Source organism: Salmo salar, chromosome ssa28 (genome assembly GCF_905237065.1).
Source record: "Salmo salar chromosome ssa28, Ssal_v3.1, whole genome shotgun sequence".
Taxonomy (NCBI): Eukaryota; Metazoa; Chordata; class Actinopteri; order Salmoniformes; family Salmonidae; genus Salmo; species Salmo salar.
The window spans coordinates 2,617,639-2,688,159 of record NC_059469.1 but is presented as its reverse complement, the minus strand read 5'-3'; the positions used below and the strand labels follow the sequence as shown (position 1 = coordinate 2,688,159).

The 70,521-nt window shown below is 42.6% G+C and overlaps 5 protein-coding genes across 9 annotated transcripts in view; 4 read left to right on the top strand and 1 right to left on the bottom strand.

Moving 5' to 3' along the window:
- g6pc1a.1 (glucose-6-phosphatase catalytic subunit 1a, tandem duplicate 1) overlaps positions 1 to 9,487 on the top strand; it is a 12,128-nt gene extending 2,641 nt beyond the window's left edge. The window contains exons 2-6 of one of the 2 annotated variants that reach the window (XM_045710168.1): positions 1,091 to 1,175; positions 1,360 to 1,469; positions 6,031 to 6,136; positions 6,491 to 6,606; positions 7,122 to 9,487. In XM_045710168.1, the coding sequence (XP_045566124.1) occupies positions 1,168 to 1,175; positions 1,360 to 1,469; positions 6,031 to 6,136; positions 6,491 to 6,606; positions 7,122 to 7,630 (849 nt within the window). In that variant the 5' untranslated portion in view covers positions 1,091 to 1,167 and the 3' untranslated portion in view covers positions 7,631 to 9,487. Of the gene's footprint in view, positions 1 to 808; positions 1,176 to 1,359; positions 1,470 to 6,030; positions 6,137 to 6,490; positions 6,607 to 7,121 lie in introns of those variants that run through there. The other variant, XM_014179102.2, reaches the window with a different exon arrangement.
- An 11,362-nt stretch (positions 9,488 to 20,849) lies between these two features.
- Positions 20,850 to 27,031, bottom strand: psme3 (proteasome activator subunit 3). Its single transcript, XM_014179106.2, has 11 exons — positions 26,862 to 27,031; positions 26,373 to 26,405; positions 26,199 to 26,261; positions 26,000 to 26,104; positions 25,854 to 25,902; positions 22,129 to 22,247; positions 21,952 to 22,020; positions 21,764 to 21,831; positions 21,617 to 21,671; positions 21,339 to 21,425; positions 20,850 to 21,233 (listed from the first exon to the last, which is right to left on the bottom strand). The coding sequence occupies exons 1-11, from the start codon at positions 26,901 to 26,903 to the stop codon at positions 21,153 to 21,155; spliced, it is 771 nt and encodes a 256-aa protein (XP_014034581.1). The 5' UTR covers positions 26,904 to 27,031; the 3' UTR covers positions 20,850 to 21,152.
- A 17-nt stretch (positions 27,032 to 27,048) lies between these two features.
- Positions 27,049 to 36,626, top strand: LOC106589302 (next to BRCA1 gene 1 protein). 3 transcript variants are annotated; one of them, XM_014179094.2, is made up of 21 exons: positions 27,049 to 27,297; positions 27,498 to 27,560; positions 28,257 to 28,275; positions 28,404 to 28,426; positions 28,558 to 28,746; positions 28,978 to 29,055; positions 29,180 to 29,427; positions 29,603 to 29,722; positions 29,855 to 30,100; positions 30,404 to 30,563; positions 30,830 to 31,078; positions 31,336 to 31,467; positions 31,602 to 31,677; positions 31,823 to 31,933; positions 32,175 to 32,324; positions 32,675 to 32,779; positions 32,961 to 33,504; positions 33,745 to 33,830; positions 34,137 to 34,218; positions 35,088 to 35,187; positions 35,479 to 36,626. In XM_014179094.2, the coding sequence occupies exons 1-21, from the start codon at positions 27,196 to 27,198 to the stop codon at positions 35,683 to 35,685; spliced, it is 3,090 nt and encodes a 1,029-aa protein (XP_014034569.2). In that variant the 5' UTR covers positions 27,049 to 27,195; the 3' UTR covers positions 35,686 to 36,626. The 3 variants fall into 3 exon arrangements, with proteins under 3 accessions (XP_014034569.2, XP_014034568.2, XP_014034567.2); XM_014179093.2 differs by having other exon boundaries at positions 32,639 to 32,779; XM_014179092.2 differs by having other exon boundaries at positions 32,630 to 32,779.
- Positions 36,627 to 39,084: 2,458 nt separating this feature from the next.
- LOC106589311 (transmembrane protein 106B) lies at positions 39,085 to 58,117 on the top strand. Of its 2 annotated transcripts, none has more exons than XM_014179109.2 (8): positions 39,085 to 39,280; positions 44,011 to 44,216; positions 45,225 to 45,285; positions 51,682 to 51,835; positions 54,276 to 54,416; positions 54,558 to 54,601; positions 54,837 to 54,890; positions 55,279 to 58,117. In XM_014179109.2, the coding sequence occupies exons 2-8, from the start codon at positions 44,030 to 44,032 to the stop codon at positions 55,403 to 55,405; spliced, it is 768 nt and encodes a 255-aa protein (XP_014034584.1). In that variant the 5' UTR covers positions 39,085 to 39,280; positions 44,011 to 44,029; the 3' UTR covers positions 55,406 to 58,117. The 2 variants fall into 2 exon arrangements, with proteins under 2 accessions (XP_014034584.1, XP_014034583.1); XM_014179108.2 differs by having other exon boundaries at positions 39,097 to 39,280; positions 44,008 to 44,216.
- A 3,721-nt stretch (positions 58,118 to 61,838) lies between these two features.
- Positions 61,839 to 64,249, top strand: arl4d (ADP-ribosylation factor-like 4D). Its single transcript, NM_001140600.1, has 2 exons — positions 61,839 to 61,874; positions 62,957 to 64,249. Exon 2 carries the CDS (start codon positions 63,075 to 63,077, stop codon positions 63,678 to 63,680), a length of 606 nt encoding a protein of 201 aa, NP_001134072.1. The 5' UTR covers positions 61,839 to 61,874; positions 62,957 to 63,074; the 3' UTR covers positions 63,681 to 64,249.
- The last annotated feature ends 6,272 nt before the right edge of the window (positions 64,250 to 70,521 follow it).

The window sequence follows — 70,521 nt, the reverse complement described above, 5'->3', positions numbered from 1 at the left end:
CGGTTACATAAAGGAATCAATCATTAAATTGTTTGGGACTTACTCAGGAGATGCTGAGAAGATAACTTACCAATAACACTAGGTCCTAGATATGGTACTCACTGTACTGTAAATAAGTCCAATAAGGCAACCCCCAAGCCAGGGTTTTATCTCGGAAGGAAATAGCCAATGAACTGTTATCATTATAGCAGGTCACAAAGTCAATAGTGAATTTTCAATGGATTTAGTTCCATTCGTTTCACATGTTGATGATGGATGTGGTTGAAGTAGTAAGACATAAATAGGCCAATCAATTTTCATTGGACTGCTTAAAGTGTCCTTGCTACAATCCTCACCAAGAGACGTATAGTCCTGAAGTGGAAAAACGTTCACTCACCATTGCACAGTCATCCTGTTTCAGGGGCTAGCGTATCACTCCAGAGCAGACCACCTCTGTTTACCGCTTTTTGGAGCAGGAGCTCCATGGAGGGGTGTAGGCTCAGTGGCGGACTTACCATTAGGCAACCAGATATAGTATGAACATGGCATTAGTCAAGGCAAAATGTGTCGAATTTCCGGAAATTAGCTTTAAAACTGCAACATTTTCTTTACTCATAGCAAAATGTGTAGAATTGCTGGAAATGTACTTTAAAATTATATATATTTTTTATCTCCACCGCCATTCAAATGTTTTGCCCACAAGGTGGGGTGGGGTTAACCAAATATCGCTTAGGCCGGGGGCCTCAGACTGGCCTCCAAATCACCAAGTCTGCCCATGTGTAGGCTAAAGGTTAGGGAGTGTGTCTGCAACAACCTCCTGGAAGCAAACAAATGCCCTAACCTTGAATAAAGTCCAGTGGGAACAACAGACTGCATGACAGTCCTGGAGCTCAAGAGGACTGCTCCTGACCATTCTCCAATCCTCGCCCAGCTTTGGTGTACCTTCCCTGGGGACTGATCTGGATCCACACCACAGTCATGGATCTTTTCCACAGCTGGGGGGTGGAGGTGGCTGTCCATCTGCAGACCCAGTATGGGCATTATGAGGGCTGGTTTAGCCTAGCCTCTACAGTGGCTGACCTGCATACCACCTTCTTTTGTTTCTTCCCAGTCTGGTTCTATCTGCGTAGGGACGTGGGTGTAAAGCTCATCTGGGTGGCTGTCATCGGGGACTGGCTCAACCTGGTCATGAAGTGGTAAGGAACGGATTAAATTGGTTTTCTGTCATTTGTTTTCCATGGATTTTGGTACACATTGCGATTTAGTACACATAAACAAAAACTTACGCTGACTTAAACATAATTTACATTTGAAATTGTCATTATATATTACAAAGTCAGGACTTTCAAAGAGTTGAATGATGTTCTCTCTCCATGTCAGGGTTCTATTTGGAGAGAGACCCTATTGGTGGGTCCATGATACCCGCTTCTATGGGACAGATCCAGCCCCTGCCTTAAAACAATTCCCCATCACCTGTGAAACTGGACCAGGTAGGCAATGCCATAGATAGATGTGTGCCAGAGTCTAGCACTGATTATCACTCAATACACCTCAAGATATTAGCAGTCTTGGCAAGTGGAAGCGTTATTCAAATCAAATGTTATTTGTAACATGTGCCAAATACAACAGGTGTAGACCTTGCCGTGAAATGCTTACCTACAAACCCTTAATCAACAATGCGGGGGGGCGTACGCACTATCCTTATGGTCAGACGCCGAGCAATTGCCATACCAGGCGGTGATGACCGGTCAGGATGCTCTCGATGGTGCAGCTGTAGTACTTTTTGAGGATCTGGGGACCAATGTCGAATCTTTTCAGTCTCCTGAAGGGGAAAAGGTGTTTCGCTGCTCTCTTCACAACTCAAATCAAATCAAATCAAAGTTTATTTGTCACGTGCGCTGAATACAACAGGTGTAGACCTTACAGTGAAATGCTTACTTACAGGCTCTAACCAATAGTGCAAAAAAGGTGTTAGGTGAACAATAGGTAAGTAAAGAAATAAAACAACAGTAAAAAGACAGGCTATATACAGTAGCGAGGCTACATACAGACACCGGTTAGTCAGGCTGATTGAGGTAGTATGTACATGTAGATATGTTTAAAGTGACTATGCAGATATGATGAACAGAGAGTAGCAGTAGTGTAAAAGAGGGGTTGGGGGGTGGGACACAATGCAGATAGCCCGGTTAGCCAATGTGCGGGAGCACTGGTTGGTCGGCCCAATTGAGGTAGTATGTACATGAATGTATAGTTAAAGTGACTATGCATATATGATAAACAGAGAGTAGAAGCAGCGTAAAAGGAGGGGTTGGGGTGGGGGGCCACACAATGCAAATAGTCCGGGTAGCCATTTGATTACCTGCTCAGGAGTCTTATGGCTTGGGGGTAAAAACTGTTGAGAAGCCTTTTTGTCCTAGACTTGGCACTCCGGTACCGCTTGCCATGCGGTAATAGAGAGAACAGTCCATGACTGGGGTGGCTGGGGTCTTTGACAATTTTCTGGGCCTTCCTCGGACACCGCCTGGTGTAGAGGTCCTGGATGGCAGGCAGCTTACCCCCAGTGATGTACTGGGCCGTACGCACCCCTCTCTGTAGTGCCTTGCGGTCAGAGGCCAAGCAGTTGCCGTACCAGGCAGTGATGCAACCAGTCAGGATGCTCTCGATGTTGCAGCTGTAGAACCTTTTGAGGATCTCAGGACCCATGCCAAATCTTTTTAGTTTCCTGAGGGGGAATAGGCTTTGTCGCAGAGGGAGGTGTTAAGTTGCAGAGGGAGGTGTTTAATCCAAGGAACCTCAGCTAAGTGATGATTTTCGAGGGTGCTATGGTGTTGAACGCTGAGCTGTAGTCAATGAATAGCATTCTCACATAGGTGTTCCTTTTGTCCAGGTGGGAAAGGGCAGTGTGGAGTGCAATAGAGATTGCATCATCTGTGGATCTGTTTGGGCGGTATGCAAATTGGAGTGGGTCTAGGGTTTCTGTGATAATGGTGTTGATGTGAGCCATTACCAACCTTTCAAAGCACTTCATGGCTACAGACGTGAGTGCTACGGGTCTGAAGTCATTTAGGCAGGTTGCCTTTGCATTCTTGGACACAGGGACTATGGTGGTCTGCTTGAAACGTGTTGGTATTACAGACTTAATCAGGGACATGTTGAAAATGTCAGTGAAGACACCTGCCAGTTGGTCAGCACATGCCCGGAGTACACGTCCTGGTAATCCGTCTGGCCCCGCAGCCTTGTGTATGTTGACCTGCTTAAAGGTCTTACTCACGTCGGCTACAGAGAGCGTGATCACACAGTCGTCTGGAACAGCTGATGCTCTCATGCATGCCTCAGTGTTGCTTGCCTCGAAGCGAGCATAGAACTGATTTAGCTCATCTGGTACCCTCATGTCACTGGGCAGCTCGTGGCTGTGCTTCCCTTTGTAGTCTGTAATAGTTTGCAAGCCCTGCCATATAAGACGAGCGTCGGAGCCGGTGTAGTATGATTCAATCTTAGCCCTGTATTGACGCAATGCCTGTTTGATGGTTCGTCGCAGGGCATAGCAAGATTTCTTGTAAGCTACCGGGTTAGAGTCCTGCACCGTGAAAGCGGCAGCTCTACCCTTTAGCTCAGTGTGAATGTTGCCTGTAATCCATGGCTTCTGGTTGGGGTATGTACGTACAGTCTCTGTGGGGACGACGTCCTCGATGCACTTATTGATAAAGCCAGTGACTGATGTGGTGTACTCCTCAATGCCATCGGAAGAATCCCGGAACATGTTCTAGTCTGTGATAGCAAAACAGTCCTGTAGTTTTGTCTTGGTGTGTTTGGACCATGATAGTTCGTTGGTGATGTGGACACCAAGGAACTTGAAACTCTTGACCCGCTCCACTTCAGCCTCATCGATGTTAATGAAGGCCTGTTCGGCCCGCCTTTTCCTATAGTCCACGATCAGTTCATTTCTTGCTCACATTGAGGGAGAGGTTGTTGTCCTGGCACCACACTTCCAGGTCTCTGACCTCCTCCCTTTAGGCTGTCTCATCATTGTTGGTGATCAAGCCCAACACTGTTGTGTAGTCAGCAAACTTAATGATGGTGTTGGAGTTGTGTTTGGCCATGGAGTTGTGGGTGAACAGGGAGTACAGGAGGGGACTAAGCACGCATCCCTGAGGGGCCCCAGTGTTGAGAATCAGCGTGTCAGATGTGTTGTTGCCTACTCTTACCACCTGGGGGAGGCCCGTCAGGAAGTCCAGGATCCAGTTGCAGATGGAGGTGCTTAGTCCCCCGGTCCTTCGCTTAGTGATGAGCTTTGTGGGCACTATGGTGTTGAACGCTGAGCTGTAGTCAATGAACAGCATTCTCACATAGGTGTTCCTTTTGTCCAGGTGGGAAAGGGCAGTGTGGAGTGTGATTGAGATTGCATAATTTGTCGATCTGTCGGGGCGGTATGCGAATTGGAGTGGGTCTAGGGTTTCCGGCATGATGGTGTTAATGTGAGCCCCTCGGGGCTGGGTTTCCCTTTGCAGTCCGTAATATTTTTCAAGCCCTGCCACATCCGACGAGCATCAGAGCCGGTGTAGTAGGATTCAATCTTAGTCCTGTATTGGAGCTTTGTCAGTTTGATGGTTCGTCTGAGGGCATAGCGGGATGTCTTATAAGCGTCTGGATTAGTCTCCCGCTCTTTGAAAGCAGCAGCTCGGTGCGGATGTTGCCTGTAATCCATGGCTTCTGGTTGGGATATGTACGTACGGTCACTGTGGGATGACGTCGTCGGTGCACTTATTGATGAAGCCGGTGACTAAGGTGGTATACTCCTCAATGCCATTGGATAAATCCCAGAACATATTCCAGTCTGTGCTAGCAAAACAGTGCTGTAGCGTAGTATCTGCGTCATCTGACCACTGACGTATTGAGCGAGTCTCTGGTACTTCCTGCTTTAGTTTTTGCTTGTAAGCAGGAATCAGGAGGATAGAATTATGGTCAGATTTGCCAAATGGAGGGCGAGGGCAAGCTTTGTATGGGTCTCTGTGTGTGGAGTAAAGGTGGTCTAGAGGTATTTATCCTCTGGTTGCACATGCTGGTAGATATTAGGTCAAACGGATTTACGTTTCCCTGCATTAAAGTCCCCGGCCACTAGGAGCGCCGCTTCTGGATGAGCATTTTCTTGGTTGCTTATGGCATTATACAGCTCGTTGAGTGCGGTCTTAGTGCCAGCAACGGTTTGTGGTGGTAAATAGACGGCTATGAATAATATAGATGAAAACTCTCTTGGTAGATAGTGTGGTCTACAGCTTATCATGAGGTTTCTACCTCCGGCGATCAATACCTCGAGACTTCTTCAGTATTAGACATCGCGCACCAGCAGTTATTGACATATAGACTCACACCCCTGCACCTCGTCTTATCAGATGTAGCTGCTCTGTCCTACCGATGCACGGAGAAGCCAGCCAGCTCTATATTATCCGTGTCGTCGTTCAGCCACGTCTCTGTGAAACATAAGATATTACAGTTTTTAATGTCCCGTTGATAGGATGGTCTCAATCGTAGATCGTCCAGTTTGTTTTCCAATGATTGCACGTTGGCCAATAATTCGGAGGGAAGTGGTGGTTTACCTACTCGTCTGCAAAATCTTACAAGGCATTATTTGCTTGGCCTGTATGTCATAAATGACTACTGTAGGGCCATAACAACCTTTGCACTTATAGATTCCCATTCCGCAGGGTAAATACATAGAGAATAATCTTACCTGGAAAGGAATTCAGTTGGTAGTGTAGTGTATAATTTTTGTTTATCTAATTACATCTTCAGGGTGTGTGTCCACTGTCTAAATAAGACAACATTTACATTTAAGTCATTTAGCAGACGCTCTTATCCAGAGCGACTTACAACAAAACAGGGATGGGAAAGAGGTGGAATGTGATTATGGGAAAATAATGCAGACGATAGCTTCTGAACAAAGGGACTTTGCCAGGATATTCATTATATCCCTGGTAGACAGATATGTGTGTGCTTTAGCCTACTCTTATATCCGAAATGGCCCATGAAGCCAAAGTGTGCTGTTTGTCATAGGAAGCCCTTCGGGTCATGCCATGGGCTCGTCTGGGGTGTGGTACGTGATGATAACAGCTGTCTTCTCAGTGGCGGCAGAAAGACGGTTCCCCCCTCTCCTGTACAGGTGGGTCAAAGAGAAGTTAAGTCAATGGTGTTGTTACTGCTTATACCCAATTCAATGCTTTCAGATCCACACAAAGTGCCAAGGGGTTAGGGCATGGGTGGGAAAACTACGGCCAGCCAGCCGATGTTATGCGTCCCGCGAGGGAAATTATTATTTTGGTTTTAAAAACCACTAAGGCTCTTCTTGAACATCTGAAACTCCTGTAGATAGAAAGTATGTATATTTTCAATTAACTGCCCTTTTTCTGGACCTCAAAAATATTTTTTGAAGGACAAATCTGTAAACAAAAACTTGGTTGGGGGTAGGATCTATTGTTGTTTTGAAGCAAGGCCTTAGTGTCTTGTTCTTCCCCAGGTTCTTGCAGGTGGGGCTCTGGATGCTGCTGTGTACAGTAGAGCTGCTGGTGTGCATGTCCAGAGTCTACATGGCTGCCCACTTCCCGCACCAGGTCATCAGTGGGGTCATCACAGGTCAGAGAACCAGGGCTTGACCGAGATTTCAAGATGCAGCTTGTACCCCTAGCAGGTTGTGCTGACCTGAACCGTACTGTGCTGGCTTGGTTATTTTCCTTTCACGTTGTCGTCCTTTCCAAGAACTGTGGTGAATGCGCAACCAGGCCAGCACAGTACAGCTCGGATTGGCTCAGTTTGGATCAGCAAGTATAATGTAAAATAATCCTGTTGTTTTTACAGTAACTTACTGACAGACAGTAAACTTCACAGTAATGTACTGTTAAACCCAAGTTTCTTTTGAATTTACAGTAACATACTGTACCTTTTACAGTAAATATTTTGCTAAAACTTTACAGCAATGTGCTATTAAACCAAAGTTTCTTTCGAATTTATGGTAAAATACAAAAACTTGTATTTTACAGTAACTGGCTGCCAGTAAGTTACCGTAAAACAACTAGATTGTTCTTTACAGTGTAAGAGGGGTATCGGGTTTTGATTCTGTTCTAAAATGTTCTTGTTTATATCCATGGCAGGTATCATGGTGGCTGAGTCCTTCTCCAGAGTGCAGTGGATCTATGGAGCCAGTCTGAAGAAGTACTTCTACACCACCCTCTTTCTGCTCTCCTTTGCTGTGGGCTTCTACGAGCTGCTGAAAGCTCTAGGCGTGGACCTGCTGTGGACCCTGGAGAAAGCCCAGAAGTGGTGTGTGAGAGCTGAGTGGGTCCACATGGACTCCACTCCCTTCGCCAGCCTCCTGCGCAATATGGGCACCCTGTTTGGCCTGGGTCTGGGCCTGCACTCACCACTCTACACTGAGAACAAGAACAGCAGCATCCCATTCAGGGTGGGATGTATCACTGTTTCTTTATTGTTGCTACAGATTCTGGATGGCATGACGTTCTCTTCTAGAGACCAGGCAATGTTTTATGTGTTGTCATTTAGTAAGAGTGCTGCTGCTCTCTTCATTCCCACAGCTCTGGTTCCTGGAGGACTCTCCTGGATCTTCCCAGGTAGTGGGGCGGCTAAGCTGAAATTTTCATAACAACCGTTCACTTTATGATAAAAGCACCACATTTTGCAGAGGTAGATTTATGTATCCGGAAATTATTTACATATCAGGCCATTGCAGCCATCTTACAAAATGGCCACTGAAAGTAACACAACATTTTACAATTCAGAAGTAGTGTTTTGATATAACTGCACCAAATGTGTTACAGAGGTAGATGTATATACCCTGAAGATATTTACAGTATATATGGAGCCCCCACAGATTTGGCCCTTGGGGCCACAGCAGACATTTTACAAAATGCCAACATAATGTAACACTGTTTAACAATTTGGAATGACTGTTTTGAGATAACAGCACCAAATATGCTACATAGGAACATTGATGTACCCCTAAAGGATTATTAAGAAATGGAAACCCCACAGATTTGGCCCCTGGGGGGCTCCATGGGGCCATGTCAGTCATTTTACAAAATGGCAACATATTGTAAAATTGTTTTACAACGCAGAAGGACTGTTTTGAGATAACAGCACCACATTTAGTACAGAGGTAGATGTACAATGCCTACAGGCAGTATTCATACCCCTTGATCTTTTCCACATATTGTTGTGTTATAGCCTAAATTGAAAATGGATTACATGTAATTATTTTTATCTCACACAATACCCCATAATGACAAAGTGAAAACATATTTTTTGAAATGTTTGCCAATGTATAGTTAGGCTTGCCATAACAAAGGGGTTGACTCAAGACCATGTGGTATTGTGTGTAGGCCAGTGACCAAAAATCTCAGTTTAATCCATTTTAAATTCAGTCTTTGACAAAATGTTTTGGGAAAAAGTCAAGGGGTGTGAATACTTTCTGAAGGCACTGCATGTCAGGGATGTGCAACTTTGATGGGGGTCTGGAGTCATTATGAGGGGCTGCAGTGGCTCATAGGTCTGCGTACCCACACATCCACACTGTGGCGGAGAGAAGATTTTGCAGTTGTCGAGCTCATTTCAAGAAATTCTAAACATTTTGGCATAGGGTGGAGGCAAAGGTTTGCAGTTTTTAATATGATGACTTATGATCAATGGGCCTCTCCCCGGTCGGTAATTGCTTACTACAAGTTCAGATAGTTAGACTAATTTACCAATGACATGAGCTAATTAAGTGACTGCTGATGCACAACTAAATTCCAAAATTGTACCTTGTGTATTGTATTATTCTAACTCTCAGTTGAGACCCTGACTGAGTCCCCCCCATAATTTTAAATTGGTCCACGGGCCTACAAAAGGGGTCCACGGGCCGTATGCATCCCGCGGGCCACCAGTTGCCTATCTCTGTAGATGCTGCAGTGTAGCTTTTGATGGAATCCTATGCATTCAAGACTTATAGATGGATATGGTTATACACAGGTGGTGAATATGATCATGCATCTGAAAAGTTTGTAATATTCCAGGTAACCTGGTTGATTTTAAGAAGTTAAAGTGTTTGGACAATTTTTGTATTTGTATTTACTAGATATTGTGAACAAGTTTGCCGAGATTATCTAATGAGTAACATCAGACAGAGGTTTTTATCATTTTGAGTTTGATTGTTCTTCCGAGAAAGATTCGGTCCAGCTTTTCTTCTCTGTGTCCTGTTTTTCCAAAATGCCAATGCTGATAAATTTTCACCAGAGCCAGGCATTAACCATTAACTACTAGGCCATCATTCCTCAGCTCAATACATAGCAACACCTGTTCTCTGTACCTCATGGCCACTGATGTTGGGGGTTTGGGCATGGCGGTTCAAAGAGCAATACTTTTTGTGTGCACCACGTGTTTCTGTGTATTAGTGATACATACCCAGTATACTGTTTCAAACAAACATACCAGCAATAATCAATAAAGACGGGACTTTACTGGACATTGTCACATGTCAACACTACTGTACAAAATCACTTTAACTTGACCCCAATATCAAGTCGGTGACAATCCAGCCTATCAGAGACAAGTATTGTGACGGACATGCATATTTCCTATGGTGACATAATACTATACATCCATCCATCCTAGGGTTGCAAAGATACCAAAGTTACTGGAATGTTTGGTAATGAATAGGTCATCTATGGTAACTGGTAATTTATACATTAATAACTTTTTTTTTTAATTATTCATACCTACTCATTGTTTATATCTGTGTCCATAGTATCCATGAGTTTCTAGTGGATAGACCATATGGTTCAAAAGAAAATTGCCTAATAACCCTTTAGACCCGAAAATAATTCTAGAATGCTGCTGTAGATTAATGAGAATTTTCAAGTTAAAGCTAATTTTCTTACACATTTCAAACAGACAGATATAGCTCAAAAACAAAGAACAAATGACAATTACAAGTGAAGTTAGTTTTAAATTGCACAACCTCTTCTTTAACATGACAACAGATTCATGTCAATAGGAATAACACAAATGTTGTCTTCAATTGTGTAAAGACATTCACTTTCAAAAAACTATTAACACACAACACAAAACTCTAAAGTATTTCAATCAAATCAAAGTTTATTTGTCATGTGCACTGAATACAACAGGTGTAGACCTTAGAGTGAAATGCTTACAGGCTCTAACCAATAGTGCAAAAAAGGTATTAGATGAACAATAGGTAGGTAAAGAAATAAAACAACAGTAAAAAGACAGGCTATATACAGTAGCGTGGCTATAAAAGTAGCGAGGCTACATACTGACACCGGTTAGTCAGGCTGATTGAGGTAGTATGTACATGTAGATATGGTTAAAGTGACTATGCAGATATGATGAACAGAGAGTAGCAGTAGCGTAAAAGAGGGGGGTTGGTGGGTGGGACACAATGCAGATAGCCCGGTTAGCCACTGTGCGGGAGCACTGGTTGGTCGGCCCTATTGAGGTAGTATGTACATGAATGTATAGTTAAAGTGACTATGCATATATGATAAACAGAGAGTAGAAGCAGTGTAAAAGGAGGGGTTGGGATGGGGTGGCACACAATGCAAATAGTCCGGGTAGCCATTTGATTACCTGTTCAGGAGTCTTATGGCTTGGGGGTAAAAACTGTTGAGAAGCCTTTTTGTCCTAGACTGGGCACTCCGGTACCGCTTGCCATGCAGTAGTAGTCCCCCACCACAGTCTATGACTGGGCTGGGTGGCGTCTTTGACAATTTTTTGGGCCATCCTCTGACACCGCCTGGTGTAGAGGTCCTGGATGGCAGGCAGCGCAGCCCCAGTGCAGCCCCAGTGCATGGCGGTCAGAGGCCGAGCAGTTGCCGTACCAGGCAGTGATGCAACCAATCATGATGCTCTCGATGTTGCAGCTGTAGAACCTTTTGAGGATCTCAGGAACCATGCCAAATATTTTTCGTTTCCTGAGGGGAATAGGCTTTGTCGTGCCCTCTTCATGACTGTCTTGGTGTGTTTGTACCATTCTAGTTTGTTGTTGATGTGGACACCAAGGAACTTGAAGCTCTAAACCTGCTCCACTACAACCCTGTCGATGAGAATGGGGGCGTGCTCGGTCCTCCTTTTCCTGTAGTCCACAATGATCTCCTTAGTCTTGGTTATGTTGAGGGATAGGTTGTTATTCTGGCACCACCCGGCCAGGTCTCTGACTTCCTCCCTATAGGCTGTCTCGTCGTTATCGGTGATCAGGCCTATCACTGTTGTGTCGTCTGCAAACGTAATTATGGTGTTGGAGTTGTGCCTGGCCATGCAGTCGTGGGTGAACAGGGAGTACAAGAGGGGACTGCGCACGCACCCCTGGGGAGTTCCAGTGTTGAGGATCAGCGTGGCAGATGTGTTGCTGCCTACCCTCACCACCTGGGGGCGGCCCGTCAGGAAGTCCAGGATCCAGTTGCAAGGGAGGTGTTTAGTCCCAGGATCCTTAGCTTAGTGATGAGCTTTGAGGGTACTATGGTGTTGAACGCTGAGCTGTAGTCAATGAATAGCATTCTCACGTAGGTGTTCCTTTTGTCCAGGTGGGAAAGTAAATTGATTGGTGGCGATTTTTATGAATTCTTCAGCAGTCTAATGGCTTGGAGGGAGAAGCTGTTGAGGAGCCTTTTGGTCCTAGACTTGGTGCTCCGGTACCGCGTGCCGTGCAGTAGCAGAGAAAACAGTCCATAACTTGGGTGACTGGAGTCTTCTGACAATTTTATGGGCTTTCCTCTGACACCGCCTATTATATAGGTCCTGGATGGCAGGAAGCTTGGCCCCGGTGATGTACTGGGTCGTTTGCACTACCCTCTGTAGTGCCTTACGGTCAGACGCCGAGCAGTTGCCATACCAGGCGGTGATGCAACCGGTCAGGATGCTTTCAATGGTGCAGCTGTAGAACCTTTTAAGGAACTGGGGGACTCATGCCAAATCTTTTCAGTCTCCTGAGGGGGAAAAGGTTTTGTCGTGCTCTCTTCAAGACTGTTTTGGTATGTTTGGACCATGATAGTTCGTTGGTGATGTGGACACCAAGAAACTTAACTCTCGACCCACTCCACTACAGCCCCGTCAATGTTAATGGGGGCCTATTCGGCCTTCCTTTTCCTGTAGTCCATGATCAGCTCCTTTGTCTTGCTCACATTGAAGGAGAGGTTGTTGTCCTGGCACCACGCTGCCAGTTCTCTGACCTCCTCCCTATAGGCCGTCTCATCGTTGTTGGTGATCAGGCCCAACACTGTTGTGTCGTCAGCAAACTTAATGATGGTGTTGGAGTTGTGTTTGGCCACGCAGTCGTGGGTGAACAGGGAATACAGGAGGGGACTAAGTACACACCCATGAGGGGCCCCAGTGTTGAGGATCAGCATGGCAGACGTGTTGTGGCCTACTCTTACCACCTGAGGGTGGCCCGTCAGGAAGTCTAAGATCCAGTTGCAGAGTGAGGTGTTTAGCCCCGGCTTTGTGAATGTTGACCTGTTTAAAGGTTTTGTTCACATCGGCTACCATGAGCGTTATCACACAGCTGGTGCTCTTGTGCATGCTTCAGTGTTGCTTCCCTCGAAGCGAGCATAAAAGGCATTTAGCTCATCTAGTAGGCTCACGTCACTGGGCAGCTCGCTTCTGGGTTTCCCTTTGTAGTCCGTAATAGTTTGCAAGCCCTGTCACATCCGATGAGCATCAGAGCCGGTGTAGTAGGATTCAATCTTAATCCTGTATTGACGCTTTGCTTGTTTGATGATTCCTCTGAGGACATAGTGGAGTGTCTTATAAGCGTCCGGATTAGTCTCCCGCTCCTTGAAAGCGGCAGCTCTAGCCTTTAGCGCGATGCGGATGTTGCCATGGCTTCTGGTTGGGATATGTACGTACAGTCACTGTGGGGATGATGTCATCGACGCACTTATTGATGAAGCCGATGACTGAGGTGGTGCATTTCTCAATGCCATTGGATGAATCCCGGAACATATTCCAGTCTTTGCTAGCAAAACAGTCCTGTAGTGTAGCATCCGTGTCATCTGACCACTTCCGTTTTGAGCGAGTCACTGGTACTTCCTGCTTTAGTTTTTGCTTGTAAGCAGGAATCAGGAGGATAGAATTATGGTCAGATTTGCCAAATGGAGTGCGGGGGAGAGCTTTGTATGCATCTCTCTCTGTGGAGTAATGGTGGTCTATGATTTTTTTCCCCCCTGGTTACACATGTGACATGCTGGTAAAAATTTGTTCAAACTGATTTAAGTTTGCCTGCATTAAAGAGCCGCTTCTGGGTGAGCATTTTCTTCTTTGCTTATGGCCTTATAGAGTTGGATGAGAGCGGTATTCGTGCCAGCTTCATTTTGTGGTGGTAAATAGACAGCTACGAATAATACAGATGAGAACTTTCTTGGTAGATAATTTGGTCTGTATCTTATCATAAGGTACTCTACCTCAGGCGAGCAAAACCTTGAGACTTCTTTAATATTAGACATTGCGCACCAGCTGTTATTGACAAAAAGACACACACCCCCACCCCTCGTCTTTCCAGAGGTAGCGTCTCTGTTCTGCTGGTGCATGGAAAATCCCTTTAGCTCTATGTTGTCCATATCTTCGTTCAGCCACGTCTCGGTGAAACATAAGATGTTACAGTTTTTAATGTCCTCTTGGTAGGATAATCTTAATAGTAAGTCATCAATTTAATTTTCCAATGATTGCACGTTAGCAAGAAGAATGGAAGGCATTGGGAGTTTCACTCGCTCGCCTCCGGAGCAAGAAGAATGGAAGGCATTGGGAGTTTCACTCGCTCGCCTCCGGATTCTCAGAAGAATCCCCGATCTGCGTCCCCTTTTCCTGCGTCTTTTCTTCACGCGAAAGGTGTGGATATGGGCCTGTTCCAGTGAAAGCAGGATATCCTTCACGTCGGACTCGTTAAAGGAAAAAGTTTCTTCCAGTCCGCGGTGAGTAATCACTTTTCTGATGTCCAGAAGGTCTTTTCAGTTATAAGAGACGGTAGCAGCAACATTATGTACACAATAAGTAAAAAAATAAGTTACACAAAATGCAATTTTTTTTAACTAAATAGCACAATTGGTTGGGAGAATGTCAAACGTCAGCCATGTTCTTCGGCGCCATTTTCTAAATTTTAGTACATTTGAATGTATAAATTACTCACTCAAAATGTATCAAGTATAATATATTATACTTATAAATATTATTTACATATAAATATTTTTAACCTCTTATAGAAGAATCCAAAATGTGACCAGAGGACAATACCCTAACCACAAAGTAGGCTATTTGATTGACAATAATTATTACTTCTGTAACAATGTAAAAATGCAAACAACTATTCAGAGACTCTTTCAAAATGTTGATAGCCTCTCTCAATAAGATTCATTACAGACTAAGCCTGACACATAATGTAGAAATAGTGGCCTACTTTGACAACAACTCAGTGAATTGGATGTGGTGGCAGACAGGTTGGTATTAAACACCAGATCTGAAGAAAAATAACTCCTACCACTTTTAAAAACAACTCCAAAACCCCTGCTACTGTCACTTTAGGCCCAGTCTGTGTAGTACAAGGGTGAACGATGGGACTTCGGGCAGATGCCCTCCATGGAAACGTAGGGTCCTCTCTCGGGTGTGCTCCTCCTCCCCCTCCCCTTCTGCTTCCTCCTCTCCATGTTCCTCTCCCCCCACTTTTCCACTCTCCCTCCACTCTCCTCTCGCTCCACTCCTCCCTCCTCTTCCTCCTCGCTCCACATCTCTATCCTTCCTGTCATCTCTAACTCCTCTTCCTCCTTGCCTTCTGCTGCTAACCCCTGACTCTCCACATCACTTCCCTCGCTATCACTGACAGAGATAGAAGGAGAGAGAGGGAGGGGGCAGAGCAACAAATAGGATACAATTGTGGTTAGGAACATAATCTCTCTCTCTCTCTCTTCCTTCCTCTCTTTTTCTCAACCATACACATACTCTCTTCCTAATAATCACATATTAGGGGTTTGCATAATAAATTGTGTTATACAGTAACATGTCTCCTAATCCACACACACACACACACACACACAAACACACACAGAGTAAACCTTAAACAGTATCATCATGATGCTACACAGCACTTTCAATCAATCAAAATAATTTTATGAAGCCCTTAGTTGACAGATTATTTATCAGATCATGGTGTGCAAATGTATGTCAGACTGATGGATAATCCAACATGAGTAGACAAAAATACGCTATACAGGGTTGACACTTCAAACCCCATGGTCAGATTACTTTTCATAGATGGTAAGAAGTCAAAGTATGTGGCACAACAACGGTTTACAGTTTCAACACATTAACTATTGTTTATTTATTTAGGATGTTGAAAGTAAAAGATGACACTGTGCAATTTAGCCAAACAGGTTTAGAATAATTCTTCATCTACTTCGATTGGCATAGTTAGCTGGTTGTCTTTGTAGGGAGGGAGTGAGACGATCAAGCGACAGCATCGCGAACGAAGCACTGTCGTGTCCTGACTATCCTGAATGCGATGACGGCTATTCATGAATTTTGCGACATTCAGAATGAGATTTATAAGGTAACAATTAGCAAATGATTGATGGAATACGGCAATGATATTTAGATATTTTTATCGATATTTGAGTTAATTTGGTACAAACGTCACGACAGTAAAACGTTGCATCCAACTCTCGTTTTGTTGCCTGACAGACTACTACGGTTTGCCAGTGTTAGCTAATTAGTCACGAAGCTGGGACAGTTTCTATCGGTAGAAACAGGACAAAACAAGCAGCTTGTAACTGGCTACGTAAACAAATATCGCTGCAACTCAATATCATATGAGCTCCACTGCGCATGCATCTACCCTAACACTACAGCTAAACTGTAAAATAATAGAAAACAAAGCAATGTATAGCCTATGAATATCTTTCCCTAGCGAACATGAGAAAGTATGACCTAAACACAACAGATAAATTACTCTAATCTCCATTCCGGTGGCTAGTTAGCTGATTTTCTGTGAGCCTTGCTTGTGAAAGTGACAGTTGAGGTTGACGCTACGCAAACGCAGCCCAAATGTACCGCCACACACTTTTCCTGTTTGGCACAGCTAGCTAACTAGCTATAGCAAGCAGCCATTACCATATGAATTACGTAGAAACAAGACAAAATAGCCAACTAGTTAGCTGACGATCTAAAGCTAAACACTGCAACTATGTCCAAGAGACAGAGAGCAATCCTGCTCCACTGCTGATGAGCTCGCCTGTAGGCAACCAAGTGATCATGACAGGATGTTCTAATCTGGGAGCTATTCCCAAAACTTCACATCATCAAACTTTAACAACAGTGTTTAAAAAGTGCAAGGAGGACGTGTCCGAATCCGTATCATAAACCAAAATACACTACATTACCAAAAGTAATGTAGTGTAAAATCATGGACATTAATACAGAGTTGGCCCCCCCTCTATAACAGCCTCCACTCTTCTGGGAAGGCTTTCAACTAGATGTTGGAACATTGCTGCGGGAACTTGCTTCCATTCAGCCACAAAAGCATTAGTGAGGTCGAGCACTGATGTTGGGTGATTAGGTGTGGCTTGCAGTCGGCATTCCAATTCATCCCAATGGTATTCGATGGGGTTTAGGTCAGGGCTCTGTGCGGGCCAGACAAGTTCTTCCACACCTATCTCGACAAACCATTTCTCACTTTGTGCAAGTGGCATTGGCATGCTGAAACAGGAAAGGGCCTTACCCAAACTGTTGCCACATCATCTAGAATGTCATTGTATGCTGTAGAATTAAGATGTCCCATCACTGGAACTAAGGGGCCTAGCCCTAACCATGAAAAACAGTCCCAGACCATTATTCCTCCTCCACCAAACTTTACAGTTGGCACAACGCATTGGGCCAGGTAGCGTTCTGCTGGCATCCACCAAACCCTGATTCATCTGTCAGACATCCAGATGGTGAAGTGTGATTCATCACTCCAGAGAACGTGTTTTTACTGCTCGAGTCCAATGGCTGCGAGCTTTACACCACTCCAGATGATTATAGGCTTTGCGCATGGTGATCTTTGTCTTGTGTGCGGCTGCTCAGCCATGGAAACCCATTTTATGAAGCTTTCGACGAACAGTTCTTGTACGTTGCTTCCAAAAGCAGTTTGGACCTTGGTAGTAAGTGTTACAGATGATTTTTACTCGCTACGCTCTTCAGCATTCGGAGGTCCCGTTCTGGAAGCTTGTGTGGCCTACCACTTCGCGACTGAGCCGTTGTTGCTCCTAGACATTTCCACTTAACAATACCAGTACTTACAGTTGACCGGGGCAGCTCTAGCAGGGCAGAAATTTGATGAACTGACTTGTTGCAAATTTGGCACGTTGTAAGTCACTGAGCTCTTCAGTAAGGCCATTCTACCGCAAATGTTTGTCTGTGTTCGATGTGTGCTCGATTTTGTGTGCTCGATTTTATACACCTGTCCCCAACGGGTGTGGCTGAAATAGCCAAATCCACTAATTTGAAGGGTGTCCACATACTTTCGTGGACTTGTCCGTAGGGCTCCGAGACAGGATTGTGTCGAGGCACAGATCTGGGGAAGGGTACCAAAATATTTCTGGAGCATTGAAGTTCCAAGAACACAGTGGCCTCCATCATTATTAAATGGATGAAGTTTGGAACCAATAAGACTTTTCCTAGAGCTGGCCGCCCGGCCAAACTGAGAAATCGGGGGAGAAGGGCCTTGATCAGAGAGGTGACAAAGAACCTGATGGTTACTCTGACAGAGCTCCAGAGTTCCTCTGTGGAGATGGGAGAACCTTCCAGAAGGACAACCATCTCTGCAGCACTCCAACAATCAGGCCTTTATGGTAGTGGCCAGATGGAAGCCACTCCTCAGTAAAAGGCACATGACAGCCCACTTGGAGTTTGCCAAAGGGCACCTAAAGGACTCTCAGACCATGAGAAACAAGATTCTTTGGTCTGATGAAACCAGGCCTGAATGCCAAGAGTCATGTCTGGAGGAAACCTGGCACCATCCCTACGGTGAATCATGGTGGTGGCAGCATCATGCTGTGGGGGTGTTTTTCAGCAGCAGGGACTGGGAGATTAGTCAGGGTGGAGGGAAAGATGAACGGAGCAAAGTACAGAGAGGTCCTTGATGAAAACCTGCTCCAGAGCGCTCAGGACCTCAGACTGGGGCGAAGGTTCACCTTCCAACAGGACAACGACCCTAAGCACACAGTCAAGACAACGTAGGAGTGTCTTCGGGACAAGTCTCTGAATGTCCTTGAGTGGCCCAGCCATAGCCTGGACTTGAACCCGATCGAACATCTCTGGAGAGACCTAAAAATTGCTGCGCAGCGACGCTCCCCATCCAACCTGATAGAGCTTGAGAGGATCTGTAGAGAATGGGAGAAACTCCCCAAATGCAGGTGTGCCAAGCTTATACTGTCTTACCCAACTCGAGGCTGTAATCACTGCCAAAGGTGCTTCATTAAAGGGTCTGAATACTTATAACATTTACATATCCGTTTATTTTTTTATTTTTATACATTTGCCAAAATGTCTAAAAACCTGTCTTTGCTTTGTCACTATGGGGTATTGTGTGTACATTGAATAGTAAAAAACCTATTTAATCCATTTGTCCAATTACTTTTTAGCCCCTAAAATTGGGGAGCTATGTATAAAAATGGTTGTAATTCCTATACGGTTCATACAATAATTTTCACAAAACCCTTAAATTAAAGATGAAAGTCTACAAGTAAACCACATCTGGATTGTTTCCTTTCAAATCCATTGTGGTGGTGTACAGAGCCAAAATGATGCAAACTGTGTCCCTGTCCAAATACTTATGGCGCTGACTAAATTATTTTTTTTTTCTTTTAAAAGTAAAATGACAGCATACCTTTCCGGTTTCTGGTTGATGACAACAGCCACGAGAATACGACAACAGTTTGTTAGAAAGTACATTTTGCCACACAGATATTGTTAGAAAAACAAGGCCGTTCGCGGCCGCTATAGTAATTTAAAGAAAACCCGTTAATGGCCGCTATGGGTTCCAAAGAGTTATTAATGAAAAAATGATATAAATCAACAGTGGCATTAACTTCAATTAGCTCTGCAACACTTCCAACTATTGACTTTTTTCACAACTGCCACCAGTGTGGTGCGAAAACATTTACTCCAATGGCATTTTGACATGCAAAATAAATAAAAAGCATGTAAAACATATACACAGAGTATACAAAACATTAAGGACACCTGATCACGTGACATTATCTTTGAAATAGAAGCCCGGTGTGTATGCCAATTTACAATGATGGACTAAGGCTGATTTTTTTGTTTGTTTTCAACTTAGATTTTTGCACTTTGTTGCATTATGATTTTTTTGGTGCACCAGTTTTTTTTATAAACATTTTTATATTGTATTTAAGCCTCAGTTTTGAATGTATTCCTTTTTTCGACAGTATGCAGACTCGATCTTTTCCAGTATTCTTATTTTGACTCCTACATACCTGGAACAGACACTATTCAGTAGTAAGGACCTAAAAAGAGCAGATGGCCTCATCATTAATATACATTGTTTGAAAGGTGGATATAATTTCCTCAGAATACCTGAACAAAACATTGTCTGTAAAACCCATGTATTGCATGTTTGTTCTCTGATCTTATGTTCACAAAAAGGGACCTAAGGTCCGTTACGTAAGTGATCAAGATGCAGTTCGGTCGAATAAGATGTGTGTTATTATAAATATAAATCATGATTATTGACTTCTGCACTGCTGGGGATCTTCATTTAACACCAGCCTTACATGTACTATTTAGCGCCATCTACTGGGTGACAAGTGCATTGCTAAAACATGGGTTACGGGACGGTATGGTTATGCCAATGGTATATGTGAGCAGAAATGAGTGTAACGATGTCTAATATTGCATGATCCATTTCACCCCTGAAGAACATCAAGCATGATGAAACATGCTGTTTAAAAATGAAACTATTCCAAATGCCTTCTTACGATATGATTCAATTCAGTAAAATTAGTTGAAGAAACACCTTTCTAGAGTTAACAGCATTGTTGTAGTTCATCTAACAAGAGCCCTTACAATGTCTCTGACTTTTACTGAGGAATGGGTCTGGTTTTTTCATGATCGTGTTTTGTAAGTTACTTATCTTCAATTGCTTGTAAATAGTATTTTTATTGCGTTGGAATTGTAAATGATTGTGTGCGGGATGCCCTTGTAAAAGAAAAATAAAGAGGCCTTGGTCTCAATGGGATTTCCCTGTTAAAGAGATACTTCTGTATACTTAACCAGTAGTTCTGAACGTAGCACCCATGAACCGAAATTGGTCCCCGAAAATTGCATTCTACGTCACATATATCCGCCACGTCATTGCTCTCTTACTCTGCTGTGTTTGCGCCTCTTGCTAGCCGTCACTCAAATGGCGAGGAGCTGAAGCTCATTGGCTTGAACTCGTATTGCTAGGTGGCTGGCCCATGTGGGGAAAATGGCACAGCACAGCTTAGTAGTCGCCAAAAGGTCTGGAACATGTCTTTAAATACTTTACGAAATATTTTTTTTTTTTATTCAATCATAACAATCTTACATTCTGAAATAATTGTTCTGCTTTGAGTTCATAATATCCAGCATAAAGTCAGTCAGCCATTACCACTATCACCAGGGTAATTGAACACACAGCTGCTAAAAGCACTTCTTCAGTGAGCCACAAGGGACTTGTCTCCTATCGCAGCAATAGAACACATTCGATAAAGCAGTAGACAGATAACAAAATGGTCAACGCTATCTTGGACCAATCCAAAACAAAGCTGGGTCTAAATAAGTTCAACAAAAGACAGTGGGAGATGCATGGGCAAAATGTTTTTTTAATTACATTTTTAAAAATACATAGCACTTTTTTTCTAGACCTCTCTCTGTTCGTCGAGCAATCTCATAACGTATTCTTGAAAGGGTTTTAAAACAATGACGATATTTTACAAATCAAAAACGAAAAAAATACACGTGTGGTTGTCTCTACTGGGGCTATGGTATCTGGATTGTACTGATCTGGATGTGATGGTCTAGCTCTAGTCTGTCAGACGACCCAAACCCAGGCTTTGGGGTACCGTAAAACTTGACAACATGGCAGGGGAAGGGTGGTTGGGTCAGTCTTAGTACAACGCCTCAGCATTACTGCTCCTAGGCTTCTTTATCTTGTCAATGTTCTTCAAGATCATGTCGTGTAACGTTACCTGTAGCAGAGCAGAGTTCAGGATTAGAACGCAATGTGTTAACTTGCAGGTAGAAATGGATGGCGAGGAAAACTATTCCTGTGTATAACAGGACATTTGACTCACGTATTGATTTCTCAGCTCTGAAACTATGATCTTGAGGCTGATGTATTCTTTCTCATCAATCTCCGTCACTGTGCGCCGGTAGTCCTCCTGTTTAGTGACAGAGTGACATAAGGTAAATAGTAATGTAGGTGCAGGTAAAATAATGCATACTAGGGTTGGGACGATATCCAAATGGCCATACCATCGTTTTGCCCTCAGTGAATGCACACACTGTGTAGATACGTTTTTGCCTGGAAGAAGATTGCCAACCAGACCTGCAGTTAGCAAATCACACTTACCACATGTGGGTATTTTGCTATTTTGGACACCAGCTTTGCTCTTGTGATGTAGTATCTATGGGCAGATAGGAAATAAGATGTTCACATAGTCTACTACAGTAAGAGTGCTCAGTGTAAACAAAGTAAAGACTGGGTTGAGGTTAGTACCTGGATATCTGGTCGAGGTAAGATGCTGCCTCTCCCTCCACTGTTCGGAGTTCAGCAACTGTCTCCTCCTGCAGAGGCCAAATCAGTAATTGAGTAATGGTTCAATGTAGCTATACACTTAAATAACACCTTAGGTACAGACAGCAATAACATTTGACCTTTTAATACATTTGAAGTAAACATGGCACCTGAATTGAAACTCCAAAGTTGTTGCCATCTTCTATTCTTGGGATTAGCAACTGAACCCACATTTTGACCTGAAGAACAAGAAAGATGGAATATTAGATCGTGGGTGATAAGTAATGAGTGACATGAGCACCCGCCCTAATAGATTAAGGAAGAAACTGTGGGATAAAGCTACGTACCGTGTTACATTTCTCTATCAGTGTCCTGATCTCTGGCTTGACCTTCTCGATCAGGTCCACCAGCTTGGCATTGCTCTTCATCATCCCACCGGGCATGACAAAAACCTTGGTGCCAGCCACTGTAGAAGGGGAAGAGAAGATGAACGAGAGAACAGAGGTCTTACCACTGGACTTGACCATAGGTGCCTGAGCAATGGAGCAAATGGAGCAGCTGCAACCCCACTTTCAGAATAGGGGTGAAAACATGTTTTTGCATCCCCACTTTACTAGAAAAATATCGTGATACATTGGGTAATTTGTCATTTTCAATAATTAGTCATGTTTTGGGCTAGGTATTAAAATAGATATGGCGATTGTATAAATATATATGATATAATAATAAACAGATTGCATTTTGTACCCACCCCCCATCACCTCAAGATGAATGGTTTTGACCACAAGTTTTGCTTCGATCCCGCACACACTGTGTTGGGTCAGTGCAGTTAGAAAGCACTAGTTGTACCACTGATGCTTAAAATGAAAAGGCACCTGCAATAATACAATTCTTCATCCATTTTGTTGTGCTCTTACATTTGTATCGTTGTTTCATATCTGATGGCGTTGGTCCAATGGTATTGTTACGCATCATTTGAGCTGCATTCACCACAAGCAAATTGATTGTAGCGTTTCACTTTGCCTGTTAGAACCATGACGAGCACAGGCATGTCCGATTTCGCCGGAGCACAGTAGGACTGAGTAGCCTTCCACCAGCCTACAAAAGGTTGCATCTTAGTAGAGAACTGCACGATTTAAGGACAGGGTCAAGTTTACAGTTTAAGCTGCTTCACGCCCCACCACTAGAGTTCAGTTAGCTTCTTTGCTAGCTGTAAAAAGGCGTTAGTGTTATTAGCTTATTTAGCTCTAACCAGCCACAATGGATATCAGAAGTCAAACCACCGAAGCCGCCGGCAAGCCCTGCAGAAGATGCTGCTGCCGAGCTTCGACTAGTTCCGTGTGAAGAGCCGACGTACCCTTCAACAACCGCCACCGGGGTAATGGCTCCACAGCCCCTCCCACTTCTGACTGTTACTGACAAATCTTGGAACAGAGGAGGCGGACCAGGTTAGAATCTTAACCTAGCCGCAGGTTTTCTGTTGAAAAACGTCCATGTAATAGCAACCGGTTCATAGGAACAGAGTGGCTGGAATACTGGGTTTCTGCAGATGCGACATTTTGGTTCCCATGTCAAAAGTTCAGTATTGGGTCCACGGCTTTTGTCCAAGGCTGGAAATTCTAACTGGATGCATGCTATTGATAGAACCAAAGGATTCACTATGCACGCATCAAACAAGGAGCATTTGAAATGCACTGCACTGTGGAAAGAAAAACAAGTTGAGTGCAATGGGAACGGAGGTGTCAACACTTGTTAAATGATAGGCAGCTGGCAATAACTTATTTTCCACTGACAAACGTCTTAAGTCAGCACAGATGAAGCATGCTACACCCAAGGAGAGCTCAACTAATCCAACTGGCATTTGAGGAGGATCTTACAAGACGATTTCGGGGAGAATGAAATGATCAATTACTCAGGAAGTTCCACAGAGCATCAAGAAGACTGCAACTCTTCTGAAAAGTAAGACACAAACATACGCTGAACTAACATACGCTGCCGGCATTGTGTTCGTTCATATTCGCAGCTGTGTCGGTAATCTAAGACAAGCTGCTATTTAGTATCTTAGTTTGCATGAATAACTAGGGTACTACTTTCAGCATTTAGTTCGCATTATTTTGTTAAGACACCCATGTGTACGACTGCATTCAGTCATTTTGTTCAGTTACAAACAGCCTATCGCCCCGTAGCACTCACTTCTGTCATTATGAAGTGCTTTTAGACTAGTCAAGGATCATATCACCTCTACGTTAGCTGACACCCTAGACCCACTTCAAATGTGCTTATTGCCCCAATAGATCCACAGACGATGCAGTCGCCGTCACACTGCCCTATCCCACCTGGACAAGAGGAATACCTATGTAAGAATGCTGTTCATTGACTACAGCTCAGCGTTCAACCACATAGTACCCTCCATTCTCATCATTAAGTTTGGGACCCTGGGTCTGAACCCCGCCCTGTGCAACTGGGTCCTGGACTTCCTGACCCTCCGCCCCCAGATGGTGAGGGTAGGTAACACCTCCACTTCGCTGATCCTCAACACAGGGGCCCCACAATGGTGCGTGCTCAGCCACCTCCTGTGCCCACGACTCAATCATCAAGTTTGCAGATGACACAACAGTATGCCTGATTACCAACAATGACGAGCCTACAGGGAGGAGGTGAAGGCCCTGGGAGTGTGGTGCCTGGAAAACAACCTCTCACTCAACATCAACAAAACAAAGAAGCTGATCGTGGACTTCAGGAAACAGCAGAGAGAGCACCCACCCATCCACATCGACAGGACCGAAGTGGAGAATGTGGAAAGCTTCAAGTTCCTCGGCGTACACATCACTGACAAACTGAAATGAAACTGAAATGGTCCACCCACAGACAGTTTGGCAAAGAAGGCGCAACAGCACCTTGGCACCTAAAACCTAAACAAACTTTTACAGGTGCAATATTGAGAGCATCCTGTTGGGCTGTATCATCGCCTGGTACAGTAACTGCACCGCATACAACCGCAGGGCTCTTCAGGGGGTGGTGCGGTCTACCCAATGCATCACCGGGGGCAAACTACCTGCCCTCCAGGACGCCTACAGCACCCGATGTCACAGGAAGGCCAAAAAGATCATCAAGGACAGCAACCACCCTAGCCACTGCCTGTTCACCCCGCTATCATCCAGAAGGTGAGGTCAGTACAGGTGCATCAAAGCTGGGACAGAGAGAAGCTGTTTTTCAATCTCAAGGCCATCATACTGTTAAATAGCCATCACTAGCACATTAGAGGCTGCTGCCCTATATACATAGACTTGAAATCACTGGCCACTTTAATAAATGGAACACTAGTCATGGTAATAATGTTTACATAATTTGCATTACTCATCTCATATGTATATACTGTATTTTAGTCTATGCCGCTCCGACATTGCTTGTCCAAATATTTATATATTCTTAATTTCATTCCTTTACTTTAGATTTGTGTGTATTGTTGTGAAATTGTTAGATACTCCTTGTTAGATATTACTGCACTGTTGGAGCTAGAAACGCAAGCATTGGCTACACCTGCAATAACATCTGCTAAACATGTATGTGACCAATAAAATATGAGGGCTACATATTTCCCACCAACCAAAAGCACTCAATAGTCTGAGTCTCTGCATTTGAACTTTGTTTGTGGTATAGCGTGATAAGCAGAATTCAATATAAATTCCAAAACCCCCCCCAAAAAACTGTGCCCCCTCACCAATTTCAATTGTCCACTTAGTCACTTTATCCTTGCGTAGGGTCTGTTTGCATTACTTGATAAGTATTTTATTTAACTAGACAAGTCAGTTAAGAACAAATTCTTATTTTACAATGACGGCCTAACCCGGACAACGCTGGGTCAATTGTGCGCCGCCCTATAGGACCCCCGATCACAGCCGGTTGTGATACAGCCTGGGATCGAACCAGGTCTGTAGTGCCACCTCTAGATGCAGTGTTTTAGACCGCCGGGCCACTCGGGAGCAGCCATTACACCTAAGCTTTTCCACCCCCACTTTCAGACAAAGCCAGGCACCCATACACTAGGCTTGTGGTAAAAAAAACTACTCACCCTTGTCCTCCCCAGAGCCATCTTCCATCTTCCTCTTTTTGGCATTTTGCTTTGAAGAGGATATCAAGTTGTTTACAATGAACACATGCAATCACAGATAGCATTTGGTAATTTACAGGGTGTTACTATTCCATTCCAAGTCTCACCGCTTCAAGTCCATCGTGGAGGTTCGAGAGTATAATGGGGTCTGGCACAGTCAAGTTGATTTCTGAGTGTATTTCCTTCAGTTCACAGATGTTTAAGCCAGGATCCTGCAACAGATGACCAACAACCCATACACACACTATAAAGGGAAGTCAGAGGACATTTGACTAATCATTTCATTCTGATGACATAAATGTTTACCTTGAGGAAATGGTCAAGTTCCAATAACTTATTTGGGAAAAAACTTGCAACTAACTCCTCCGCCTGTGAAACAAAGAGTTGAGTTGGAAAATGACATTCAGATCTAGATACAGGTAGCTAGCTACAATATTTGCTTTTGTCCCTCAATGAATAAACCACCGAAAGGAAACTCACCTCCCCAGTAATTCGTTCTCTGAAAGCATCGACCTGAACAAATAACAACCAAACAACTGTTATATCACAGGCAAACAATTCAATAAATCAGTAAGTCTGTTTAAATACAACAAGTGAGTAGACTAGACTACTGTCTGCAATATGATACCAGTCATCAGTTGATCAACGTCATTTCAACATGCTTACTCTACTGACTAGGCCTAAAAAAAAAATTGAGCCGAATTGAGTTACCGGTACCTCGACACCGTTAGCTCGCACCGAAATATGCGGCACAGCAACCCTTTTGTTCAGGGAGGGGCACCCTGTTGTTAGACAGTTTGCCTTGTCCGTTATGACGGGCGCAGGAAGATAAAGCAAATTACCTTAAACACTTGGCCTCATTCTGATTCATATAATTGCAAGCTAGGTCACGTTAGCATTACATTAGCTAGCTAGCAACTTTCCCCCATTATGTCTCGTGACATGTGGCGTTGATAAATCATGTTTTACCTTAGTTTTGAGTTCATTGTCCACCTTGAGGAGAGAATTCATCTTCTTTAACCACAAACGGGAGGAAATTGATTGTCCTCAATTCATTCAATTCGGGGCTAAACGTGTGGTTTTCCCACTCCCGTCAGCCACACTTGTGAGCTTAAAAATGACGTATTCAACATGCGACAACACTACAAACGAATACGCATGCGCATTAGGTATGCACTGAACGCGTCATCGTATTTTCCTGAACGCAGCTGAAGATGTAAACAAGAGGATTGGCGAGTGCGAAAGCTCGTTTTGTCCACTATTACCTTCCATGATTGTCCTGATTTAATCGCAAAAAGCAGCCATGGGGCTCCCTGTTACTATTAAAGTGAATTTCAGGGGAAATGTAAAGAGATTTGTGGCTCCAGATTTGGACAAGTCGGAATGGGAGTCGGTGGAAGCCTGGGTAATTAGCGCTGGCGCAGTTTAGCTAACCTGGGTTCTTCGAGGCCCCTTGCCTAGCAGGCCTAGCTAGCATAACATTACACCACACGAATGACATCTGTCTGCAAATGATCTTTCTAACAACACAAATGATGATTATATGTGATGTTATCTTGTTATGCTGATCCTCAATCATCATGCTTTTTTAAATTGAATCTGCAGATAAAAGCATCATTTGGAATAAGCCATTTTCAAGTGAAATATTTTGATGAGGACAACGAGGAGGTGAGTTCAAATGTATTTTGTGCTACTGTGTATTATTTCAACGAATGCAGTGCCAACATTTCTGCTAAATGACTTAAATGTAATGTAAATGTAAATGTAACATTTCTGATGTACATACAACAACAGTAGTAATAATAACACACAAGAGATACATTTGGGGGGGTTCTTATATGTATCCTCTTACACACAAGTGTAACTCCCCTAGAGAGTAGGATCACGACCAGGGTCGCCATGCGTTGTACAGCGCCGATGGCGCAATTAAGGTTAAGCGCCTTGCACAAGGGCACAGCAACAGATTTTTTTTCACCTTGTCAAATCAAATCGCATTTTATTAGTCACATGCGCTGAATACAACAGGTAGACCTTACAGTGAAATGTTTACTTACAAGCCCCTAACCAACAATGCAGTTAAAAAAAAAGTAACAAATAATTAAAGAGCAGCAGTAAGTTAACAATAGCGAGACTATGTAAAGGGGGGTACCGGTACAGAGTCAATGTGCTGGGGCACCGGTTAGTCAAGGTAATTGAGGTTTTGTCCACTATTACCTCGGCTCCTGTATTCGAACCAGACTACCTGCCGCCCCAATATTAACAATTGTTTATTATTCAGTATACTGAATACAGTAAACAATACGGTAAACTGAAGATATTGTGTAACACTATCTTGTTTCTGTATCTCATTTTTCTTTGATCCAGGTTTCCATCAATAGCCAAGGTATTTAAATAAAGTGTTAACTTAATAGGCTTTTAATTTTTTTGGGGGCTGTTATTAAAGCCTTACAGTTCATAATCTTCACCAACACAGATGTATTCTCTGATCTCTTTTGCGTGTCTGTGTTTCAGAGGAATATGAGGAAGGTGTGAAGGTATTCAAACTTATATGTTCTTTCATGGGTTTCAATAGCAATTTTTTTTATTATTTTAACTTTTTCTTCCAGCGTGTAGAATGTTGTACGTTATTACTGAACGTGGTATGTGGTGTATGTATTTCCTCCAGAGTGCAGAGAAGCAGGGGAACCAGTTGCACATGAACGTTTACAAGGCGAAGCAGGGTCAGGCTGGCACTGGGCCGGTCAAGACCCAAGAAGTGAAGGAGCTGAAGGGGGAACTCCGGCCGGCCCCGCCGTACCCCTCCAGGGTCAAAACTGTGGACAAAGGCACACAGGTCACCCCCGAGAGAGATGCTGTAAGAGCACCACTCACGGCTTTCAATGTTGATGTAATGTTGTCTGAATGTAAGAAAAGTGTTGTCAGGATGGTATATTTTTGCACGAGCGATATAATCATTGTCTTCATGAAATGTTGTGCCAATGTAATAATAAAACTAGAGCTAAGATTTGATGAACACCCACTTTGGTTTCATAGTATGAATTTGACTAATCATCATTAGTTAAATGTCGATCATTTGATTTTATAGGTGGTTGTGAAGGACAACAAAGTGACTAAGCCAGAGGATAAGCTTCCCCCAGCTTGGTTTAGATCTTACATGGAAAAAGTAAGTCCATATTGAAATTATATTCTTTACTATTTCAGAAATATAAAGGTAAACGTCCCTAAAAATCAACTTTAAAATAAATAAATGTAAGAACCTTTTTTAATCGGGATCCCTCTCCTGTCAGTTCAAGGATGAGGTGGTGAAGGAGGTAGTGGAGAGGATGTGCAGCGACTTCTCTGGCCAGTGCTGCACCCACAAGGCCCCCAATCCTGATGGGCCTCTCGAGGTCCTTGGAGCAGTGGGCGGAGTCAATATCAAAGGCCCAAAGGTGAACTCCTCCTCCACCGGCCCCCCCGCCTACTCCTCATTGGGCTACACTCCAGAATGCAGCAAATGCAAGAGACCAGCCACCGATGGAGCTTATCAGTGCAGGTAAACGCATCACAACAGTAACAGATCAATGCTATTATGTTGTTAATGACTAACTCAGAAGTTGAAATAGTATAAAATGTTTATTTTACTTATTCCTCATTAAATATGTCACCTTCAAGTAGTAATATAAGTAACCTTGTGCATGCATTCTTTTTGGTGTCCTGTTTTTCTACAGAGTGTGTCCGTCCTGTATCTTATGTGAGCTGTGTCGACACAGCCACGACCCCAGCCACAACCTGGTGAGAACCAAGACTCCCCTCTCCATCCCTGAGCATGGCATGTCAGGAGAATTAAGGTTAGTCCGCTGGATGTAGAAGCCTGCCTTTACTGTGATGTTGTCTATGCATTATTTTACCTATCTTACTTTCTTGTATTGGTAGGAGATGCTCAGCCTTCACACCTCTGTCTATATTTTCTTTGTGCCCAGGTTTCCAAGGCGAGGAGACCGGACCGTGCGCAAGGCTGAGCGCCAGCGCCTCAAAACCGAGAGGAGGCAGCTCAAGGCCGAGGTGAAGGAGATTAAGAAGAAGCTGAGGCTGGAGAAGAGGGGCCTGCAATGGAGCGGCCCTGCCTCTACCTCCGCCAGATCCAACGTGGCCACCACCCAGGCCCCTGCTGCTACCCAGGCCCCAGAACCAGGCCCTGCCCCAGACCCCCAGGCCTGCAGTCCAGAGTAAGCGCCACCCCAGGAGGGCGTCAGAGTGCTGGGTGTCTCTAGGCCCAGCATGGAGCAAAAATCAAATATTTTCTCAAGAAATAGGCCATCTTTGTAATAGTTGTAATAGAGTTTATCGCTGGTGGATGATGGAACTACCTCACGTGTGAATCTGCTGCTGCTGCTTCATATATTTCTAAACAAAAAAATTGCTTTGAGCTGCAAAAAAGGATCCTGCTTTTTTGATGATTCATAAAAAAACAGGGATGGGTCTGAAGCCGGGGCTGTTTTCAACAATGCTCTGTACACTTGAAATACTAGGGGTCCCGAGGTCTCCTACACCACCTTGGTGCCCACTATGGCTGCCTTGTTTCTGGATGAAAATCTGCCCGACGGGACCCGCCGAGAGCCCGGCACCAAGTTCATCAAGTATTGGAAGATGAAGAACTCAGGCATCATCAACTGGACCTCAGAGACCAAGGTACCACCCAAGAGGAACAATCTCAGTCCCTAACCTGCATACTAAAACGATCTCATTCCCTAACCCGACTACTAGCACTAACCCCACCTAATTGTAACTATTGATTACTTGTAATTAGTACTTACCCTGTCTGATTAACCAGACCAGTGCTACAGCCTTTTGTGGATTCAGTGTAAGTTCTCTGTTTAAGTGTTTGGGTCTGGTTCCTTGGGTTTGTGTAAATGTCTGTGTCTTCTTTGCATGCCTGTGTCTTTGTGTGTCTTTAGCTGAAGTGCATGTGGGGTAACCTGGCACTGGCATTGGAGGAGAAGCGTGAGGTGGCCGTGCCCCTCCTGCAGCCGGGCCAGGTGGGCGTGGTCAGTGTGGCCTTCATCGCCCCAGTGATGGAGGGCACCTACACCTCCCACTGGCGCCTTGCACACTGCGGAGAGCAGTTTGGCCCTCGCGTGTGGTGCAGCATTGTGGTGGCCCCCAGCACCAGCCCACACGCCAACTGTCCTCAGAACAAATGCCTGGCAAGTCAACCACCTCTGTGTCCCATTCACATTTCTTTACCCTGTTCATACACTAGTGCAGGGACGGATTTACTAAGCAAATTTGACACCAGGTACAAAGCAATAATATTTATTTAGCTAATGCAGACACTTCTATAGGGCTGGATTTTGGTTCAGTAATAAAACCTCAAAATCCAGCCTATTTCCACCACTATTAGTATCATTATATAATTCCAAGCCTTGCTCATGTTCGGATATTCTTCCACACTGTTCTTCAGGAGGTGGAGCCCAGGCCTGTGGTTGTGGAGGGGATGTCGAGTAACAGCTCCAGGGACAGTGGTCTGGCCATGTCTGTAGACTACTGCCACAGAGACTACCACTTCCCCTCTGTAGACCTGCTCACTGCACAGGTGAGGAAAGGCTTAGGTTAAGGAAGAGTGCGTTGGCTTTGCCATAAAGGTAGACATCATCATACACCACGGGGCAACTTCATGCTTTATTCAATGACTCAACAATATTAGTATTTTTGTACTTTTTTTTTTAGGATCTGTTGTCCTTTGAATTGCTGGATATTAACATTGTGCAAGAGTTGGAGAAAGTTCCGAACAACACTCCAGTCGGTAAGAAATAATATGATGCCACAACAATGCACGTCAAGGTTTTTTTGGCGGGGCGTTTTTTCCCCTGATATTCAGAGCGTTTAAAGACCTAATGCTTGGCAGACTTGTGATGACCAAGATGAGTTTATTTTTGTTCCGTTGGTAGATCTGACCCCCTGTGTGTCCCCTCTGCCCCACAATGGCCCTCTACTGGAGCACCCAGGCACCGACCAGATCGAAAACAACACTGAGATGAACCGGGTCAACAACCTGCTAGGTAAGGCAGAGGTGAATGTCGTGGACTTTCACCATACTGAGTTGTACAGTAAATAAGTGAAAACAATATCAAATTGTGAGATGTTGTGTTGCTTATGAATGTAGGCTAGACTTGAGGCATTATGTTAACTAGGGGGACGTGTCAGCTTGAGTAAAAGAAGTTGAGAGAAAAGAAGCTTTGATCCCAGTGATGACCCTGAATCAGGCACGGTCCTAATCTTTGTATTGGGTGTTGTGGTCAGGAGTGAACGAGGACCCACCTGGCCACGAGGAGGAAGACATCAGCGGGACTCAGTTTGTGTGTGAGACGGTGATCCGCTCCCTCGCCCTCGAGGAGGCTCCCGACCACAAGCCCCCTCGCAGACATCAGCCCAGCTACTGCAAGCCCAAAGGTGAGGCGGCCATCTTGTTTGGTTGAATTTCCCAACAAAATGTGAAAACATGTAAACATCACTAAGTGAAAATGATATGAGACTCAGTTGAACGATAAAGTATGGTTGTTCGGTCCACTCACTATCTGTGGTATTTGTTATGACTGTCATGTAATGCTAGGGTTGTGGGTTTGATTCCCACGGTGGACCAGTATGAAAACATATATGAAAATGTATGCACTCACTACTGTAAGTCGCTCTGTATAAGAGTGTCTGCTAAATAACTAAATAGTCTAAATTGAAGTTAAAAACTAAAGTTGTTTTAGTTTTTGAAGCTGTAGCCTCGGGCCCTGTCTTTGGCTATGACACAGCATTAAGAGTGACAGGACCAGATTTGCTGATGATGGGGGTTATGAGAGATCAAGGTTCACCTCCAGGCCTTCCCCAGATCACACTTCCAGAGGAGACTGTCACAGGTAAGGAACAGCTCTCACTGCAGCCTGTCTGCTTCTGTTTACAGACTCTAGTAACTCAAGTCAAAATGCACCAAGTAATGTTCTCACCTTTTACACATTGGCAATTGTAAATTAGCAGAAGCCATGATTACGAGACATAATCAGAAAAAGGTTTTTTTTTTTCTCAATGCGTTGTCCTCAGAGGTTGAAAATGTGTACATGGAGCTGTATGCAATGAATGAGGAGGACATGGAAGACAACAAAGCCAGAAAGGATGTGAAGGACCAGAAAGCTGAGGATAAAGAAGATGAGAGCTACGTTGAGATTGAAGAGGAGAAAGAACATGAAGAAGAAGACGAGCGAGCGGACTGGGACGAGGTGAGCAGCCAAATCTCCACCTTGTCCTCGTCCTCCTGCGAGGACTACGTCATAGTCCTGCCGGACTGCTTCGACACCAGTCGGCCGCTGGTCGAGCCCACGTACAGCTCCGCCCTCTCGGAGCCTGTCACTACCGCAGCCGTGGAGCAGGAGCTGGCGCCAGACTCTGAGCCTGAGGAGCTGGACAGAGCCACCCCAGAGGGGGAGAGGCAAGAGCGGGGTGAGGCTGCAGTCACGGAGACCACCATGCACAGCAATGTCAACCAGATGCTGTGTGCCTCCCAGACGCTGGATGCTGTCCCCCTAACCCCTGAGGTGGTGCCACCGCCGGTCTCTCTCCTGCCTCCACAGGCCCTGTACACACACAGGTGAGAGGGCTCTCTGAGGCAATAGTAGGCTATCAGCTTAGCTATTACAGGGGACAATGATATCACGACCAATGTTATGTTACTGTTCAATCACACATGTTTGCAGTGTGTTTTATTGAAGTAAAGTGTGCAAATTGTTCAGTATCTTCTGCAGGAGGACTATCAGACTCATATTATACTCTTGTCCACTGTCCCTTCTCTCTCCGATCAGTATACCATTATTTTTGGTGTGTTTTCCAGGTCTGAAGCAGTCCATGTTGCAGAGCCAACACGTCAACAAGCGTCTGGACCAGTAGAACCATGCCAACCAGCGGTCCATTTAAATGGTGAGACACACACACAGCAGGTTGGGAAAATGTCTACAAAATACAGCCTTTTCACTGCATGAAGCAGACGCCACGTGTTTTTTGGAAGCTCTGATCACACAGTCAGAAAATGTGCAATTTAACTAATGTGACTAGCTAGTCTTGTTTGTTCAGTCGTGTCTTTTGAGGATGTGTTCACTTCGCTGTCTGCGGCCACTGACCAGAAAGGAAACATGTGTCTTTTGAAGAGACGGGAACAGGAAAACGTCTCAACTGTTCTATATTAGCTCTCTCATCCAGTATGTCCCCCCCCCATCTTTATTTCAGTATCTAGTTCAACGAGACCATCAGACTTAGCCAGTGCCTTTGAGACGTACAACTCCAGACCCTGCATCTCCCTGCGCCCAAGGTGAAACACCTACACAATATTAAAAGACCCACTCCAGCTTCCCTAGTACCTCATTTATCACCTGATTTTACTTAACAAAAGTCGCATCTCAATAGGTGGTCCAGGTCTCCTCATGATATGGCAGGTGGGCCTTTCCTCTTTGGTCCTCTATTGCTTCTCCATTGTTCCCGTAAGCAAGGGGGAGGCTGATGCCGTGAGAGTGCACCCATCAGACCAACTCCTTGAATTTAGCAATTGTCATTTAAAAAAAAAAAACGCTATTTTGCTTCAAACATTTTAGTGTTTGTACTTTACTGTATTTATACTTGTAATATCGCTTTTCAATGGTAAAGGTTCCCCAAAAATGTTTGTCCTCATTTGTCTTAGTTGAAACACTTTAGTTTCTGCCAACAAATGATTATTTGAATGTGAAACGTTTCAATATCTACTAATCATTCATTGTTAATAGGCACAGTATTTTTGAGACATGACAAAACATTACATTTACATTTTAGTCATTTAGCAGACGATCTTATCCAGATGAGGGTTAAGTTCCTTGCTCAAGGGCACGTCAACCCATTTCACCTCATCGGCTCGGGATTCAAACCAGCAACCTTTCGGTTACCGGCCCAATGCCCTTAACCACTACGCTACCTGCCTACAGGTAGATATCAGAAGATAAAACTGTAGATGATAAAACCGCAATAAAGAGAAGATATTTAAAGACATTCATGGCGTGATGTCATTGGTGATATAACAATGTGACACAACTTTTTGTTGACACGCTTTGTGGCATTTTGGGTCTTGTGAAAGCATTGCTAGCTCCAAACCACTGGCCCTGGAACAAATTGTTCCCCATAGTGGCTGACAACATCCTTCCTGTTCTATAGGGGCCAAGGCGGTATCACGGAGGGACTAGTCAAGGGGGTTCTGTCAGTGGCAGCGTCCGCCTACAAGGCTCTCTTCACTGGACAGAGCTGCTCCACACAGGTAGGTCCCACATACAGCACAATACGTCACCTGGTCACACACTGCCATGAGATAAAACTTGACGTAACTTTTTAATATGCTCTATGATGAATGGTTATAACATCATAAAGATGAGTGATTCTTTCATATAACTGTGATAAAAGTTGCTGATCTATTTTAAAGCGTTTTTGGCTCAAAAGACCAAGGTGATGCATGTCTTGTACAGTATTATTGTATAACCCCTGTGCACTTTAACATGACAAACCAGAACTAATCTTTTGACCTGGCTCCCCCCCACCCTCTTCACTGCAGCGTGGTGTGGACCCGGCCAGCCAGGACGCCTCCATGATGGCCGTGCTGCTGGAGATGGGCTTCAGGGACCAGCGGCTCAACCAGTGGCTGCTGAGGAAGCACAAGCACAACCTGCTGCACACTGTCAACGAGCTGGTCGCCATGGCCGACAACTCACTACTGACGGGCCGGGTCGGCCAATCAGCCAGGCCGCTACACGACCCATGACACCCAATGAGAAAGCGGGGGGGGTTCATTTTGGCACTGATGTTAGGTCATGGGCCTTACCTATTGACAGGGCCAGGGTTGGTTCACTGTTCCCAAAGAGAATGGAGGTTGTGGGTATTGAATGTAATCAGAATTCCAATCTTCTCCATTGTGTTGGGTATTGGGACTACTCTTGTTGATTTGAAGGACTTACATGGTTGAGACGGGGATTCAACTACATAGGAATGCTAAAGAACTGAATGTCTGATTTCTTTTAGATATAGTGGTGAATTGGCCTAAACAATGCAATATTCTATGTATATATCAAAAGTACTGTTATTTTAGATGTCTGGCAACACGCAACATTTGACCTGTGGATTGTATAAGGAACAGACACTGCAGACTAAGGAAATAAGCTGTTTCTTTCTAGGAGACACTTGCATGTCAGATTTAAGCATACGAGTCATACTTGCGGTACTGTAGGACTCGCATCTATAAATGTTGTCTCTGCATCACACTTGTACTCATTTTCCTCTTTCACATTGTAAGAATCATCCCCTTTCATATATTTCTATCACACAACACTACGTATATCCAACCATAACATTCCTAAGTTTGTTCATGGAACCAAGTTTCTCATAGGTAGTTTTTATGAATGGTAATCGGTGACACGAGTCATGGTGATTTGAGTGCATAGGTTTCAAACGTTCTAGGCCTATACTATGTTTGACAGTTCAGCCTATCTCTCTGTGTGTACTTTTCCTTTCAGGAAAAAAAAGGTTTGTAACTGGACACATGTTTGTGGTTGTGATATGTTCAAATACTAACAGTTTAAAGATCATGCTTTCGAATGAAATGCTGAAAATATGAACTGTGCTTGCTAAAGGGGTCTCCTTTCAATCAGCACGTAAGTAAGTACACTGCAATTGTCAATCAGCCAATAAATAAATTGCACAAATCTATTTTAGTGGCTGAAATGTATTTTCAACATGGTCGTTTGAATGGCAGTGATGGAAAAAGTACCCAATTGTCATACTGAGTAAAAGTAAAGATACCATAATAAAATAAAATGTCTCAAGTGAAAGTCACCCAGTAAAATACTACTTGAGTAAAAGTCTAAAAGTACTTGTTTTTAAATATACTTAAGTATTAAAAGTAAATGTCATTGTTAAAATGTACTTAAGTATCAAAAGTAAAAGTATAAATCATTTCAAATTCCTTATATTAAGCAAACCAGCCAGCATGATTTTCTTGTTTTAAAAAAATATTTATTTACAGATAGCCAGGGGCACACTCCAACACTCAGACACTTTTCAAACAAAGCATTTGTGTTTAGTGAATCTGCCAGATTCACTAGGGATGTTCTCTTGATAAGTGTGTGTATTTCACAATTTTCCTGTCCTGCTAAGCATTCAAAATGTGATGAGTACTTTAGGGTGACAGGGAAACTGTATGGAGTAAAAAGTACATTATTTTCTTTAGAAATGTAGAAGTCAAAGTTGTCAAAAATATAATTCGTAAAGTACAGATACCAAAAAAAATGACTTAAGTAGTACTTTAAAGTATTTTTACTTAAGAACTTTACACCACTGTTGAAATGTATTTTTAATTGTTTTTTATTTCACCTTCATTTAACCAGGTAGGCAAGTTGAGAACAAGTTCTCATTTACAACTGCGACCTGGCAAAGATAAAGCAAAGCAGTTCGACACATATAACAACACAGAGTTACACACGTAGTAAAACAAACACAGTCAATAATACAGTAGAAAAATAAGTCTATATACAATGTGAGCAAATGAGGTGAGATAAGGGAGGTAAAGGCAATAAATAGGCCATGGTGACGAAGTAAATACAATATAGCAATTAAAATACTGGAATGGTAGATTTGACAGTAGATGAGTGTGCAAAGTAGAAATACTGGGGTGCAAAGACGCAAAATAAATAAATACAGTAGGGGAAGAGATAGTTGTTTGGGCTATTTATAGATGGGCTATGTACAGGTGCAGTGATCTGTGAGCTGCTCTGACAGCTGGTGCTTAAAGCTAGTGAGGGAGATGTGTTTCCAGTTTCAGAGATATTTGTAGTTCGTTCCAGTCATTGGCAGCAGAGAACTGGAAGGAGAGGCGGCCAAAGGAGGAATTGGCTTTGGGGGTGACAAGTGAGATATACCTGCTGGAACGCATGCTACGGGTGGGTGCAGCTAATGGTGACCAGCGAGCAGAGATAAGGCGGGACTTTACCTAGCAGGGTCTTGTAGATGACCTGGAGCCAGTCGGTTTGGCAACGAGTATGAAGCGAGGGCCAGCCAACGAGAGAATGAATGAATGGCACTGCTTTTAATGGATTTATTCTATGGGTTTCTGTACATTCTGTGTCTGATGACTTGTTGAACTTATAGGTTTACTATAAGTAATGTGTGCAGCACAAAATAGTTGAAATGTAAAGAACAGAGGGTAATTGTCATGCTTGATGGTATTTTATTATGTAAGCAAAATTGTTCAGCTAAACCATCAATAGGCATTAAGCTGTCGGTGTTAACTTTTAGTTCTGCTTTCTCAAAGTCTTTCAAGACATGTTTGTCCTGTTCACTACGGGCGATTATATTTGTTATAAATTAAACCTACTCATTGAAATATGACAATTCCCTACAACTGAAATGAAGTATTCCCTTGTTTACCATAGCAAATCTACTGTGGCAATTTACCCATGTTGGTATTGGCTACTTACAATTCCATGTAATCCATGAATAACTTGTCAACATGATTACAAATACTCCAATGCAAATCCAATGCAAGTCAATGGTACCTATATTAGCATTTGTGCGCTTCATGTCCACATCATCTATATGACTTAATTGAGCTAAACAATCAATTTTAGATACAAGAAGATTTGGCCATGAAGTATGAAAATGCAAATCTAGGTACCATTGACTGCATTGGATTTCTGCCTCAAATTCAAGTAAAGTTAGCATTTGAAAGTGGCCAGGTTAACAAAACCAAAGCATGGATTGCTGCCATACCTTGTCCATAGACTGCTTGCAGGGTAAGGAAAGCAATATGAAAACATTTTTATGGGTTAACTATCCCTTGGTTGCAATTGGCCAAGGCCTTCTGTAGCTGTGGTTAGTGGAATACATAAAGATGATATTGAAATGGCTTTTACAACATATGTTCTACCTTCTAAAAACGGGATGTGCATTGAATTGCTGGGCATTACATTGCCATTAAGGTATTACAAACTTGTTTGCAACGTAAAATAAGTTATACTCAGTGTTTTTAGAAATTGGACATTGGCCTACCGACTTCCATACATTGCTTTCCACATATTGCTTCGGCCAAATCTTAATCCAATTGTAGGGGCGTATGATAAACATTGTTGTGGTTAATGCTTGTAATTTACCACCAAGTGGCAGCATACAACATTCAGAAACGACATCCTCCTGCCAAATGCTTCAAGTAGGAAGTGATTACTTCACTTCGCAAATTTATATAAGCGATGTAGGAGAAGTGTCCAACATTCGTTAATCCTTGACTGGTATAAAACATGCTAGGCTGAGAGTATTTACCTAGTCAACAATTAGCAGCACTGGAAACCTGCAGGACATAATTTTACAAGGTAAGTGCTTAGAGGCAAAAGCATATCAACTTTCTACACTGTCAGCTGAACTAATGCATTGTCATTTTCCGTAGATTCAAAAAGAAAACTATACAATCAATGTTTTTAAAGCATAAATAATGTATAGGGCAGACATACCACCAGCAATGTTCTCTGAGCACATTTCAGGTCTGCTGCGCAAACTCGAACGTTGTAAAAATTCTGGTCAACTTCCAGCGCATAAAAAAATATATTCTACCTTTATTTAACTAGGCAAGTCAGTTAAAACCCTGGATTTGAACCAGGGCCTCTTGCACTGAGATGCAGTGCCTTACACCTCTGCGCCACTCAGGAGCCCTGAGTTTATTGTGAACTGTGAACACTCCAGCTGTACCAGATTTAAGTTACAGTTTCTAGAGTGGTCAAGTTGGCTACTGTGGCTATTTGATAATAATTTAGATCTACCAGAGTGGCCTACCATAAAAAACAATGGCGAAAATGCATCCCATAACATCTATTTATTGCCTTAATTTACCTAATATGCACTCACTGTATATAGACTTTTTGTTTTCTTTTGTTCTACTGTATTATTGACTGTATGTTTTGTTTATTCCATGTGTAACTGTGTTGTTGTATGTGTCGAATTGCTATGCTTTATCTTGGCCAGTGTAACTGATGTGCAATGGCTAGTAGTTAGCGGTGGTGCGCGCTAAAAGCGTTTCGTGGGGTGTCAGTTGTTGATGTGTGCAAGGGTCCCAGGTTCGAGCCCAGGTTGGGGCGAAGAGAGGGACGGAACCTACACTGTTACACCAGGTCGCAGTTGCAAATGAGAACTTGTTCTCAACTAGCCTACCTGGTTAAATAAAGGTGAAATAAAAAAATAAAAACATGGCAATAGCTGTTCTATCATTCAGCCTAAAGTAGAAGTGAGATCAGGTGGAACCATTCTAGCCAATGAGGGCAGGTACGCTTGTGAACAACATGCATAGCTCTGATATAAAATCAATTTTTATGACATTAATATGGTGACAATGATGTAGGCTGTGTGTAGCGGTTATGATATGAAGGTTTGGCTTAGAAAGATATATTCTGCCAAATCCCAGACAGCTGATGTTTTGTGGACTGAAGTGAAAAGGTGAGAGAAGGAGAGCACGTAGATGCTAAAAGTAATTATACAACGATCAAAGTGATCATGCTGTTTGTTTGTGGCAGCCATGAAAGTGAACTGTGTTTGCGTGTGATCAGGGGTGTATTAATTCTGACAAAACTGTACTTTTTTTTTTCAATAAATGGAAGCAAACTGAACAGGGATAAACATTTAACTAGGCAAGTCCGTTAAGAACAAATTCTTAATACAATGACAGACAACGCTGGGCCAATTGTGTGCCACCCTATGGGACTCCCAATCACAGCCAGTTGTGATACAGTCTGGATTCGAACCAGGTTGTCTGTAGTGACGCCTCTAGCACAGAGATGCAGTGTCTTAGAACACTGCGCCACTTGAATTTGTTGAACTGAAGCTCTCGTTTGTAACTGTTGGACTAATAATTACACACTAGATCAGCTAGATGCAGTCAAGAGTATGCAAGGTGGTATTGAACGTGTCAATGTCTGTCACCTTGATAACTCAAATGTCTCTGTCTGTGCACCTATGTTGTAAACTTTTATACATAGGCTGGGTTGTAGCAACCTCATGCTGGGTATAGGGAAACTTTAGAGTATCATGTAGTAGCCTAAACCTATCGATGTTACATTGAGCTGGGTGAATGGAATATGAATGACAGTCATCCAATATCCTGTAATAGAAATAAGGCTGTAATAAAAATAAACATCGTCCTCCATCAATCATAAACGGCACCGACTGCCACTGTGTGAATGGCATGTCTCAGTTGACTAGCTTTCACAGAGAAGTTTTTCTCCCCCCACATCAGTAGAGAACGGGTCATTATAAACAAACTGTGCCCAGAATTACATTCTGCGTTTGCCTTGCAGCATTGCTTTGCAGAGGCAGTTGCAGTGCGTTCGGTATATCTAGATTTTATCGAACGTATGCCTCAACCTGTATGCGTAGACAGCTTGACAGAAATGGTAGCAGAAGGTGAATGTTGAACTTTTGTTGCACACATATCCAGATGATCCCGAACATTCACCTTCTGCTACCATTTCTGTCAAGCCGTCTATATGTTTGACGCATACGTTAAATAAATCCAATGTATGCACTGCAACTGCCTCCGCAACGCAATACTGTAAGGCAAACGCAGCGTTTCATTGGAAATGAATGTAATTCTGGTGTACCAAAATGCAATGGCCCTGTCGGTGTGATCCAGGCGCAAAACTCTTCAAATCTCATTCGTTGCGCAGTGTAGCGTTTTGTTTGGGCTCATATCAGGGGAGAAAAATAACACATTTTGAAAAGCAGTGTGTTTTTCAAATCATGTCAATAAAGTCAATTCAATTGATTGAAGATGTCACAACAACAAAAAAACTAACTGCATCTAATACGAACTTCTCAAAAAGCATTTTCGCTAGATATCTGTTGGCTTTCTTGAGAAAAGCAACTAAGCTCACATAGGTTGCACTCTTGAGAGAATTATTACCCTTGCTTAGCAAACGAACAACAGTATATAAAAGTAGATGGTGATGCTCAGCAGACTACAAAACAAGGGATGTTGCAGGCTAGACGTTGACCGGATAAAGTTTATGATAGCCATAACTGAGTCCATGGAGTTTTTTTCAACTCACTGCTGAGTCAAACCAAAACACGATCTGGTGTATCAGGGAGTGTAGTGATCTCATCTGTGGTGAAAGCGCTGATAGGCGGGCAGACAGACCCTGTACCCTGTTAGCAGCTCTGATTGCTGTAACTGGTATGTTTAGTGATATTGAGTGACAGCAGCTAATGGGCGGGACTACAGGAAAACAGGTTCTCCCATTGGAACATTTTGAAGAGGGCACCTTTTTCTTAAATAAAAAGTTATTTTCAGAATTGATCAAAGGGCAGTAGTGGAGCTTGGGTGAAATCCCCGGGGAAGGCAAGGATAGCAACCTCTATCCAGTGAAGTCCACAAAGCATATTCCATTTACAGTAACAGAAAGTTACATGACCTACAGCATGGTCAAGCAAGTTCCTGTTTCACACATTTTCGGACCACTAAACAACTATGGATTTAGAACCACAGAGGGTAACCGCAAGTCGCAAAGAAAACAGGAGCTGCCTCCACTATTCCAGCACTATTTCAACTTCAACATTTCAACATCATCGAATCACCTCTGCTTAGTCTAATACAGTGACAACTAAAAGATACCAAAAACAATTTAGTCCAATCAACTTAAGCTACATTTGATGGCTGTCCAAAGTTCTGATTTATGTGTGCGTGTGTGTGTTCGTGCAAGTAGAAAAACATGTTGACTGACTACTTGAAGAGAAGCGCCAATGCCATCCTCCTCTCTTTCATGTTTGCAAAACGGTCTATCACCCTGTCATACATTACACACTTGTATTTTTTGTTGTCCTAGGCTACCTGGCTAAAATGCTTGCTCTCTAGCCTAACCCATTCATAGGCAACATTAGCTAGATAACATTAGCCTTCTACATGTAGCTACATATTGAACTTCCATCCTCTCAGGCCAGGGGCACAACAATGTATGAATTAATGGTTGGATCAGAATCACCTTTATAATCATTGGCCAGTATGGAGAATTAAGAAACACCACAAGTCCAAATTCCTATCTCCAACCATGGCTGATTTAGGAAAGGGCCAATTTTAGCTAGCTGGCTAGCTAGCCACCGAAGGGAAACAATGCCACGAGATGCAACAATTCAAGTTTTTCTGTCAAGCTGGCTTCCTGTGGCACTTTTTTTTGTGCACCAGGACCATTCACAGTGGAGGTCGCTCAGTTTAGCTCAAAGCTGATTGGCTAATTTTGTATACTTTTTTTGTCAAGGGAGGCCAGATGCTCGCTGGCTTCCCTTGCCTTCAATGCTACGGGCTGCAACAATGTCATACTTGTTTGGACCAGACAGCATCAGATAGATAGATGGTCTACACGTAGAGAAACAGAGGGGCGCTGTTTTACTCGCTCAGATGCTTTCTCCTGTGAGATACATTCAGCCTCTTGCAAAATAAAGGAACATTATGAAACACCGAAAGATACATTTCTTGGGGGGAAGCCTGGCATCCCTTGGCACCCATGAATACACGCCACGATCAAAGGGCCGTTCTAAATTCATAAACGGGCCAAATCTGACCCAAGGGCCGCCAGTAATAGCCGGGGCCTACATCGCAGCAATATTGTGGCCCCCAAAAAATATTCCTCTCAACATCTCACCTTGACAAAACTTCTCTAACCCAGTAGCAGTCAATCATAGATCTGCAATCAGTCAGAGATAATATACAGTGATGCTAACCGTCTTGTCTTTATGGCAATGTTGAGGACTTCGGCATCCTATGTCTTTGTCTCCTCCTATGTCTCTAGATTTAATTCAGGACAATTATTTTATAGAGGCAGGTTGAAGGTTTATGGTGCCCTCACACCGTAAAGTGCAACTCAACATTATTTCAGGTTTCACAAAGAGGACCAACGGAGTCACCAAGGTGCTTATAGATAGAGTAATACCGAACTAGACAATATCAATCGTACTTGTTCGTGTGAGGAAAAGTGAGGGAATGCATGGCTGATCTTCAAGAGGGAAATTCCACCTTGTAAGAGCAGAGTGGGGTTGGGGGTTGTGTTTGCATTTCTCCCAGCAGATCAGATGGTGTTTCGACTATGGTCACTTTAGAACACTCCAGTGGCTCCAAGGATGATACAGAGGCCATCATGCCTCAGGAACAACAACCGGAGAAGAGAAGACTTCAGTCAAACTCCCAAATATATGGAGCCATCACCGGGGGCAGTACAGGCAACCTAGGAGATACCTGCCCGACTTGTTGGGGAGTAGGGCGTATTCCAAGAGGTAGGTGGTCCACTTCAGCCAGACTAACTACTTAGTTGTGCCTGTGATTTACTTACATGTTGATGTTGGGATTATTTCCATGTTTTTATTCAAGACTTGTTAAGATTTGTATTTAATAACCTACATTTGTTTTAAGAGAAGTGAGAGTCACTTTCAGTTCTCAAATTGCTGTTGTGTCCTGTGTAGCAAGGCTGACATGCCACTCCCAACTACTGCTGTAAACACCTTTTCTATTCACATACTGTCCAACTGTCTTTACACTTAATTCACATTCATATACTATATGTTTATATTGCGGACTGGTCTGTAAGCTAATTTCCTGCAGTTCTTTCAATTTTGCCATGGGGTTTTGTACTGTGTATTTAAATACTGTATTTTCGACATACAGTAGCGCATTCTAATATTTCTATTACTGTACATTGCATTTTAGTTACACTGTTTATACACACCACATATTTATTTATATACTGGATTCTTGACATAGGTCACTCTAATATACAGTATCTACTGCTGTACATATAATTCTTAATATATCTTGTGTCAATTAATCTGGTGTACTGTATATACGTATAGATTGCATTTGGATTACTGTTACAGTGCTATTTGGGATGTTAATTGGTTTGGTTCTGACATTTCTTTATTTATATTTTGTGTTATTTGTGTACTTGTTTGATATTTTACTGCATTGTTAGGAGCTAGTAACTTAAGCATTTCGCTGCACCCACTATAACATCTGCTAAACTGTGTAGGCGACCAATAAACTTGGATTGGATTTGAATACAGCAGTATGTCTAACTGTGAAGTAATAACTCACCTTACTGTTCTCTGTATAGGACGTGATCAGCTTGTGGCAGTCATAACCCACATTTGTTTCAAAAGAAGGGAGTGTCACTTTCATTTCTCTGTGAAATGAAATCAAAATGCTGTTGTGTTCTGTGCAGCAAGGCTGACATGCCAATACAGCAGTATCTCTAACTGTGAAATAATAACTTGTTCTTCTCTGTATAGGACATGATCAGCTAGTGGCAGTCATCCCATGTTCAGACATAAGACTGAGGCCCAGCCGGACGTAAGGTGTGTGTCTGTTTTTGAGTGTCTAATTGTGTGCGTGTTTGTGTGTGCGTGCATAACTGTGTGTTGAACACCTCCCTCTGCAACTGGATCCTGGAGTTCCTGACAGGCCTCCCCTACGTGGTGAGGGTAGGCAACAACACCTCCACCACGCTGACCCTCAACATGGGGGCCCCTCATGGGTGTGTGCTTAGTCCCCTCCTGTACTCCCTGTTAAACCACGACTGCGTGGCCATGCACAACACCAACACCATCATCAAGTTTGCTGAAGACGCAACGTTGGTAGGCCTGATCACCGACGGCGATGAGACAGCCTACAGGGAGAAGGTCAGATACCTGGCAGTGTGGTGCCAGGACAACAACTTCTCCCTCAACGTCAGTAAGACCAAAGAGCTGATCGTGGACTACAGTAAACAGGGGGGTGAGCACTCCCACATCCACATTGACAGGGCTGTAGTGGAGCGGGTCGAGAGCGTCAAGTTCCTCGGTGTACACATGATTAACTTCTCTTGGGTATGTGGGACGTGACCGTCCCACCCACGGTACACACTATCAACAGCCAGTGAAATAGCAGGGCGGCAAATTCAAAACAACAAAAATCTCATAATTAAAATTTCTCAAACACACAAGTATTATACACCATTTTAAAGATAAGATCCCCCTTAATCCAACCACAGTGTCCGATTTCAAAAAATCTTTACGGCGAAAGCATAACATTAGATTATGTTAGGACAGCGCCTAAACAAGAAACCACACAGCCATTTTCCAAGCAAGAAGAGGCGTCACAAAAACCAGAAATACAGCAAAAATTAATCACTAACCTTTGATGATCTTCATCAGATGTCACTCCCAGGACTCAATGTTACAAAATACATGTATGTTTTGTTCGATAAAGTTCATATTTATATCCATAAACCCCATTTTACATTGGCGCGTGATGTTCAGAAAATGTATTCCCACCAAAACCTCCGGTGAAGGAGCACATCAATTTACAAAAATACTCATCATAAACGTTGATAAAATTTACAACAGTTATTGAAAGAATTATAGATACACTTCTCCTTAATGCAACCGCTGTGTCAGATTTTAAAATAGCTTTACGGCGAAAGCACATTTTTCAATATTCTGAGTACAGAGCTCAGCCATCAAAGCAAGCTATACAGTTACGCCAAGTTCTGGAGTCAACAAAACTCAGAATTAGTATTATAAATCTTCCCTTACCTTTGCTGATCTTCGTCGAAATGCACTCCCAGGACTCCCACAAGAAATGTTAGTTTTGTTCGAAAAACTCCATATTTATGTCCAAATACCTCCGTTTTGTTCTCGTGTTCAGATCACTAATCCAAAGGCATAACGCGAGAGCGCAAAACCAGAGATGAAAAGTCAAATAGTTCCATTACCATTTGTAGAAACATGTCAAACGATGTTTACAATCAATCCTTAGGGTCTTTTTAACATAAAACTTCGATAATATTCCAATAGCGTATTCATTACAGAGGAAAAAGAAGGAGCGGCATGCCAGCGCGCCTGCGCAGTATACAACTCACTGGTCCCAGGCAGTCCACTGATTGACTGAGCTTCTATTCTCTGCCCAGTAACAGTAGACGCATGAAACAAGTTTCTAAAAACTGTTGACAGCCAATGGAAGCCTTAGGAAGTGCAAAATGACCCCACAGACACTGTAGTTTCGAGAGGGATTAGATAGAAAAACTACAAGTCACTTCCTGGTTGGATTTCTTCTCAGGTTTTTGCCTGCCATATGAGTTATGTTATACTCACAGACATCATTCAAACAGTTTTAGAAACGTCAGAGTGTTTTCTATCCAAATATACTAATAATATGCATATCCTACCTTCTGGGCCCGAGAAGCAGGCAGTTTAATTTGGGCACGTTATTCATCTGAATTTCTGAATACTGCCCCCTACCCTAGAGAAGTTAAGGACTTAACATTGTCCACACACACAGTCGTGAAGAATGCATGACAGGCCTTCCTCTGACACTGCCTGATGTATAGGTCCTGGATGGCAGGGAGCTCAGAGGAAGGCCCGAAAAAGTGTCAGAGGAAGAACAGTCTATGACTTGGGTGGCTGAAGTTTTTGGCAATTTTTCGGGCCTTCCTCTGACACGGCCTGATATAGAGGTCCTGGATGGCAGGGAGCTCGGCCCCAGTGATTTAGCGTCCGGCAAATGGTACTGGAGCGTCAGGCTCCGAGACAGCTTCTATCCCCAAGCCATAAGACTGCTAAATAGTTAATCAAATGGTTACCCAGACTATCTGTATTGAGTTTGACCTTATTTTCCACTGACCCTATACACACTCACAAGACTCTACCCTCACACTACACTGACACTCTCACAACAACAACAAAAAACACACACACACATACACAGACACACACATAACGCGTACTGACGCCACACACACATACACACCAATGGAATGGAGTCAAACATGTTGTTTCCATATCTTTGATGTGTTTGATACCATTCCATATATTCCATTCCAGCCATTACAATGAGCTCGACCATCTGTAGCTCTTCCCACTAGCCTCCTCTGAGACACACATACTTTCATAATCATCATAAGCCGCTGCTACTCTGTTCCTTTTTTAATCTTATTGTTAGATATTCTGCCTTTATGTACATATCTATCTCAGTTACCTCGCACCCCTGCAAATTGATATGGTAGTGTTACTCCCTGTATATACTCCCTGTATATAAACCATTTTTCCTCGTGCTATTCTTTTTATAATCGTTTAACTCTGCATTGTTACTAACGAGCTCGTAAGTAAGCATTTTATTCAGCTCATGTGACGAATAAAATTAGATTTGATTTGATTTTTGAGCTTTACCCATACGAAACAGTATACAGTAAGATTCTTGGTGTGTTTAATCAACATATTGTGTTACGCTTCATGGTTATTAGAGGTCACAAATAGGGTTGCAAAGGGTCGGAAACTTTCCGGTAAATTTCAGGAATTTTTCTGGAAATATTCCATGGGAAGTTAAGCCTTGGAATTTGGGGAATTTTGCTTAAATTCATAAAAAAGTTAGCTTATAACAGTGAACCTTTTTTGTGGGATACACAAAAGGCAATTCTAGGTCTTGTGGCATATTTTGGTTAAACTATCCCCAATTCAATGGAATTGCAACCCTCTGCATGCACAGTGCATTCTTCCATCACATGTACAGCTGATTCTCAAGATCTTGCACACTAATGAGATGCTATTGAGCCCACACTACTACACTGTCTGAGCCAAGGACTACATGCTTTCTGGTAAGTTTTGATTACAATACTGGGTGGGGTGAATATATTTTATATGACATACACGATTTTTTGTTAACTAGTAATATTAGCCTACAGCAAAGTGTTTAAATCATTTCTAACTTGTTAACAATTTCTGCTAGTTCGTTTTTGCTACCATGTGGGTTTTAGCTTGCTTGAGCCTGTTAACAGGAGAATTAACACTCCTCAGTTTCCATACGTTTCATTTTAAAACATTTATCTTACAAAGGATTTGTTTAATCTAACTGCTTAACTATTTATCTGTAGTCGGAATTGTATTTAAAAAAAAATTACAATTTGTTTTCTAATCTTTCCAGGAAAATGCCACGGGCACTATCTGATGTGTGGAGACATTTCACTGTAGCTAATGTAGAAGGAAAAGCTGTGTACATTTGCAAATACTGTGCCAAATCATATGTGAAGAATGCAATAAAGATGCAGAATCATCTGGCCAAGTGCATAAAGTTCCCTCAGCGCTCACAACAAGCAACCTTTGACAAAAGTCCCTCTACTTCAGTTCAAGGTGAAAATTATGAATCAGACACCTTATCGATAACAACGGCTCATGGTCCTCCTGGAATCAGAAGTTTTTTTGACTCAATGGAGGAACATTGTCAGAGAAATGCTGATTAATGTTTTGCTCGAGCTGTGTATGCAACTGGTTCAACTCTGATGCTCACAGGCAATGTGTATTGGAAGAGATTTCTGAATGTTCTTAGCCCAGCATACACCCCTCCAACCAGACATGCTTTATCTACTCATTTGCTGGATGCAGAGTTCAACAAAATTCAAGTGAAGGTCAAGCAAATCATAGAGAAAGCAGACTGTATTGCTATCATCTCTGATGGGTGATTGAATGTTTGTGGGCAAGGAATAATTAACTAGATCATCTCCACCCCTCAACCAGTATTCTACAAGAGCACAGACACAAGGGACAACAGACACACCACTCTCTACATTGCAGATGAGCTGAAGGCAGTCATCAATGACCTTGGACCACAGAAGGTATTTGCATTGGTGACAGACAATGCTGCGAACATGAAGGCTGCTTGGTCTAAAGTGGAGGAGTCCTACCCTCACATCACACCCATTGGCTGTGCTGCTCATGCATTTAATCTGATACTCAAGGACATCATGGCACTGAAAACAATGGATACACTCTACAAGAGAGCCAAGGAAATGGTTAGGTATGTGAAGGGTCATCAAGTTATAGCAGCAATCTACCTCATCAAGCAAAATGAGAAGAATAAGAGCACCACATTGAAGCTGCCCAGCAACACCCATTGGGGTGGTGTTGTCATCATGTTTGACAGTCTCCTGGAGGGGAAGGAGTCTCTCCAAGAAATGGCCATATCACAATCTTCCGATATGGACAGCCCCATTAAGAGGATCCTCATGTTTGACGTATTTTGGGAGAGAGTGGTAAGCATCCTTAAACTCCTGAAACCTATAGCAGTAGCCATTGCACGGATTGAGGGAGGCAATGCCATCCTGTCTGATGTTCAGACTCTGCTTGCAGATGTAAGATAAGAAATCCGTACTGCCCTACCCACTTCACAGTTGCTCCAAGCAGAGGAAACTGCAGTTTTGAAATACATCAAAAAGTGTAAAGACTTCTGCCTGAAGCCCATACACGCTGCAGCATACATGTTGGACCCCAAGTATGCTGGCAAGAGCATCCTGTCTGGTGCAGAGATCAACAAGGCCTATGGTGTCATCACTACCGTGTCTCGCCACCTTGGCCTGGATGAGGGCAAGATTCTTGGCAGTCTGGCGAAGTTCACTTCAAAGCAAGGGCTTTGGGATGGAGATGCAACATGGCACTCATGCCAACATATCTCATCAGCCACCTTGTGGAAGGGACTTTGTGGATCTGAGGCTCTTTCCCCTGTTGCCTCCATCATCCTCCAAATCCCACCAACATCAGCCGCCTCAGAGCGCAACTGGTCCTTGTTTGGGAACACACACACACCAAAGCACGCAACAGGCTGACCAATACAAGGGTTGAAAAATTGGTGGCTTTTTGAGCCTGACAAAGAGCTATCCTCAACAAGGTTGGAAAGTGACAGTGAAGATGAGGCCTCAGAGTCTGATGTTCAAGAGGTGGAGAAGACATGGAAGCCTGAGACGAAGACAACCAAAGCTTTAGTTTCTAGACTATCATTTTACAGATGTATGTTGAAAACATTTTTGCGAGATGCGATGGATCATTCAATATTCCCTTTCTTTTGTTGTTCAGTGAAATCATCCCATGTGAAGAGTCAATTCATTTAATTAAAGTTCAATTCGTAACTAAATTGTTTTTTTTATTTCTATTGGAAAGATTTAATAATTTGCAATTATGTCTACTTATGATAAGGTAAAAGGTTTATGTTTCTGTCTCCATATGATATGGTAGATATATCCAATGCAAAAAAACATCTATATTTAAATGGTATTAATATTAATTTGCATATATTTCTGTTAATTCCCATATATTCCTGTAAATTCACACGGAAAGTTTCCACTTCTGATTATTCCCCAAAATGTGCAACCCTAGTCACGAACAATCAAAATTATGTTTTTCATGAAATTGGATGATATTTGGATGAAACCAGATCAAAGTACAGTATGATGACAAACGTATGCAAAATGACTGTTGCTTTACATTGATAAAGTTTGATCATAAAGTTGCTGGTCCTCTCCCCCTGTGTCAAACACTTCGATTCAGGAGGCATCATAAGAGACACGCCAAACGGGAGATGTATCAAACATTTTTTTACATCATTGATGCACTTTCAATGTTGCTCGAGTTGCTTTATGTATGACCATATTTGCTTGAGATGATTTTACTGCAACACTGCTCACTGCATCCAAGTTGCTCAACATAGGTGTTTCAAAGGGCTGTCAGTCAAGGCAAGCTCATGAATATAAGCTTCCCGCCCACTCAGCCTGCCTTTTCAAACTTCCTGGTAGTTAGCCATTACAGAACAATTACTTTTTGTAAAATGTTTAGCATTTCCATCCAAAACAAATATTAACGTTATATTTTAGTCATTCAAAAGGCTATTTTACATAGGAATCATAAAGATTGTTCGGGACCTTTAACTGCATTCTTCTTTTCCAAGGAAACTCTATGTGTGTATTTCGGTGGTGGTGTGTCTCCTGATCTGCTGTCTGATCCTATTCTTCCTCTTCCCACGGAGTATCTCACTGTCCCTTGTCACCGTCAAATCAGTGATGGTCTTCTTCACCCCACAAACAGTTGAAATGCAAATCACGGTAAATACGAGATATATGCGTGCCGCACTCCCATATACAGTTGAAGTCGGAAGTTTATATACACCTTATCCAAATACATTTTTTCAAATACAACTTTGGAAGTATGCTTGGTGGGTGTCATTGTCCATTTGGAAGACCCATTTGCGACCAAGCTTTAACTTCCTGACTGATGTCTTGAGATGTTGCTTCAATATATCCACATCATTTTCCAAATGACCACAAGCATACTTCCAAAGTTGTGGCAAAATGGCTTAAGGACAACAAAGTCAAGGTATTGGAGTGGCCGTCACAATGCCTTAACCTCAATCCTATTGAAAATTTGTTGGCCAAACTGAAAAAGCGTGTGCGAGCAAGGAGGCCTACAAACCTGTTACACCAGCTCTGTCAAGAGAAATGGGCAAAAATTCACCCAACGTATTGTGGGAAGCTTGTGGAAGGCTACCTGAAACGTTTGACCCAAGTTAAACAATTTAATGGCAATGCTAACAAATACTAATTGAGTGTATGTAAACTTCTGACCCCCTGGGAATGTGATGAAAGAAATAAAAGCTGAAATAAATCATTCTCTCTACTATTATTCTGACATTTCACATTCTTAAAATAAAGTGGTGATCCTAACTGACCTAAGACAGGGATTTTTTACTAGGATTAAATGTCAGGAATTGTTAAAAACTGAGTTTAAATGTATTTGGCTAAGGTGTATGTAAACTTCCGACTTCAACTGTGTGTTATATATATATATATATATATATATATATATATATACTGCTCAAAAAAATAAAGGGAACACTTAAATAACACATCATAGATCTGAATGAAAGAAATAATCTTATGAAATACTTTTTTCTTTACATAGTTGAATGTGCTGACAACAAAATCACACAAAAATAATCAATGAAAATCCAATTTATCAACCCATGGAGGTCTGGATTTGGAGTCACACTCAAAATTAAAGTGGAAAACCACACTACAGGCTGATCCAACTTTGATGTAATGTCCTTAAAACAAGTCAAAATGAGGCTCAGTAGTGTGTGTGGCCTCCACGTGCCTGTATGACCTCCCTACAACGCCTGGGCATGCTCCTGATGAGGTGGCGGATGGTCTCCTGAGGGATCTCCTCCCAGACCTGGACTAAAGCATCCGCCAACTCCTGGACAGTCTGTGGTGCAACGTGGCGTTGGTGGATGGAGCGAGACATGATGTCCCAGATGTGCTCAATTGGATTCAGGTCTGGGGAAAGGGCGGGCCAGTCCATAGCATCAATGCCTTCCTCTTGCAGGAACTGCTGACACACTCCAGCCACATGAGGTCTAGCATTGTCTTGCATTAGGAGGAACCCAGGGCCAACCGCACCAGCATATGGTCTCACAAGGGGTCTGAGGATCTCATCTCGGTACCTAATGGCAGTCAGGCTACCTCTGGCGAGCACATGGAGGGCTGTGCGGCCCCCCAAAGAAATGCCACCCCACACCATGACTGACCCCCTGCCAAACCGGTCATGCTGGAGGATGTTGCAGGCAGCAGAACGTTCTCCACAGCATCTCCAGACTCTGTCACGTCTGTCACGTGCTCAGTGTGAACCTGCTTTCATCTGTGAAGAGCACAGAGCGCCAGTGGCGAATTTGCCAATCTTGGTGTTCTCTGGCAAATGCCAAACGTCCTGCACGGTGTTGGGCTGTAAGCAGAACCCCCACCTGTGGACGTCGGGCCCTCATACCACCCTCATGGAGTCTGTTTCTGACCGTTTGAGCAGACACATGCACATTTGTGGCCTGCTGGAGGTCATTTTGCAGGGCTCTGGCAGTGCTCCTCCTGCTCCTCCTTGCACAAAGGCGGAGGTAGCGGTCCTGCTGCTGGGTTGTTGCCCTCTTACGGCCTCCTCCACATCTCCTGATGTACTGGCCTGTCTCCTGGTAGCGCCTCCATGCTCTGGACACTACGCTGACAGACACAGCAAACCTTTTTGCCACAGCTCGCATTGATGTGCCATCCTGGATGAGCTGCACTACCTGAGCCACTTGTGTGGGTTGTAGACTCCGTCTCATGCTACCACTAGAGTGAAAACACTGCCAGCATTCAAAAGTGACCAAAACATCAGCCAGGAAGCATAGGAACTGAGAAGTGGTCTGTGGTCACCACCTGCTGAACCACTCCTTTATTGGGGGTGTCTTGCTTATTGCCTATAATTTCCACCTGTTGTCTATTCCATTTGCACAACAGCATGTGAAATGTATTGTCAATCAGTGTTGCTTCCTAAGTGGACAGTTTGATTTCACAGAAGTCTGATTGACTTGGAGTTACATTGTGTTGTTTAAGTGTTCCCTTTATTTTTTTGAGCAGTGTGTATATATATATATATATATCAAAGACTATGTGATCACTCATTGTTTGGTTTATTGTATGAGGTCAGTGTGACCAAACTATGTTTTTCCTCTTCCAGAATGTCTTTAACGTCACCAATGAGAACTTTGCGGACATTCAATTCTTGGAATTTGATATACAAGTGCTGATTGCTGCAACAGTGGTGGGCAGGATCAAGATATCTAATATGACTGCGGTCAAATCACGTTCAGAGAAAGCGGTGAGTTTGATATTGTTGTTTTCATATAAATCAATTACACAATTGTAATACTGTGTAATGCAAAGAGACTTTGTTTATGGTCCCGTATGAAACGGTTAGACCTTAATTCCCAGTCAAATGAAGTTTTCCGATCTTCTACAGTATACTGTTGTCATACCCATAACAATTGAGGACCCAGGCCTGAAGTAAGCACGACATTTATTATTTATATGTTCAATATCATTACCATCATCACTGCTTCTAAAATAGGAAGGAAATACAGTGTTATCTGCATATGTGTACATTACAGTATGAACTCTTGGATAGGACCTACAGTATGAATTAAAGTTATAGTACGCTCTTAGTTTTGCTTTCAAAATATATTATTTTCCTTATGTGAAAAGTGGGTGATAAATGTCTTTATAACTCCTCTTGTTTCAGTAATTACTGCAAGTCGAACACCATAAGGATTCACACCTTGTTCTTGCATTTGCAGTGAGTTTCACACTCTATTCCAAGATATGTTAAAGAGGCCAACCACAAACACATCTGTCGTACGCCTTTTCAAGACGTGGATGAATTGCCCCTTTCAAGCCACATGTTCAAAAATCTCACACATTTGTTTCATGTCCATTTGAGATGAATCATACCTTAAAACTAGTAAAAGTGTAACTATAGTATTTGCTTTTAGGTCATAAACCAACCCAATTTAAAGTTGACACTTTTTATTTTATAATGGGGAAAAAGGTAGTCAGGAACAAAAGAAAAACAAACGTTTGAACTTGACCATTCTATAAAAGTGACATTTTCAAACACCAGACTGTGCACTTCCGGAGGAAGATTTCAACATGTCTGCCTTAATATCCCTTTTTGTCTTCCACAGAATGACAATGGACATTTCCTACTTGGCTCACTCGGAGCAGCTGTCCGAAGACACCTTCGAGTACATTGACTGTGGCGCCAACACCACCATCCCCCACCCTATCAGGCAAATTCTTTTTGAAAGATGAAAGCCTGTCAATGAGGGATCCCCAAAGTGAAAATGTTTATTATAAACAAGATAGACTCCTCTTCCATTCTATCTTATGTCCAAGGGTCATAAAAAGTATATTGATACATTTTTCTTTGTCAAAGGGAAATGTATACATATAGTATTGTAGTAGACTATAGTATTATAGTATTGTCCTATGCTCTGTTCACATTATTTGCTATGCAATATTCTTCTGAGGTAGTTTTTTGAATGATTTATGAACTGTGAAAGTACTTGTTGTATTGTTTTGTTGGTTGTTTTAACATAATTGTAAGGATTTAAAACATACACTGAGTGTACAAATCATTAGGAACACCTTCCTAATGTTGACTTGCACCCCCCCTTTCCCTCAGAACAGCCTCAATTTGTCGGGGCATAGACTCTACAAGGTGTCGGCCCATGTTGACTCCAGTGCTTCCCACAGTTGTATCAAGTTGGCTGGATGTCCTTTGGATGGTGCACCATTCTTGATACACACGGGAAACTGTTGAGCGTGAAAAACCCAGCAACGTTACAGTTCTTGACACACTCAAACTGGTGCTCCTGGCCCCTACTACCATAACCCGTTCAAAGGCATTTAAATGTATCTTTCCCGTTCACGCTCTGAATGGCACACATACTCAATCCATGTTTCAATTGTCTAAAAGCTTAATAATCCTTCTTTAACCTGTCTCCTCTCCTTCATCTACACTGATTGAAGTGGATTTAACAAGTGACATCAATAACGGATCAGAGCTTTCACCTGGATTCACCTGGTCAAGGAAAGAGCAGGTGTTCCTAATGTTTTTTACACTCAGTGTAGATTTCATCATTAAAAGTCAATCAGTGTATATGAGATATATGATCATAATTTATAATACAATTGAAATCCGTCAAGCTACGCTACATGGCCATAAGTATGTGGACAACCCTACAAATGAGTGGATTAGGATATTTCAGCCACACCGTTGCTGACAGGTGTATAAAATTGAACACACAGCCATGCAATCTTCATAGACAAACATTGGCAGTAGAATGACCCATACTGAAGAGCTCAGTAACTTTCAATGTGGCACCGTCATAGGATGCCACCTTTCCAACAAGTCAGTTTGTCAAATTTCTGCCCTGCTGGAGTTGCCCCGGTCAACTGTAAGTGCTGTTATTGTGAAGTGGAAATGTCTCGATGCAACAACGGCTCAGCTGCAAAGTGGTAGGCCGCAGAAGCTCACAGAACGGGACCGGCAAGTGCTGTGTAGTACTTAAGAATCGTATGTCCTCAGTTGCAATACTCACTACCGAGTTCAAAACTGACTCTGGAAGCAACGTCAACAAAATAACTGTTTGTTGGGAACTTCATGAAATGGATTTCCATGGCCGAGCATCCGAACACAAGCCTAAGATCGCCATGCGCAATGCCCAGCGTCAGCTGTAGTGATGTAAAGCTCGCTGCCATAAGACTCTGGAGCAGTGGAAATGTGTTCTCTGGAGTGATGAATCACACTTCACCATCTGCCAGTCCGACGGACAAATCTGGGTTTGGCGGATTTCAGCAGACCGTTACCTACCCGAATGCATAATGCCAACTGTAAAGTTTAGTGGAGGAGGAATAATGATCTGAGGCTGTTTTTCATGGTTCGGACTAGGCCCCTTAGTTCTAGTGAAGGGAAATCTTAATGCTACAGCATATAATGACATTCTAGACGATTCTGTGCTTCCAACTTTGTGGTAACAGCTTGGGGAAGGCCCATTCCTGTTTCAGCATGACAATGCCCCCGTGCACAAAGCAAGGTCCATACAGAAATGGTTTGTTGAGATCGGTGTGGAAGAACTTGACTGGCCTGCACAGAGCCCTGACCTAAACCACATCGAACACCTTTGGGATGAATTGGAATGCTGACTGCGAGCCAGGCCTAATCGCCCAACATCAGTGCCCGACCTCACCAAAGCTCTTGCGGCTGAATGTAAGTCCCCGCAGCAATTTTCCAACATCTAGTGGAAAGCCTTCCACTGGAAGCTGTTATAGCAGCAAAGGGGGGACCAACTCCATATTAATGTCCGTGATTTGGAATGAGATGTTCGACGAGCAGATGTTTGACGTGTCCACATACCTTTGGCCATGTGCTGTATGTTATGTATATTTGAAAGTTTCCTCCATTGATGTTCAATATGCAATTGCCTTGTAATTCCATTAACCTCCATTTACCTTATATAAGAGGGTAAATAACATTTCCTAAGGGTTGCCATGATTTGACTGTGAGAGGAATTTTGCAGTGAAGTGACAACTTTCCTGGACAGGGTGTGGACTGATGACTATTTGCACAATTAGAACTTTTGAGTTAAGAAATACCTAGATCATTACCAGCTTTTTTTTAACGTCTCTTTGAAGACACTGACGTGATGTTTGTTTTGTTATGGGTTTATTGCCCTTGTTGCTGTTAATTGCGGTCCAATGTGAGGGCTGTTCTCTCCGCTCCAGTGCATGATGGTTACAGCTACTAATCTAGGAGTGGTTGTAGCTACCACTGCTGGGAGTACTGTATGGACTGAAACACATCAAACAGACATCTTCATAAATCCAATGTCATTGACGTAAAGTTTTGGCTTTGTCCTTTTAGAATAAATAAATCCATTTTCACTGGAGGTTATATGATATTGTCCAATTTCACTGTCTGCCATCATAACATGATTAGTCAAATAAATAAGCCGTACTCTACTCTCAGTTTCTTAGATTGAAACCATGAAAGCTGAGGTGATGATAACTACAGGTCCTATAGCAGTACAATGGATATGTTAGGCTAAGGTTGTCCGCATAGCTCAACAGTGTGCGATGCAAGAACTGAACTCACTGAGTATCTGTTGTCAATCTTGCCACTGTAGTTGTCTTTGTTTGTGTGCACACACTTGCAGTGCACACTTTTACCTGCTATGAAGATAACATAATGCAGAGGGTTATAAAGAAGTTAGATTCAGTTAATTGCATGGACGTTCATAACCTCTACCAAGGGATGAGAGACCCTACCCAGTGGCACATCCAGCACTTTGGGCTCAGGGGGAAGGACTGGTATGGTTGGCTCCTCAGGTTGTCTTTCTACCGTAGGAGCTGGTCCCTTCACATTCTGTATGTCCAAGAGAGAAATTATCATCTCTTCATACGCATCGCTAGTCATGTTTAATTTGTTTGCTTGTTTGGCCAGAAATCTTCCCCATGTCAATCAAGTCAGGGCTCTGTGATTTAGTCTACCACTGCAGTAACATTGTGACCTTGACAGAAATAGCCACTGTATCAACATTAATGTCCTACTATGCTGTCATAGCTAATGATTAAAAGAACAATGGCCCTACCTTATGAGTGATCGTCACGTGGTGATCAGCCACGTTCTGCCTGCGCCGCGCTTCCCAGTGCATAGCTGCCATGTTACAGTACACCACCCTGTGGGGAAGGAGTCGGTCTGATCTGGGCAGGCCCATTACCCTGACCTACTGTATGAGTACTCAATACCCTATAATGCAATCCCTTGCAGAGGCAAAAAAACATCTACATCTCATCCCACAATAAAAACGAGTTTAATAGAATAACTGTTTGTGCAATAACACATAAAGTAATCTGCATTGATGATGTTTGTAGTAATTTTTTTTTTCATCTTTGTTTCAAAACAGAGACACAACTGTAATATTGACTTTCCTAAGTAAAAATAATGCACTTGCCAATGAGCTCCGCAGACAGCAACAACAGGACAGCAGCAACAGCCCTTACTGAATACAGCTCTGACTGCAACCACAACCACATCTGGGCAGATGATATGTTGCTTGGCAACTTTGATTGTGACGTCATATGATGATAATGACAATGCAAGATGAAACAAAACTATCTTGTTCAATGAATTCCATTCCATTATTGCGGTGTGTCGGTCGTGGTTGGTTTTGACACAGGGTGGCGCCAAAGGTTGTCCATACACCGTGTATACCTAGAGGTTTCCTTTCACTGGCTGCCATGTTACTCTAGCACAAAAAGTGAGATTTATTTCATTGATATAAGTGCATGTCTCGTAATTTACCGAGGTAAAGACAGATTCAGTTCGACGGATATTCGCCTGTTGTTTTCCTTACGTCCACCAACAGCAGTTAGGGACCATCAACATAGTGACAAATACAAAAAATAGTTTCAATAGCTCTTTAACCATTACTCCTAAAACTTTCAAAACTGGTTCTAGCTAAGCCGATGGCATAGACACACATATTTTTGGTCGATTTACATCTCAGACTATTTTCAATTATTTATTTCAATGTTTCTAATTTCAATAGCTCCTTGGTCGTGTGAGCTACTGACCTCAAACAAGGTTCAGAATGTCCACTGACTACCCTTGTATATTGCACAAACTTTAGTTTGTCCATTTTCATCTCACATGATTTTACATTAATTTTGTAAACATTAGAATTGCAATAGCTCCTTGGTCATGTGACCTACTGACCTCAAACAAGGTTCAGACTTTACACTCAGTGGGCCTACACATTGTACACTCTTTTAGTTTGTCTGTTTTCATCTCACACGTATTTACATGAATTTTTCAAACGTTCTAATTTCAATAGCAATTTGGTCATGTGACCTACTGGACTCAAACACAATTCACAATGTCCACTGACTACCCTTCTATATTGTACACCCTTTAGTTTGTCCATTTTCATCTCACACGCTTTTACATTAATTTTTCAAACATTCTAATTTCAATAGCTCCTTGGTCATGTGACCTTCTCGCGGAACTCCCCAGCTACGGCGCTCGCCGGCCCCACACATTGTAGGTGGGGAGGTCTCCTCTATGCTCGCTAGACTTGAGGCAGAGACTAAACCCATTGGCCCCGCAGTGATAGGGCATTGCATGGCTCATGCCCACGAAGTGGGGAGAGATATCTCCAGCTTGTCTGGGGAGGGAGGCCTACATCTGATGTGGGTAGTACCATCCACGCCTATTGATTTGCTGCGGAACCATAAAACGGACGGAAGAAGCCTAGGTTCCCACTGGGCATGGTTTACTGAATGTCAACTTGATGAAATTCAAAGGAGTGTACCCACCTGTCGCGGTCACACTAAAATCACCCCGTTGGGTGACTGTGACCCCCTCATGTCAAAGTGAGGAATATCGATGAAGCGCTGGTAAAGGTGGTTCCTATGGCTCTGTCCCGGAGGGCTGACTGGGCAAGCAAATGATTGAAATGGGTATTTGGTTCTCAACCCTATAAGTATTGCGCTGGCCCTTGATGTCGATTGGGTGTAAAAACCCAGTTAAAGTCCGCTGAAGGTTAGTAGCCGCAACTGGTGTCCAGTTTGTAAGACAGAAAAGCCTCTGATGATACCACCGGGCGTGACTCGAATGGATGTCAATTTGATGATATCTGACCATTGCATGCTACCCTTCACGGTCGCACTCAAACCACCTTCGGGGTGGCTGTGACCCCTCATGTCAAAGTGAGGAAATTCGATGAAGCGGGGGTAAACGGCGGGACATAATTAAGAGTCTCTTGAGGTAGCCCAATGCCTCGTCATCTAATTAGTTAGGCATATTAATGTAAAATCGTGTGAGATGAAATGGACAAACAAAAGGGTGTGCAATGTGTAGACCCACTGAATGTACATTCTGAACCTTGTTTGAGGTCAGTAGGTCACATGACCAAGGAGCTATTGAAATTCGAATGTGATTTTTTTTGGTACTTTGTTTATTCTCCCTAACTAATTCAACTAGGAATAGAAAATGCTGCTCACATTTCCACATGTTTATTAGCTTTGCAAAGCAAATGATTGTCCAAATCGTAAAAATAAGGCCTGTGCAATGTTGTGCGCAATTTTTCCAACATCGTAACACTTATTTGGAGTCTGTGGTTCAAGTGGTTTGAAGGCTATTGAGGTTTGAAAGCGCGAATATCCGTCGAATATCCAACCTGAAACTGGCTTTACCTCGGTCACGAATTGTTGTAGCCCCTCTCAGTGGGAATGTCTAAAGAACATACTTGAATTTTCTCATGCAATCTAATATGCAGGCATAAAATTCAACATGGTTTAGGGATCACTATTTGTCTTTCCAAGCAGTTGTGTACTGTACTACTACGGGAGGGAAAGCAAGATTTTAGAAATACTGTAGTTCACATTTTCTCTATCCTGCGACATTAAGGCTGCGTATCCTGATTCCTGCTACAATGTAGCTGCGTGCCAGCATCTCACTTTCTGTACACGGAACCATTGACGTACTAGACCAGCAGGGGGAGTATGTTATTGAGTGACGTCACCTCGGGCTGTTGTTCTAGAGAGGAGGTCTTGTGCATGCTATTCCATTCCACACTGCTGCTCATTGCTCCATCGGTGCACGGAGCAGACAGACAGATATTAGCACGCAGAGAAACAATATTTGGATGTATGGATATATGGATGTATTTGCTGCACTAGGATGATGCCATTTATGTTCATTCAAGTGGTCTAGAAGGTAAATATATCACAATTGTTTTTCCAGGTTTAAGATTTTGCACAGATAGAAATATGGTATCTTACTGCAATGAAATCTGAGTTGTAATGCTATGTACAAGGCTGGTTATTATAGCCGTGTCATTCCAGTAAAATGTCTCACTCATAGATGGTTATGCATTTTATTTTGGTGCAAATCTGCAGTTTGATCACATATTTAATTCCTCAGAATCATGCCAGAATTACAGTACATAGGCTATATTCTTATATCTGGTGTACTCATAATTAGATAGTTGAGGTGACACTAATCTTTGTTTAACAGCCTATGGAGAAAATATGGGTTGTGTTTATATATATCTATATAAAAAAAAAAAAAAATATATATATATATATATATATATATATATATTTTTTTTTTACAAAAGCATCACAAAAACAATTGGATTATAATTAATCGCAATCCTATCCCGGGCATCAACTGCATTCAATGTGCATTCAATGTGCAAATGAATAGATATTCTCTCATTTATATTAAACTTGGAATCAATGTGCCCCAAGACAGCCATTGGGGTTTAACTGTCCTAAGAGGATTAGAAAAGACTTGGCAGAAGACAACGAGAACAACCAACAACCAACCACCAATTACATGTTGTCAGGCATACCGCTTCCTAAAGATTTAAACCCAAACCATAACTGATCTTAATAAATTCAAAATTGAATTGTGCTGTCTGGACATTTTCTATGACTGACAATTAAATTGCCTCGCCTTAGGCTATTACTGTTATGGTTGTGGATTTATTCCAACAAGGAATAACCAATGGGTCTCAATTGTTGCTTTACTACTTGCAATGCAAGTTCATTAGAAATTGCAGTAATCGTTGATCAGTCTGATTTAGATGCGAACACAGTAAAGCAATCATGTTAGTGTACTAACCCTAGTAGCAATCGTTAATGTGTTGGATCAAAGTGTCTGATGACATTTCTTATCTGTGTCATTGTTTATTATTGTGTAAAAGCACCTCAACTTGTAGTGATACCTTACAATCTCATTGTCTAGTCTTTAAATAGTACCTCATTGTGTTTGCTTTTTGATACGGTCCCCAGTCCTGCAACCGTCCAGTCTGGCACCTCCACCTTTGAAGAGGGTGCCAATGCCAAACTATTAGAAAGGATTACTGAGAATCTGCCACCTCACCCAAGGAGGTGAGAACATCCCATCACCATGGGGAACCAGCTGACCGAGATAGCCCCCAACACCCCGTTCCTGCAAAACTTCCAGTCCTTGCACGTGGTAGTGATTGGCCTGGACGCGGCTGGCAAAACCTCTCTGCTCTACAGATTGAAACTCAAGGAGTTTGTCAAGACCATCCCGACCAAGGGCTTTAACACGGAGAAGATCAAGGTAGCGGTGGGCAGCTCGCGGGCCATCACCTTCCAGGTGTGGGACGTAGGGGGCCAGGAGAAGCTGCGGCCCCTGTGGAAGTCGTACACGAGGCGCACCGACGGCATGGTGTTCGTGGTGGACTCCACCGAGACCGAACGTATGGAGGAGGCCAAGGTGGAGCTTCACAAGATCACCCGTACCTCGGAGAACCAGGGGGTGCCCGTCCTGGTGCTGGCCAACAAGCAGGACCTGGTCTCAGCTCTGTCTGTGAGCGAGGTGGAGAAGGTCCTGGCCGTCCATGAACTGAATGCCTCCACCCTGCACCATGTACAGAGCTGCAGCGCCGTGGATGGACAAGGCCTACAACCAGGCCTAGAGAAACTCTACGAGATGATCCTGAAGAGGAAGAAGATGGTGAAACACAACAAACATAGAAAGAGATGAGCCTTTGGATTGTCCTGATTTAAAGGGCCATTTGTGACTCTTTGAGCGGAGGTCCTGTCCCTTTAAATAAAAGGGAAGGCTTTTTTTGCCAACAAAGGACCAATTCCAGATGGCACAGGGGTCAGGAGAAATGGATTTGGCCTTTATGTGACATGCAGTATTGATACACCGTCTTTCATACCTTGTATTAGCCACACAGCTGCCCTTTGTATGCAATGAATATGTGATAGCCACGAGAGGCTGTAGCTGCCTATGACGTATTTTGTCCCACAAAGTTGGACTCACTTGTTTTACCCTACAACACAGTAGAAATGTGATACCGAACTTTGAACTCTGAACTCCTGTTGGATTTGAACAGACACACATTTTATATGATATGAAGCGAAATCTTATTGATATCAAATGGAATACCATGGCGATTACAGTATTATTATTTTGGTCACTTTTGAAAGAACAATTCCAAGTGCATTCCTCTTATGCCACAGAGTTTCAGTTGGATTCACAGACTGTTTTTACAAGTTGTACAATTTTTGTAACACTGAAGAATGAATAAATCAACCCACTGTATTAAATATATGTTGCTTTCTTTTGAGACAACATCAATGTGTAAAGTTAACACATCGTGCATTTTAAAGGGGACTTAGACGTAGAAAGACTTTAAAGTAGGTGTTTTTAAAAATTCTTTGGCTTCCTTTTGCCATCCTTTAACAACATAACATAACAACACAAGCTATCCTCATTTGATCCCACAGCAGGAAATGCAAATTGTAGTGCATTCAAAGGTTTTAAAAGGCTTCTAAAGTTTGTACTTTCCACTTTAAAATGTCAGACTTGATTTATCCTAACAAAAAATTGACCAACCCACACAAAATGTCCATTAATTATAATCCACATACTAATTCACATGTCCTGTTACTCCAGGATTATTTTCCTGCTGTGGTCAAACTGGTCAAATGAAGATAGCAGATCTGTAGGCCCTAGACATTTGAATAGGTGTAGTAAGCTGCAGCAAAGATACCCTTTCAGCCATGAATCTAATTTGATTTATGCACAATGCAGAGAGCTACAGTATATGATGGATAGGTTATTCAAAACGCAAATCCTGCCCTGAGGTGATGTACTGAACTTGACTAGCTTTCCCTTCTGTACTATAGATAGAAACAATACAGCTTCTGATGATTATAGTCTCACTGCCAGTGCCTGGGCAAAAAGAATGTCCTACAGCAAATCAGCCACCACTGAAAGAGCAAAATTCACCATAATCCCATAGAAAGATGACCTAGTATTGCATAAGAAAACAAGAGTTACTGTTGTTTAAGCTTACATATGCATTCAAAGAAGACATTTGTAACAATTACAAACAACACATACAGATAGTACTGAATATTAGCCCAGTATTTGAGTGATGAAACAACCTATATGTGCTAGCCGTACAGAGCAAGTCTGGATATGATACATTCATGTGGACTGTCAGTGCTCTCCGGTATGTTCGTCACATTTTGCATTATATTCATTGTATCTCTTCTACTCTATTCATGGCTGAGTCAGCACATTGGCTATGGAGAGCAGCCTCGCCCCCAGCCACCATATCCACGCACTTTGATTTCCACCTCAGCTAGGCTGCCAGCTTGCTTGCAATTGTAAGTCAATCAATTAGTAGTGTGGTTGTGGGCAGAATCAAACAGCTTCGGGGAATAATAAAGATGGATAGCCGTGGGCTTTGGTGACTATGGCAGAGCTACTTTAGGACACCTCTTGAGTCAGTAATGAATGTGATTGGTTATTCTATAGATCTGGCTCACCAATATGCATAGTAGGCAAGATTGCATACTTCAAGTATAGAATATTCAAGGATTTGATCAGACATAAGGTGTTCACTTTAGCACCAGTAATATAAATTATATTACTGGTGCTAAAGTGTACACTATTGTGAAACATTTGGATCTTGTGTATTCTCATTTATAAACAGAATAGTGAAAATGAATTATTGGGAGGACTTTAAGGATGATATGAGACAAAGCCATGATGTTGTAGCAGTCCAGACAGGGATGGCATTTAGGTAGAATGAAACCGACCAGCTACTTGAATGTTTTCTCATAGTGGATAAGACCCAAGCCCCCTGTCTGAGAAGTCCAATTAAGAAGAGACACTACTGTTCCTAAGACCTAGAGCAAACAAACATTAACACCCTTTCCCTTACTATACAGTGGAGATTGTAGTAGATACAGATACATACTGACTGCCAAATAAATATGCTTTATTTTTAATCCACCTACAACATTTCATATTATTCAGTCCTCACTATTGTGAAGTTGTTTTGTTTGAGTGCGGCCGACTACAGAGAAATGTATATGTCAGATGGGACATTGGTTGAAGCTGTTGATTTCACAGAAGTTATTCTCAAGATAGAGATCAATAGAGGGAAATTCAGCAAACTCAACAATACTCCCAATTGAAAACTTTTGCTATTTTGGGGCTTTTCTATCACTGTTCTCTCCAAAATGTACGAATTGTTTCTTTTTTTAATGCATTTGTGTTTTTCTATCCAGATATGAAGTTATGCAGTGACTAGAGCATCCCGTTGCGCAATGAACCAATCTAAAATCTACATACCTTGCATTGATCATGTGCGTTCTGCCAGCTACGTGTTCCAGCTTCTATGGAACACTGTACATTTGTCTCTAATGAGATGACTGATAAGGTGTTCCATTATGAACCATCCGTTGATATACAGTAGGATACAACAACCTTACCACAACCTTATAACAACCTTAGCTGATCATGTTTTGCGACGCAGAGGGACATGTCATTTGGCTGCCAGTCTGGGCCTCTTCACGTTGACACAAACCATGGCTGTAACCGGCATGATCTTACACACCAAGTTATTCACTACAATCTGTTCATAAAAAATTCTGAGTGGTATTTGCTGATTCCTGACACAGCAGCTGGTAACTGGAATTCATTAGCCTATCCTCGGAAAGGAAGTTGCTAAACTGACATACAGTATATTCCTTGTCTGTGGGAACTTGAATGACTTGAAATGGCAAATATTTGAACGTTGAATGCATAGACATGAATAGGAGATATTGAGAAATAGGAGAAATGCATGCCTCTTCAAAAAGGTAGCATCGTGAGATGATGTAGTCATTGTTTGCATGTGTCTGTAAGTTGTTGTTTGTATCTATAAATTTGTTTTTGGACTGTAATTTTTTTTTATAGAATTCGGATATTTTTTTTATATATATATATATATATATATATATATATATATATATATATATAGTACCAGTCAAAAGTTTGGACACACCAACTCATTTCTTATTTATTTTTACTATTTTCTACATTGTAGAATAATAGTGAAGACATCAAAACTATGAAATAACACATATGGAATCATGTAGTAACCAAAACAGTGTTAAACAAATCTAAATGTATTTTAGATTTTAGATGTTAGATTCTTCAAAGTAGCCACCCTTTGCCTTGATGACAGCTTTGCACACTCTTGGTATTCTTTCAACCAGCTTCACCTGGAATGCTTTTCCAACAGTCTTGAAGGAGTTCCCACATATGCTGAGTACTTGTTGGCCGCTTTTCCTTCACTCTGCAGTCCAACTCATCCTAGACCATCTCAATTGGGTTGAGGTCGTGTGATTGTGGTGGCCAGGTCATATGATGCAGCACTCCATCACTCTCCTTCTTGGTCAAATAGCCCTTACACAGCCTGGAGGTTTGTTGGGTCATTTTCATGTTGAAAAACAAATGATAGTCCCACTAAGTGCAAACCAGATGGGATAGTGTATTGCTGCAGAATGCTGTGGTAGCCATGCTCGTTAAGTGTGCCTTGAATTCTAAATAAATCACAGACAGTGTCACCAGCAAAGCACCCCCACACCATCACACCTCCTCCTCCATGCTTCACGGTGGGAACCACACATGTGGAGATTATCCGTTCATCTGCTCTGCGTCTCACAAAGACATAATGGTTGGAACCAAAGATCTCACATTTGGACTCATAAGACCAAAGGACAGATTTCCACTGGTCTAATGTCCATTGCTCGTGTTTCTTGGCCCAAGCAAGTCTCTTCTTCTTACTGATGTCTTTTGGTAGTGGTTTCTTTGCAGCAATTCAACAATGAATGCCTGATTCATGCAGTTGATGTTGAGATGTGTCTGTTACTTGAACACTGTGAAGCATTTATCTGGGCTGGTAACTCTAATACACTTATCCTCTGCAGCAGAGGTAACTCTGGGTCTTTCCTTTCCTGTGGCGGTCCTCATGAGCCAGTTTCATCATAGCACTTGATGTTTTTTGCTACTGCACTTGAAGAAACTTTCAAAGTTCTTGAAATGCTCCATATTAACTGACCATCATGTCTTAATGTAATGATGGACTGTCATTTCTCTTTGCTTATTTGAGATGTTCTTTTACCAAAATAGGGCTCTCTTCTGTATTCCACCCCTACCTTGTCACAACACAACTGATTGACTCAAACACATTAAAAAGGAAAGAAGTTTCACAAATGTACTTTTAACAAGGCACACCTGTTAATTGAAATGCATTCTAGGTGACTACCTCATGAAGCCGGTTGAGAGAATGCCTAGAGGGTGCAAAGTCGTCATCAATGCAAAGGGTGGCTACTTTGAAGAATCTCAAATATAAAATATATTTTGATTTGTTTAACACTTTTTTAGTTACTACATGAATTCATGTCTTATTTCACGGTTTTGATGTCTTTACTGTTATTCTACAAAAATAGTAAAAATAAAGAAAAACCCTTGAATGAGTAGGTGTGTCCAAAGTTTTGACTGGTACTGTATTTATAAAGTAGTATAATTTCAATATTATACGCTTGGTTGGCTTAGTTAATGACAGTCGTGATGTCTCTAATGAGATTGGGATCCTGCGTTGGATATAAATATATTTTCTATCCTTCTACCTTCGTTCGCCAATGCTGGTTCGTTGACAGCAGAAACACAAGAGCGGGAGCTTGCGGGATTATGGGAGATTAAGCAGGGGGATCCTAAACTGACAGGTGCATCCCTGAAATCATGTCACACGCTTCGAAGACCGGCTTATCCAACATCCAGAGGGTTCCCCATGGTATTCCCCATTTATCGCCCACCACGGTTTTACTGTATTCTCCCTTCAGGTTCACTTGTCATTGCATTGTATTGTATTTTGATACTGCATATGAACAGGGTTGTAGAAGTATCAGTATCTCAATCGGACTCACCTGGGTAAATAACGAATAAACAAATATATTTTCAGGCACAAAAGCTCTGTAAGGATATGCTGAGTTACTCAGCGCAACGAGTCCTGCTTCTAAGTGCAGTTTCCAGACAGCAGTATGTATTTGGAGACAATATCACGTAAGCTTGAGCACCTCAGTGGTATGCAGTATATTATCCAGAGTGTTTTATCAGACAAAGACTGCTGAAGTGCAGAGGAGCCCCTCTTTGGAATGGCAAGAAACTCCAACTGGCCCAGACGTAAGTACTTATCACCACGGCAACCATGAGGTACTTACCAATTGATCAGTGACCTGAGAGGGCAGAGGGGTTAAATTGCATTTTTGGTGGGTGGAAGTCCAAATTGTCAATTTCGGCTGTGGTCACCAAGGGGCCAACATGATTTCAAAGAAGCTCCAATCAATACTCAGACCCCTACTCCTCCAGCTTGGGATAACATTAGCCTAAATATCTCAGATTTCACTGATATTGTGATTGGAGAATGCATGCTGACATTGCAATGTGTCCAGGGTCAAGCTATCGAGAACTGGTGGTAAGAAGGGGTCTTGCTTGTGTGTAGTGAAGGTATTTTCAGGGTGAGAGGGGGACGCTGAGGTTTATCACTTATGGCTGATGTTAGAAGGCTGGATTAGTCCATCTATCTTCCCCCCCCCCCCCCCACCCCACCCCAGGGACCTATAAAAGTGCCACTCTGGGCTCAATGAGAGTAGAGACTATAGCCAGTAGACTATTGTGAGTGTGGAAGGAGTGATAAAAAAAAAAGAGTCCCAAAGGCGCGTAGGAGCTTGGGTCATAAATTCACTTTGAGTGTATTCACTATAGGTTCTGTGTGGCTTGTTTTGTCTCAGTGTCTATAGAGGAAGGCAAGAGAAAGCAACCAAGCCCATATTTCTTGGTCTTGAAAAGGGAGCTTTAACACAGGGCTGGAATTTCAATGTTTCACGAGACATTTGATGTGTTTGCGTCAAAACCATTGCCTTTGCCAGCGGCAAAAGAAAATAGGTGACCTAGAGCCACAACATATGGATTAAATTGTCTCTTTCTCCATGTCCTTGGCCACAGGCTACAGACACTAATTATTTTCATATGAATAACTGATGTTATTACTGGGAGTCAAAGCACAGATATTCATATTCATAAATACAACGTGCTTCTCTGCAGACCGTTGGCTGGGTGTGATGCATCGCTCAGGGGATGAGGTTTGAGGGATAATTGCTGGCATATTTACAGACATTTAAACATTCAACATTCAAAGTTTTTCCCAGATTTCATATTTCAGCTACAGAGGGACTTAACATTATTTCATTAATGTTTTCATGCAGAACCCTGCCAAATGTAGTCCAATGGAAGGATTCAATCAGCATGCCACTGAGACGAGGCTCCACTTCACTTCTCTAAAACAAGCAGGGTAGACTTTGTGATCACTGCAAATGCATTAGATCACTAACAAGACTGTTTAGGAGTGAAAATATATATATCCTACATTTTAGAAATACAGTATATAATTTGAATCATGGTGGAACATTCCCCATCACTGTAATAATGAGGCCTTCTCATTTAGCTTTCTAACTCAGACAATGTTAGCGTGGGG

Excerpts from the sequence above, each read along its gene's own strand:
- LOC106589311 (XM_014179109.2), top strand. The coding sequence starts at position 44,030 with ATGGTCACTTTAGAACACTCCAGTGGCTCCAAGGATGATACAGAGGCC. Across the intron at positions 54,417-54,557 it reads AATCACGTTCAGAGAAAGCG|TATACTGTTGTCATACCCAT; the intron begins GTGAGTTTGATA and ends GATCTTCTACAG. Across the intron at positions 54,891-55,278 it reads ACCTTGTTCTTGCATTTGCA|AATGACAATGGACATTTCCT; the intron begins GTGAGTTTCACA and ends TGTCTTCCACAG.
- LOC106589302 (XM_014179092.2), top strand. The coding sequence starts at position 27,196 with ATGGGGCTCCCTGTTACTATTAAAGTGAATTTCAGGGGAAATGTAAAG. Across the intron at positions 32,325-32,629 it reads CAGCTACTGCAAGCCCAAAG|TTTTTGAAGCTGTAGCCTCG; the intron begins GTGAGGCGGCCA and ends AAGTTGTTTTAG. Across the intron at positions 34,219-35,087 it reads TGCATCTCCCTGCGCCCAAG|GGGCCAAGGCGGTATCACGG; the intron begins GTGAAACACCTA and ends CCTGTTCTATAG.
- psme3 (XM_014179106.2), bottom strand. The coding sequence starts at position 26,903 with ATGAATTCTCTCCTCAAGGTGGACAATGAACTCAAAACTAAG. Across the intron at positions 26,406-26,861 it reads ACAATGAACTCAAAACTAAG|GTCGATGCTTTCAGAGAACG; the intron begins GTAAAACATGAT and ends TTATTTGTTCAG. Across the intron at positions 22,021-22,128 it reads TGATAGAGAAATGTAACACG|GTCAAAATGTGGGTTCAGTT; the intron begins GTACGTAGCTTT and ends CTTGTTCTTCAG.
- arl4d (NM_001140600.1), top strand. The coding sequence starts at position 63,075 with ATGGGGAACCAGCTGACCGAGATAGCCCCCAACACCCCGTTCCTGCAA.